Genomic DNA, 70761 nt, shown 5'->3' with positions numbered 1-70761 from the left:
ATTGAATCCGGAAATCTAGAATCCAGAAAAGTCCTGAAAAAGACAAAACTACAAGGACGGTGCACGCATTCCCGGCTTCAGAGATAAAGTAACGCTGCCGCGGCAGCATGTCTTAAGGTGAAAGATCAGTTCAGTTTGATTCATGGTCATACTCTTTCACAGGGAGCAAAGAACAAAACACAAGAAGATGAGAGGAGTAAAAAGACTGGGATATCCGGGGGGGTAAGTAAATTGATATTTTTATGATTGCACAACTTTGGGTCGCCCTACAGTACACATAGACTAGACTAGTCTTTTGTGTAGATTATTTGTGATGTTTTCAGGCCTCTGCACTGATTTTTCCTCTTTTAGAAAATGGATCCATTCCCTGGATCTGCTCCAGTCCCAGAGGAGAAGCTGAAAAAGTTCCGGAGGAAAGACAAACAAAAACTGGTGTGTCATATTTTTTCTGTCACAATTTATTCACATTATGGTGCTTCTCTTTTGCCAGCAGGACACTTACAACTCTTTTATTCTTGGTTTTCTAGCCTTCCCGTCAGCTCTACAAGCTCAGACGAGTTATGGCACAATCACAGGTTGTCTCAGATCTGGCCCAGAATCAAGCTGCACGACAGGACCTCCTCCTCCCAGAGGATGCAGGGTAAAGTTCTAGAAATACCAACTGTTGAACATCATTGTGTATGAAGAAGATGAAAGGGGTAATACGATGCTCGGGTGGTGCAGGGGTAAAGGGGTAGTAGCAATAGTTCAGCACAGGTCATGATTATAATGTTATCAAAAAAACGTGTTTGGCCTGCCCTTGAGGCACTTTGTGAAAAATAAGTCAAAAAAGTACTTGGCACTCAATGAGTTCACAGGAATATCACTGGAGACCATTTGTGAACTGCTTCGTTGTGACACCTCTCCTTCTACACTTAGATTCTTAGAAGGTGATGAGGATGAGGACACATGTACCATCTCCCAAGAGGACATAACCGATGCTGTGGATATAACATCCGGGGCAAAGGTGAGTAACTGACTGCCAGGATATCCAGGGAATGGTGGAATATCTCAGTCTTTGATTTGTGTTTGACAATGTTGTTTGCCTTGTCTTAAAGATGCAAATCTCTCTCCTGTTTTCTCTTTAGTATTTTAACCTTCATCTGTCACAGTTTGGGCCATATCGACTGGACTATAGCAAGACTGGACGGTCAGTGTCATGCTACCTATTTGTATTCTGTTGGCTGTCCGTTATGTCTGAGTCTCTGAGAGGAGTCTGGTTGATGCTGCATCAAGGAGGTTGCGTACATGGGGTTAATTTACCTTTGAGAAAAAGTGTAAGGCTTTTTGCCTATTGAACGTCGGAGGACTGAAATGTTGTTTGTTTTCTAATATATCTTATAAGTCTTAATTGCAAGTATAGTATAGATGCTATGCAGACGTCTCTTCGCTGTTGGGGAACCTGCTAGTTGTATATTCCTCATCTTCCTGGTATGTTTGTATGTGAATAAGTTAAGACCTTATTGATCCTGTGAGGGACATTCAGTCACCAAATGGAAAGCGCTATTCAAGAGTCCTTCGGTTTCCACATTCTGCTTTTTATTAAATATAAAATCCCTTTGCATAACCAGTGCACACAGCCATTTTGTTTTATGAACAGAACTAACACAGCCACCCATCACATCTTATGATGGATGTGATGTGTTCTGAGCTTGTAGGTCTTTTTGTGTCACGCGACTCCGTCGTCCAACTTTACGTGTACAAAATGTATTTAAAATAGTTTTTTTTATCAATCTTGTGACACTATATGCGTTGTTAATAATATGTTGGTGATTCATGGTATTTGTGTTTTCTACGTTGTCTTCAGCCAACTGCTTGTCGGTGGGAGGAGAGGTCATGTGGCCTGTCTGGACTGGCAGTCGAAGCAGCTGATGTGTGAGATGAACGTTATGGAGACTGTTAATGATGTGAAGTAAGTTGGCCTGCATCTAACATGGAGTGTTAGATTTAAACGTCATTCAGCAAAAACATAATTTGATTATAATCCAGTATTGTAAACCCTATTCAATATGTTGCTACCTTCAGATGGCTACATAGTGAGGCTATGTTTGCAGTGGCTCAGAAGAAGTGGCTGTATATCTACGACTCCAACGGCATTGAGCTTCACTGCATTCGTAAATTCAACGATGTCCTTCGTATGCAGTACCTGCCTTATCACTTTTTGCTGGCCACAGCGGTGAGCCCTTGAAAAACTGTCCACAAATATTAGCAGGATATTGAAAGTTTCTAATAAAGAAATGGATACCCAATATACTTAACATTTTTATGAATATACTGTATATAGTATTACAGTTTGTATTTCAACTCTTTTTCGAGAGTTCTGTTAACGCTTAGTACGTTGTGATCATTGTTGAAGATCCATTTCTTTAAGCAAGCAATACTGTTGTGTGGCAGAGAACAAGGCATAACATTGTACTGTTTTTCACCGCTCAAAGAGTGCCACAGGTTTCCTGCAGTACCTGGATGTGTCTGTAGGGAAGGAGGTGGCAGCCATTGGCACCAAGGCAGGGCGGCTTGATGTTATGTGCCAGAACCCTCAGAATGCCATCATCCACCTGGGTCACTCCAAAGGCACTGTGACCCTCTGGTCCCCCAACCAGAAAGAAGCTCTTGTCAAGATGCTCTGTCACCAGGGCGGTGTGCGCTCTGTCACAGTTGACAAGACTGGCACGTAGGTTGCTATTTTCTTTCTTATGGGGCAGTTTTTGCTTTATTTAGATATAGTAGAGATATGGGAATCTGAGGGCAGGGAGAGTGGGAAGGAAATGCAATATAGCTTTCCTCCTGGAATCATACCATATACGTTATGGTCGAAGGAGTGTCTGATCATCACTATTCAAGTTTTATAATTCCAGTGCACAGCAGAAAGAATGCTTATACTTCACTCCGTAAAGTAGTGAACATTATTTGGCATATAGTCAAATTGCAGCAGTAAAGGGTGCGTGAGGAAGAAGTTGACTGGCCACATTTCTTTTGCTGACGTCTGAACAGAAACGGCAAACAGCCTTCCTCAAATCTATCCTACTCAAAATTGGAAGCACACAGTTGTCTAGAGTCTTTGTAGCGGTAGCACTAAGATTTACATTTAGGCTACTGGAACAAAGGCCGGCAGTAATTAGAAATACTAATTGGAATTAGAAACGGGCAATACAGATTTCCTTACATGTATGATATGTATAAGTGTTACTGAATGCCTTGCCCACCAGAGGGCAGTTCTTATAATTTCCACTGGTGTCTTTCTAGCTATATGGTGACATCAGGTATGGACAAGAAGTTAAAGGTTTATGACATCCGGACCTTCAAACCCCTCCAGTCCTACTTCCTGCCTGCTGGAGCGTCCTCTCTCTCCCTGAGCCAGAGGGGTCTGCTTTCTGCTGCTACAGGGGACATTGTTCAGGTCACCGTCTTATCCACACACACTAATGAATATAATACGTCAATTATGAGTTGGGATGCTATTGACCTGCACACACAGGCCTATTTATGAATGGAATTCCCTTGATTTAACCCTCAAATGAAGACCATTCATTCCCATGTCAGTTGAAACATGGATTAAACAAAGCTGCATTTCACCTTTATCCAAAACAACTGAAGTCAGTTGTGACCAATTCTTGAGTTGCAAAAATTACAAAAGCTGGCCATAAAATTACATCATACATAAAGCTTGTGCAGCATAATACAAATCTAGCATCATTATGTTTGTCCTCGGGTAAAAATCTTGATCATAATAGGAATTTGGTGACAAATCTTTCAAATTGTATATGGCACATATACAATATACAATAATATGTGTGTGTGTATATATATATATATATACAGTACAACCTTTACAGGTTGAGGTTGAGAACTGAGCATTTTTTGTTTTCACAATGGCTATTGACTCGCAATAATTAAAGGGTTGAACTATTTAGAAGAGATGTGCAGAGAAGATAAATAAATATTTAGAACAGATGTGCATGGGCAAAAAAGCTTAAAAAAACCTAATCAACCAACAAAATCCTAGTAGACTATGGTCAAATCCGACTGATGTACTGAGGGGGACAGCCTTAATAATTTCCCCGTTTATGCAATTCATAAATGGTGTGTGTGGCTCTGTGCAGGTGTACAGGGATGTATGGAGCACCCCAGTCACCAAGCCCTACATGGCGCACAGATTGCGGGGACCAGTGTGGGGACTGCAATTCTGTCCATTTGAGGATGTCCTTGGAGTGGGGCATGGAGAGGGCTTCACCAGTATGGTGGTACCAGGTTCGTACATTGAAATATTTGTCTTCAATTTTCATTTTAAGATGGTGAGCTTTTCCTCTGTGTTAATGAATGCAGCTGTTCAGTGTTCACTGACGGCCTGTAATAACATGCCCAAAATAGGGATTGATTGTTTAATTAAATGATCGATTGGTAGTTTATTATTTTGAGGGGCGCTATACAGCTTTTGTCCCCACATGTCTCATATTTGCCATTGACAATGAAAGGAGAAATTAGGTCATAACTAACTACTTGCTTGTTGCACACTAGTAGGCCATAAATGGCCAACTAGTGCGCAAGCAGAGCGCGCAAGTACTTTCGATTACATATGTATATGTAATTAGTTGATTAGCGGTATACTGTGGTGACTTTGCGCCAAAAACAGTCCCAGCCAACCCGCCACTTTTGATGCGTATGCACCGTCCCAGCAAATTGTGCCTGATACGGCAGTGGTGCCAGATTACATACGTGTATACACAGGAGCATTACCTTTAATCCTCCCAACACTAAAACATATCGTCATTATGTCACCATCGAAAACCAATTACACTCTGGCATTGGGTCCTTTAATCCACATATTTTTTTTTATTTTTATTAAAGATATTTTTTTTGCGGCTTACGCCTTTTATTGATTTTTGAAGGGACAGACAGTAGGCTGACAGGAAACGGGAGAGAGATGGGGGGATGACATGCAGTAAAGGCCGTGTCGGGTCCGGGAGTCGAACCCGCGGCACACTGCGACTGGATTACCAGTCCGGTGCCCAGACCGTTACGCTACGGCCTGGGCCAATCCACATATTTCTTACGTCATCATTGAGAGCTAGTTATACATATACTATATATAATATATGTAATTTGTAAATTGATTAGCGGTATACTGTGGTTACTTTGCGCCAAAAAGCTTCCCAGCCAACCCGCCACTTTTGATGCGTATGAAAATAAAATAGCAAATTGTGCCTGATTTGCTGGAACCAGATTACATACATGACCATATTTCTTACGTCATCATTGAGAGCTAGTCATACATATACTATATATATGTAATTTGTAAGTTGATTAGCGGTATACTGTGGTTACTTTGCGCCAAAACCCGTCCGAGCCAACCCGCCACTTTTGATGCGTATGCAAATAAAACAGCAAATTGTGCCTGATTTGCTGGGACCAGATTACATACATGACCATATTTCTTACGTCATCATTGAGAGCTAGTCATACATATACTATATATATGTAATTTGTAAGTTGATTAGCGGTATACTGTGGTTACTTTGCGCCAAAACCCGTCCCAGCCAACCCGCCACTTTTGATGCGTATGCAAATAAAACAGCAAATTGTGCCTGATTTGCTGGGACCAGATTGCATACATGACCATATTTCTTACGTCATCATTGAGAGCTAGTCATACATATACTATATATATGTAATTTGTAAGTTGATTGGCGGTATACTGTGGTTACTTTGTGCCAAAAACCAACCTGCCACTTTTGATGTGTATGCAAATAAAACAGGAAATTGTGCCTGATTTGCTGGGACCAGGTTACATACATGTATACACAGGAACATTACCTTTAATCCTCCCAACACTAAAACATATCGTCATTACGTCACAATCGAAGACCAATTACACCCTGGCATTGGGTCCTTTAATCCACATATTTCTTATGTCATCATTGAGAGCTAGTTACACCATGTACTCTGGTCCCAGCAAATCAGGCACAATTTGCTATTTTATTTTACAAATGATATATATATAGTATATGTATGACTAGCTCTCAATGATGATGTAAGAAATATGGTCATGTATGTAATCTGGTCCCAGCAAATCAGGCACAATTTTATTTGCATACGCATCAAAAGTGGCGGGTTGGCTGGGACGGTGCATACGGACCGGGCGAAACTATTACTTGCGCGCTCTGCTTGCGCAAGTAATTATGTAGACGAGCAAATATAAGAGCGCTGAATATAAGAGTGCTCCTCACTTCACATGGGTGTGATTCTTTTAGGGATTTTTGAAGCCCCTCCTATATACAGCTTTTGTCCCCACACGTCTCAATATTTTCCATTGACGATGAAAGGAGAAATTTGGTCAAATGTCCGCCAAATATGACGTAAATTTAACTAACCAGTCACATTTAGTTGTTCATGAGATGATGTATAATTATAAGAGTGCCCCTCACTTCTCACATGTGTGATTTTTATAATCTATTAAATTGCTTTGTTTAACTTTTGCACCTTATATCTTATCTCTCTTCTCTCCACAGGTGCTGGTGAGCCTAACTTTGATGGTTTGGATGCAAATCCATACCGCAGTGTAAAGCAGAGGCAGGAATGGGAGGTCAAGGCTTTACTGGACAAGATACAACCAGAGCTGATAAGCCTAGATCCAGGCCAGTTAGGCCTGGTTGACTATGCCGGTTTTAAGCAGAGGCACCAAGACAGGGTCGAGGCTCTGGTAAGTGTTGGACACATTAACCATTTTCAATCTGCTATCCATATTTTGGCCATGTCGTTTGAGCCGGCCTTTGAATGAGGAATCATTGGTCACAACAGCAACCAGTCATAATGAAACATAGGACAGGATACAGCTAAGAGAAACAGGAAGTGTTGCCCAACATTCATGCAAGGGCTCATGTCTTTGAGGTACAGAAACTGGGAGTGGGGGGACAGCCCACCTCTGCCACGGGCGCAGCCCCGAAAACAAGCGCTCCCTAACGTCTTGCCTCCTATGGAAACAATAGTAGCACACTGGAAACTCTGCTGCGGGCGCAGCCCCGAAAACAAGCGCTCCCTAACGTCTCGCCTCCAATGGAAACAATAGTAGCACACTGGAAACTTGTGGATAGAGATAGAAGGAAACAAAACGGGATACAGATAATTAAATGTTCCGATATGAGCAGAGGAAGATATACATATGGCATATATAGTAGCGGGTATGTAGCACTTACAAATAAGGAAAAATCAACATGGAAATATACATTAAATTATGAAACGAAACAAAATATGTATATAGAAGGTTTCTGCCTGACTGAGACAATATTATTTATTTTATTGATGGCCTCCAGTTCTCTTAAAACCAGGGGTTTATGTTTTGATGTCTTCTCAGGGTTATGATCCACTCGCAGTAGATAAATTCAAGCCACGGTTAAAGAAAAAGGGCCGGAGCAAAAGTGGAAATATTGAAAGGCGCAAGAAGCAAGTGGGTCATGAGGACCAGAGGGTAAGTTATTCAATTTTTTTGTATTTATATTTAATTAGGATATTGATGTGATCACATTTTAATACACCATCACCCTCACTTACAGTATGTTGTTAACTTGTCTTTGACTCCTTCTCGACCCTCCAGGTTGTGATCAGGAAAACAGTGGAGGACAAAATGAGGATGGAAAAACAAAGGGCGAAGGAGAAAGAGAAGAGGACGTCATTTTCCAGCCAGAAGTCTGCCCTCGATAGATTCAAGAAATAGACAAAAAGGAACCATTGTTTCGGCTATGTGTCAGTGACATTTTGTGCGGGGAGTGACATTTGAACTTTCTGTAAAAGGAACACCGTCTGCTTCTCTGCAGTCGTTTTACATGAAGAGGCCCTGCAGTAATTTTCTGATTGTTAGTCCTTTGATAATAACTCTCCATACTGTGGGTTTGTAAAAATAGTCATTGATTAGTTCATATGTGTAACCCATGGTCACTTTCTAGGACAAACCAATCCATTTATTGTCTGTTGCCATCAGCATGGCTCATTTACAATGAGGTGCTAGTACCAAATCTTTTAGCAGAGTCCATAACGCGTTTTATAGAATTATGTTCTGAGAATAAAAACATGATAACAGATTTGTATGAAAATATTTCTATTATACAATTGTGTTATAAGTTACAGAAAAATGTTCTATACTTGCTATGCTTGTATGAAAGTTCTGGATCGAGCCTAACGCCCAGGTATTTGATCTGATAGATGTAATGTATTGATCAAAGTCAAACCTAAGTCTATTGTCCAGTGTGAGTCCAAGATATGTGAAACTGTCAACCTGTTCTACTGTTTTACCGTTAATGAGGAGTGGGTTGTTTCAATGACCAGTAGATAGTTGTCTGCACCACTGTGTAAAATGATAAATGGTATTCTGATAGACCGTAATAGATTTATTGTCATGGAGCAGTCCGAGAATGGTAGTGTCATTACAGTATTAAAATTACTGTATGTGATGTTAGTGGGTATGGGCTAATACAGTCATTTGTATATACAGTGTAGAGGAAAGGACAGGTCACAACCTTGGGGGGACGGGGGGACGACCAAGGTTCATGTTTTAGGTTGTTATTAGAGAAAGTAAAAGATGAGTGTTAATCTTTTTTCATTTGCTGCTTTCTTTTGTTTTAGGGATTTTAGCTGTTTTTGACAGGGGCGGGGGCATTCGAGCATGGGGCTAAATATGTATTCTTTTACACAATTTTATGGTGATTTCCTTTTTATGGTTTACTATAGTCCTAATAAACGCCAGGAAATTACATCTGGCCACAGAAGATCACAGGATCTACTGAATGTGAAGGTAGCCTACTGTGGGGAAGCCACACTGTGTCATAGGCTCAATATGCCAGTTTGACACATTCAGTAGATCCTGTGATATTTTATGGCCAAATGTAATTTCTTGGGGTCTAGTAGGACTATAGTAAAGAATAAAAAAATAAATCGCTATAAAACTTTGTAAAGAAATACATATTTAGCCCCGTGCTCGAATGCCCCCGCCCCCCTGTCAAAGACAGCTAAAATCCCCAAAACGAAAGAAAGCAGCAAATGAAAAAGATATTACACTCACCTTTTACTTTCTCTAATAACAACCTTAAACATGAATCTTGGTTGAAAAAATCTAAAGTTGTCCTTTAAGTCCAGTGGATGAGTGGGGGGATGTTGAGGTGATGCAGTTTCTTGATCATGTGATGACGTTGAATGGTGTTGAAAGCAGAACTAAAGTCAACAAAAAGAATAGTGGCAAAATTGACCGAAGATGAGTCCAGATGTTGAAGAAGGGAGTGAAGGAGGCATGCCACAGCATCCTCTGTCCCCCTCTTGGCCTGATAGGCAAACTGGAAAGGGTCCAGCTGTGACCTGACAGTTGGCAGAATGATGTTCAGAATCAGTCTTTCCAGGCATTTCATCATTATTGAGGTTAGTGAAACGGGTCTATAATGGTTAGGTTCTGAGGGGCAGGGTTTCTTGGGTACCGATATGATGTTGGATGTTTTCCAGAGGGTGGGTACGGATGCTGTCCTGTAGGATTCCCAGAAGATGGAGTGAAAGATGGGGAGAGCTCCATGGCGCAGAGCTTAAGCACCTTTGACACGATGCCATCCGGCCCTGGCGCCTTACCCAGGCTTACACCTGGCCAGCAGCTGTCGGACATCCTCCTCGTTGAAGGGGGGATGTGGCGGCTCCTGAAAGGGGAGGGCTCCCAACAGTTCCTCACAGGCAGCAGAGTAGTCGTGACTGTTAAACCTTTTGTAGAAAGTGTTTAGGGTATTTGCAAAGGTGGTAGGATCCAGAGTTGTACAGTTATTTTGTTTTGTCTCACCACCAGTAAGGATTTTGACTTTATTGAAGGCTTGTTTTGTGTTAATGTGCAGATTAATTGCGCATAAAGTGAAATATTTCAAACCCTTTTTTTGTTTGAATCTTGATGATTCTGGCATATAGCTCATGAAAATCAAAAAATCCTATCTAAAAATATTAGAATATTTTTTGAGACCACTAAAAAAACATTTATAATACAGAAATGTCGATGTTAATTTCTGCACTCATTACATGGTCTGGGCTACTTTTAAACAAATTATTTTATCAATGAGGCGTGGCATGGAGGTGAGCACTGGAAGTGTTATGGAAGTCCAGATTTGCTTTGATAGCAGCTTTAAACTCATTTGTATTATTGAATCTAGTGTCTCACACCTTCCTCTTGATAATAAAACATATAATAATAGATTATCTGTGAGGTTCAGGTCAGGCCAGTTGGCTGGTCAGTTAAGCACAGTAATACCATGGTCAGTACACCAATTACTAGTGGTTTTGGCTCTGTGGGCATGTGCCAATAGCTGGAAAAGAAAATCTGTATCCATAAAGATTGTCAACATACGGAAGCACACAATGCTGTAAAATATCCTAATAGATAGTTGTGTTGACTCTGGAATTGATAAAACACAGTGATGATTTGGGGCCATGTTATCTGCATGGTCCACTGACAATGAAAACTTCACGCTGAAGTCAACATAGCCATCTATCAGGATATTTTAGAGCACTTTGTGCCTCAGTATGTTGACAAGCTTCATGGAGATGCTGATTTTCCTTTCCAGCTCGATTTGGCACCTGCCCACAGTGCCAAAACTATTGGTGTACTGACCATGGTATTACTGTACTCAACTGACCTGACCTGAACCCCACAGAGAATCTAGGTTGTATCGTGAGACACTAGATTCAATAATACAAATGAGTTTAAAGCTGCTACCAAAGCTAATCTGGGCTTCCATAACAAGCCATGTATTAAGTGCATAAATTAACATACTTTTCAGATGGTCGACATTTCTGGCTCATAAAATATTCTAATATTTTGAGATATGATTTTTTGATTTTCATAAGCAGTATGCCATAATCATCAAGATTAAAACAAAACAAAGTGTTAAATATTTCACTTTCACACTGAAAATTAATTTTGAATTATATTATGGAAGAAAATGATATTCAATATTATATATATATTTTTTAGATGCACTGGTATATGTGCAAATTGTGCATGGTTCAGAGCTTTTTTGAATTGAATAAAATAATCCATCGTATGATATCCTAATTCTCTAAGCCAGTCTGGAATCAATTCCTTTATGAGATCCTTACAATAACGCAGGTACACCATAGATAATCTGTCTCAGTTGACAAATAGGGCGTCACTTTATAATGCAACAACTAGGGCAGCAACTATGAATTATTTTTTCTTAGTGAAGGACTTTGAGCTTTGTTGCTTTAATTGGGGTTATAAAGTGACGCTCCATTTGTTGACTTCCCCTGCCCCAGGTCAGGACATGATCATTCAAGAACCTTTCTCTTACTTCCCCCTGAGTGGATAACAATTTTACACAAGAGCAATATTTATTATAACTTATTAAGAATGTAGCATTGACTTGGATCCATTGAAGGAAGCTCTACAAATTATAGATTCTAACATAGTAAGAAACAGCATGGAGCATTTTATCATTTGTCAGCCTACTGGCTAGAAGATTGATAGCAGTTTGTTGATTACCTTTGATACCAATAGGTAAGGTATCAAAGGTCAAACATTGGCCAAACCATTTGTCAACATGATATGCCAAGTCACCATGGTGCACCTGTGTGTGATGTTCCATTTTACTGACACCAAGTTTAAAATAAGAATTGAATGCGCAGAATATCAATACGAAGCAACTGGAAAACATATTATTTCAATGGTAGTGGATGGAGAGAAAGATTTTTGTCCAACCACAAAACAGCAACCAATGGGTGCGAAGAGGGGCACAACCACCGGCGGGACTTGACAAAGGGTGAATTGTCAAATATTATAAGAGACAAATATTTTGAAAATAGCCGATCTACAAGCTCACAGCGCTTTATGTTGTGAGGCATTGTGAGCTTGTAGATCAGCTATTTTCACAATATTTATCCGTGGAACTGAGTCAAACAAAATGTAATGGCTCAACTCCTACATTCCAATTAAGTGCTTGTTAGGGTGGGGGTCCCCAGTTGGGGGTCACGGCCTGAAAAGGGGCGAGAACCACTGCACTTCAGTACGGGAGCCTTTTTCCCATAAAATCCCTGATGTCGTCAAAATAGTACTCAGCTCCAAGTACTATGATCTAGAGAAAAACATCACTGAATACCATAAAAAAGCGTTTTTTTTAGCTCTTCTGCAGCCGACGAGTTCTCTCGTCACCTGGGCCCCCCCCTGCCCGATACTCCCCCAGTGAATGATATGGTTCAAATTTTTAATCTTAAACTAGAGTCAGCTCTTGATGTAGTGGCTCCTTTGAAAACAAAAAAGAAACATAACACCAGAGTAACACCCTGGATAAATGAGCATTCACGCTCACTGAAGCAAGAATGTCGTAGAGCTGAGCAAGCTTGGAGAAAAAACAAACTCACCATCCACCTAGAGATTCTTAAAAAGTCAACAGTCGCCTATAGGTATAGACCATGGTATAGACCGATTCCGTAGCGGGTCTCATGGTCGCAGCCTACGTATTTCCTGTAGGCGGACTCGACGTAGCTGCGGGGTTTAAACCCTCACCAGGCGCACCTCTTCCACTACAGTGAACGGCAGAGTGACTGGTGTTAGTTTGCCTCAAACTTTAACCTTTACCTGCTTTTTTACTAACACTAACATTATTATTATTATTATATATGGTGGGGGGTTCTACCTACATATTTATCTGTGTTGCTCATTTCACAAATGCCTAGTCCTTACAAGCTGTACCTCGTTTCTGTTTCTTTTTGTGAGGAGTTTATGAAGCAAGCAGGCATGAATATCCAAATTGTCTATTGAAGACAGGAAAGCATTGAAGAAAATGTAGTGGTTTATTAATGACAATATTCCGTTCACATTTACATTTCCTGAGTGTATTTGCACACATTCAGTATCATCTCCCAGCCTGAGTCCTGTACTCGGACTCAGAAAGTACCTGTGTTAGGCCAACATTCACATTATATCATGTGGTGTGGGTGATCGCTGATTTAAGCTTTCTTAAATCAGCCATCACCCACAACACATATGGTTACATTAGTTAATGAAGCAGGTTTAATACTATTGCTTTGTGTGATCCTTCATATCTGTTCCATGGTGTCATATCTGGGTTTGTTCCAACCCTGGGGGGGAAATATATTTCCAGAAGAGAGCATCATGGCATACAGTGTTGACCCCATTTACACATTGCATTAACATGTGGTCTGTATAGAAGGCAGGCTGTTTGTTCTCTCCAATGCCCAAATCATCCTATTCACGTGCATTAACCCCCTGAGTGGATAACAATTTTACACAAGAGCAATATTTATTATAACTTATTAAGAATGTATAGCATTGTCTTGGATTCATTGAAGGAAGCTCTACGAATTATAGATTCTAAAATAGTAAGAAACAGCAGGGAGCATTTTATCATTTGTCAGCCTACTGGCAAGAAGATTGGAAACAGAAAACTAATTGGTATGCAATGAAACTCTTGAAGTACTATAGTACCTCTCCAAGTACTATTATGGGTATCAAAGGTAATCAACAAACTCCACTATAAAAACTGGTCAAACATTGGCCAAATTGTCAAATAATATAAGAAAAAGACAAATATTTTGAAAATGGCAGATCTACAAGCTCACCTCACTTTGTGTTGCGAGGCATTGTGAGCTTGTACATCAGCTATTTTCACAATATTTATCTGTTGAACTGAGTCAAACAAAATGTAATGGCTCAACTCCTACATTCCAATTTCCAATTAGGTGCTTGTTAGGGTGGGGATCCCCAGTTCAAATGTGATTATTTTGGGGGTCACGGCCTGAAAAGGGCGAGAACTACAGTACTAGAACTCTTTTCCCATATATGGAGTTCCCTGATGTCGTCAATTTGACGAGCTTCAAGCTTCTATGATAATGGTTGCATCGCTCAGTACTCTCCGAGGTAAAGGAGGTAGTAACTGAGATGCATGTGTTCCCACCAGTCTACAATATCGGACAGGTACACAACCTGTCGCATAACAATTACAATGCGTTGAGCTATTTTTGGTTGAAAATGCTTATACAGATACAGATCACATTTTAATGCAACGTGTAATCGTGTTTGATCTATCTAATATACCATACATCCACACTAGCTAAATAAATGTCATAGTCTCACATGTGGCATGTTATCATCTCTCTTGAATTACAGCCTATTACCAGAAATCCTTTCATACATAAGTTATACACAGTACCTTCTGTATAATTTGCAAATGTAGCCTAACAAAATATTTGCAAATTATTAAATATTAATAAGAGGTTTAGATTACAAAATGATATAGTTTAAGCAGATTACTATTGAACTTGAGGGTGGTTTATTTTCTCGTCAGTGTAGTTTTAATGGGTTCTGTTATATTTGGTGTGTTACATGCATTCACTGTAATTACTTATTCTGACTAACTGTACAGGGGAAACAGGTTTGATCTAGTCCCAAAATGTGTTAGGATGTACATTGTACAGTATATGGGCAGATGCATCTAGCTTTCATGCTGCTTGTTAACCTAAAAATCACACCGTGTGAACTGAGTGGTGCAACTCCCCTCTCCCCCCCCCCCCCTCTCCTCTCTCTCTCATTAGCAGGCAACGGTGCAGCACTAATACTATCTCTCTGTTTCTGGCACAACAGCGCCCCTACTGGTACTCATAGTCATATACTGGTGCTCATGGCCACATAGGTGACCACAGGTGAACACATAGGTGAACACGGACATTGCTGTTCCTTGGAGTGGTTGCACCACTCAAAAAGCAGAGCATTGGTCACACATAACAAGCAGTTCTATCTCTTCACTGTCAAGTTGGGGCATGCAAATATGAACATTTGCCTGTTTGTTTCTCATCTACAGTAATGTGTCTGTGTACGTGTGATAATGTGGTATGCTCCCTACTAAGTCATTCACCAACACATTTCCCTTTTGGCACCAACAAAAAGCCTGTAAAAAACAAACAGAGAGACATTCAAGAATTTAAAAACAAAAAGAGCTATAAAAATAAAATTACATTTTCTCAGTGTGCACAGTGCGTCTTCACAGCCAGAGCGCTTGTGCTATTCACAGTATTAAAGCAAGGCACAGCCCCTAACAAGTGTACATTAAGCTGGGCAGGACATCTTTACAAGCCCTGCTCCAGGCCCAGAGCTGTCCCAAGCATGGACCTGAATTTGCAAACACCCAGAGACGCATGCATTCCCAGCCAAGAGCAAGGGGGTGAAGAATGGGTATCTGCCCAGTACCGCAGCATTTCCCGGGGTGCGATGTGGTGGATGGAGACCATGGCCTGGTAACAGCAACGCCCATAGGGCACAGCTGGTCCTCCGGAGAACAGCGGGCAATGTGTAGGCAGCACTCCAGCTGCACGGGCACATAGCCCAACAAACACATCCTCGGGGGGCAGAGGTGTTGACAGAGGGGAGGTAGCGGCCGCCAGGGAAATTTTGAGCAAGGCAGAGCGAGAGAGGACATAGGCTGTGCCACTGCAGTAATCTGGGAAGACATTGGCAGGGTACGCTCCAGAAGGGAGGTAGTGCTTGCTGTCCTGGTCTCGATCCGGGGCCACGTTAAGGTGCACCCGGCCGAGGTACAGGTCTCCTTGTTCGTAGGGGTTACGGCTCCTGTTCAGGAAGTGCAGGAGGGCGCTGGGGTTAAACAGGACGTCATCATCCACTTTAACCATGAAGTGGGCCTGGGGGCAGAACCGACGGGCCCAGCCCAGCATGCATAGAGTCTTCAGGGTGAGGTTGTTATAGCTGTCCAGAAAACGCCCCTGGATCAGGTCTCCTCGCTCCCGGGCCTCCTCGATCAGTAGCTTGGCTAGGCCAGGGTCGTTCGTCACCCCAACCATGAACAGAGTCATGACCCGGAGACCCCTCACCTCAATCTCCCCGCCCCAACTGTCCCGGATAGCCTGGCGGGCTCTCTGATTGGCAGGGGCTGACGTAACCATAATGATGAGATAGGGCTTGGCACGCTGACAAACCAGAGGACTGGGCATGAGCAAGAACTCCTCGGATCTGGTTGGAGGGACGTTCTGGGGAGGAATAATACCCGCATGTGGCTCCACCATTGTGTTCATGTTCATAGCAGTGACCCATAATTCAATTGAGTCCACAAACAGCAGCGCTAACAAGCAAGCAACCACTATCGCAGCAATGACAAGAGGCAAAATCCCAAACCTGCTCCCCCTCTTTCCAAATCGGGGCATACACACCCAAAGTCCCCGTCCCAACATGACCTCCCTACAACCTCCACAATGATGAGAGGTAACGTTAGAGAGACCGTTGCAGCAGTAGCACACACAAACTCACGCGATTAATCTTTGTTTATTTCCCCTTCGGCTGTCAAATATGCTTCTTCAATAACTGTGTCCCAGCGAGAATCTCTCGCCACGCCTGATATCGCCTTGTTCCTTTTACCCTTGCTTGATCGTGAATTCAAATCGTCCGCAGTCGGAAGGGAGTGGGTGGTTGTTGTCTCCTCCTCGATGCAGCTGCAGCCTGCAGCATCACTCTCTTTTCGACACACATGCAGTTGCGCGGATGAAAGGGTCGATCTTCCCCCAACAGCCTGAAGCTGTCTTTGACCCTATTCTGCAGACTGAAGAATGAACATTGCACAATCTGCAGTTCTGCGCAGATATAGCCTATTTTGCAGCTGCAACAAAGACAGCCGAGACAGGGTAGTGCGACGTCCTCTCTTCGACGGTTACTTAGAATTTGTGTCGACTATCACAACTCGTAAAACCTGATTTGTCTTTTTATCTAATAATAATCTAGGTAGGCCTATAGCCTATCGGGTGGTTTCTTTCTTTATTGAGACGTCACGCGTCAATCATCTGCTATGTTGTTGTAGTTGTAGGGTCAACTAACTCAGATCACGCTGCAACTCGGTGGAAAGAAATCACACCCGTGTGAAGTGAGGGGCGCTATGGCCTACATCTTTTATGACGTAATTAAGACAAAACAAACATGGACAAAACAAACATTAAACTCTGTCCATGTCAATGGCGTTTTTAATGTTTTTAACTGTTTCATAATATGAAACAGTTTAATATATGAACACGGGCCTTTGATATTTTGTGGTTATAAATAACTTATCTTGATTTATATCAGCCAACTACATTTGGCGGGCTTCAACCAAGTGTCCATCCCTGAGCCTACAGAACCCGGAGCTTAGAACCCGTCAACTACCACCCTATTTCTATTCTTAGCTCCATCTCGAAAGTGATGGAAAATAAATTCTATGAACAGGTTTAAAAGTATCTTGCCACAAAATAATTAATGTACGAATTCCAATCTGGCTTCAGAACACCCCACTCCACTGACACATGCCTCCTCTATTTGAGCAACAAGGTGCAGATGCTGGTAAATACTGCAGCATGGTCAGGCTGGACCTCCAAAAGGCTTTTGACACCGTGACGTGAACCACTCCATACTGGTTAACAAGCTAAAAGCAATTGGTTTTGATAGCACATCAGTGAACTGGATGCAATCCTACCTGGAGGGGAGAGAACAGATGGTGGAGGTGAACGGAACACTGTATTGAGTTGTGCTTGAAATTTACTGTAATTCTCCAATCTGTTAATAAATTAATCAATCAACCCCTGTCCACTTTGACAGGCTGGAATGGCTTAGGGTTGATGACAGAGTACAGCATCTTGCAATGGGTCTGGTCCACAAGATTCGATACACCATCAAGATACCCATGTACCTGTCTAAATACTTCCTTAATGTCAACCTATGCCACCAAACTGTGGAACACCCTACCAACAGTCATTAAGGCATGCGAATCCCTTGACTCCTTCAAAACCGCTCTCCAAGGGCACGTACGGACGGCTGCAATTCGAAACTGGCCCCCGTAAAATCTGAATCCCCCACCCACCCCTTTTCCCCCTCATGTTTTCTTCCCTTTTTACCTCCTCTATGATGATTTTCCTGTTTTTGGCTATATAGAAGTGTATATATTTGTACGTCTCTAAATGTTATGATGAATTGAACATGGTGGACCCTATTGTAAACATGTGTAATGCTGTCGTCCTCAGTTTTGTATTGAGTTATGCTTGAAATGTAGAAATGTTGAAATAATTCTCCAAACTGTTAATAAATACTTCAATCATCAATCAATGATTAGTAGTCTACTAGTCTTTAGGGTGGTTGGCCATTTGTCCATTTGCTATATTTCTCCAATCTTGCTGCTGTGTTTGCAGTTGCACATTGTTGTACTTCGCCCATCAGATATGAGAGTTGTTTGTCATAATGTCAGTAATAAAAAAATAACAACACATTTGTAATCTACTATCTGTGGAACTGGAAAGTACTGATGTCTTTCTGCAGCCCAAATACCAACTCGTGGTAATTGATGACATCTTCTGGTCTTCATCGGCAGTGCAGTTCTTGTTAATGGTAAATGGTGCATTTATATAGCGCCTTTATCCAAGGCGCTTTACATAGATTTGTACATTACATTCACCCATTCACGCACACATTCATACACCGATGGCGGCGGAAACCATGCATCAGGAGCAATAGAAGCAGCAACATTATACCCTATAACCCCCCCCCCCTCCTAAAGCTGTGTATTCAGTGTTTGTTCACAGGTGCCATGTCTCCAGCTCTTTACTTTAATAGTAAACATGAACATAGATGTTCAGATGGGTTGCCTATGCCACAAAAATGTGGAACGCCCTACCAACAGCCATTAAGACATGTGAATCCCTTAACCCCTTCAAAACCGCTCTCAAAGAGCACCTACGGACGGCTGCGCCTGCAATTCGAAACTGGGCTGGCCCGTGTAAATTAAGTCTGAGTTCCCCCACACCCCTTTCTCCCCATACTGTACATGCATTTACGTCATGTGTCTGAGCAAATCGGTATTTTTGTCCTACACAAAGATTACATTCCCATTGATTTATTTGTCACTTAATACGTTTAACTAAATAAAACAATATATATATATATATATATATAGTATATTTTTTCATATATATGATTCATTTATAGTTACACACCCTTCAATAATTGGATAAATAAGAATTTAATTAATAAACTCCCTTGACAGGTTATTTCATGCAGACGGGATGACGTCAGTGCTGTCTGGCTCGCTCGTGCCGGGAGGTGGGGGCGTAGACAGGAGGAGGGAAAAAAAACCTCTCAACGACCTCAACGCACTGGAAAGGCGGTGCGGCGGGGGTCACGAACTATGACCTTTAACAGAAGAAGAAAACCAAAACAAACATTTTATTATATTAAAAACACCCTGGAACTTTAATACAAATCTGTGCATCTCCACAACAACCCGCAGGAGGTACGCAGGAGGTAAGTGAAGTCTGCTGCTTCTTTCCTCATTCAAAACAATAGAAAAGATCAACTCACACTGTTAGCTTTTAGACGGCTAGCCGCGGCGTGCTCTGCCCCTAGACCGACACTGATGCCTGGGAGACCGGGGCTGGGTGTGAGAGCCAGTCGGTGTAGTAGCAGCCCTCTCTGCCCCCCCAAAAAAACAGATCTACAAGCTAACAACGACGCGTCGCGATGCGAGGCGCGAGCTTGTAGATCTGTTCTCTTTGGTACTGCTAGAAGAACCCAAGTCAAATGTTCAAGATACGTTTTTAGATAAAGATCCCAAAAGGGGAACGGACAGGACAGCAGTACACGGCTGTTCAGCTAAAGAAGCTAACATTAGCTGTTAGCCTAGCTTCCTGCAGCAGTGAACTCGACCCTTTTACCTTTGCCATCCCGGGGACAGGAACTGGCTTTAATGCTCTAATGCGCAAGGAACCCTTTATTTGTTAACATAATGGCGTTTTACTTTTATTACCACCATATTGACGTAGCTGTCAATATGTATTTTTGACATATTGGTCTGATAAGAAAATTACTGTAATGCTTCTAATAACTGGCTTCGGCACCCTATTACTGGCTGATTGCCAGACTCTCCATTTTGTCCTGTGTTTTAACCATAATGGAAGAAAGTGTTGATTGATCATCTGTCCGGCCAATCAGCACACAACATTTTCCTCCTCAACCAATGGGGGCTAGTGCAGTGGACATGAGGCATGGCATTTATCACTTTTCAAAGATCATGTCACCAGTTAATAAAAAAACCACACCCGTGTGAAGTGAGGGGCGCTCTTATCATCTTACAACATGATGATGTAAAACAAACATTGAGACAAAACAAACATTAAATTCTCTTTATTGTCAATGGCGTTTTTAAAACAAACATTGAACTAAAAACAAACATTAAACCTGTATTATATAGGAGGTGCTAGTGCCCCTCAACAGCAGTGTTTCTTTTTGCATGTCACAGTCAATGTTAGCCGCAATTTCCAACGCTAGATTTTTTAATAATGGGATGAATCTAGAGTTGCAATACCCTCCATTGACTCCCCACTCCAATTTGGTTTGCGATCTGCTTGTCTTGAACGACGTTAAACTCACCAACGTTGCAGCTGTAGTCCAAGCTTGAATTATCCTCTTTCAATCTGCTGAGCTTGTTTTTCATAAAAATCCACCGTAGACATGTTATGAGCTACTTTCTGTCAAGAAATTCTGTGCAGGTGATTCTGGATTTTGGAAGCACTCGTCGTATGTCACTGAACGGCCCTGCGTACCACCTGTTTCGAATTTGCACATAATGCAGGAGGCAGCAGCGCGACCCGTTAACAAAAACGAGTGCTTCCAAACTGCAACACTTAGAAAAAGAATCGCCTGCAGAGGATGTCTTGACAGAAAGTAGCTCATAACATCTCTACGGTGGATTTTTATGAAAAACAAGCTCAGCAGATTGAAAGAGGATAATTCAAGCTTGGACTACAGCTGAAATGTTGGTGAGTTTAACGTTGTTTAAGACAAGCAGATCGCAAACCAAATTGGATGAGTGGGGAGTCAATGGAGGGTATTGCAACTCTAGATTCATCCCATTATAAAAAAATCTAGAGTTGCAAATTGCGGCTAAGTCAATGTGTACAATGAGCAAACGGGCACAATTCCAATACAGCAAAGGCTCCTTGAATTGATGGAGGCTTATCACATAACATTTCATAATGAATGAAGACCTGTGTGTACAGAGGTTATCACACATAATGAAGACCTGTGTATGTATACAGACAGACTAGTAGAGATTATTATTATCACATAATCCTAACAAAGCCATGAATTGGTTTATTGTTAATGATCATTATTGTTTATGTTGATTGTGTATATCTGGTCAATGCACTATCACTGGGGTAAATGAATAACTGGGTTACGGGCACCTGTTCACCTGCTGAGAAGAGTCGGCCTGCACCCTCACTTTCGCATCAAGAAAACGCCTAGACCAGGCGTCTCTTCCTGGTTTTTAAACAGCTGGTGGATGGAAATGACGCTCACGCGTGGCTTCAACTTGTAGCCTCGGTAAAGCGTTTCAGTTTTTCTGCCGACTACCGCTACAAGTTGAAGCCGTGTGCGCACTGCGAGTGTCATTTCCATCCACCAGCTGTTTAAAATTTGATCACTGTGATTATGTTATGCACCCAGAACTTGAGGCAAGTAAATTGACCCTATGAGAGCCAACCCAGGGCAAAGCCAGGAGGGGAAAGTAGTGTACCACCTATGTAGACGTGCTGCGGCGCGACAGCTTGGCTGACAACACTGAAGAGCTCACCTGATGTTGGATAAGAAATTGTGGAGGGCAGCGATCCAGGAATCCCGAGTTGGTGGTGTTGGCTAGACCTCACTCTCGCAGCAACTATGTTGTTATATAAGTTTAAGCCCTTTAACTACGTTCTTAATGTTTCTTTAATAAAAACCCATGAACACTGGATTCGCTGGATATTTAGATCCAGCGAATCTTCACAAATTATTTTCCTGAATGGTTGGGAAATGGAAATTAAGAGTTTACATATTACACATAAACTTTACATAGTACACATAGTGCATAAACTTTCCTTATAATGATTAGATCAGGTTTCAGTATTAATTTATGATATATTTTCTCTATTATTAAGGTTATTTTTGCAGTCAGTTTGTATTGGGGGTGGGGAAGGGGAGCAGGGCGGGGGTCGCGAGACATGGCCAAAGCATTTCCGGGGGTCCCCAGCCAACAACGTTGAGAACCCCTGTTCTACTGTACTACCCTGACCCTCACACCAGAGGGGAGTCACGGTCAGAGATGTGAAATGTGGGGCACGAAACAGGGGCACGGTGGCACAGTTGGTAGTGCTGTCGCCTCACAGCTAGAAGGTCCTGGGTTCGATTCCCGCTGGGGACGCTGTGGGCACTGGCGGCGTGTTCTCTCCTCCGCGTCATCAGTGCCCATATCCGAGGCGGGGGTCGGCGATAGGGCCTTTCTGTGTGGAGTTTGCATGTTCTCCCCGTGTCCCCTAGGGTAGATACCCTCACAAAAACATGCCGTAATCCTGGTCTCTAAAACTACCTCCCCCTGGCCAGCCGGGGCGCCTAATGGAGGGGAAAGGAACTGGTCGGAATAACGTGTCCCTTCCACGCGCTATGTCCGTCCGGGGAAATTCCCCTCTGTCAGGTGAAAAGAAGCAGCTTGGACTCCTCATGCATAGAAGGAGGCATGAGGTCAGTCCGCTGCCCCCCCAGGTTGGCAGAGGAAGTGTAGCGCCCAGGATTACATTAGATAATTGGCACTGGGTGAAAAGAAAACTGGGTTACAAAATCGTGGGATAAAAATGTAGAAAAATAAATAAAAGAGATGTGAATTGTTTTTAAAGTTACAATTTAATGACTTTGAAGACCTTCTTTTTGAGAGGTGCTCCAACGGCTCCAACAAGTGACTGTGTGTATCTTATGTAAAAAATTCCACCCCCAATTCCCATTCAAGTCAATGGTAAAATTAATTACTATTACGTCACATCGTCATGTACTTGATAAAAGTGGGTGCAGCAGATCAACTTGTCAAAGGCACCGCTCACTTCACACTGGGGTGTGATTTTTATTATTTGATCATCAAATTGGCCAAATTGTCAAATATTACGAAAGAAGGAAACAAACATTGCCATTGTGAGTTTGTAGATCAGCTATTTTCATAATATTTATCTGTAGAACTGAGTCAAACAAAATTGAATGTCTCAACTACTACATTCCAAGTGCTTGTCAGGGTGGGGGCATCTCCAGTTCAAATATGATTATTTTGGGGGTTCACAGCCTGAAAAGTTTGGGAACCCTTGTGCTAGGATGCACTTCTAGGTCTCACACACAACTTTGGCGTTTTTCCAAACAGACCTCACTGATGACCTTACATCGCCATGACAACCAACCTGCAGCTGCTTGCTCAGCAGAAAGTGGCCACTGAGCAGGTGGTAGAGGTGAGAGAGAGAGAGTGAGTGTGTGTGTGTGTCAAGATAATGATGATTATTTTTATAATCAACTCAATTGATTAGTCGTCGTACAGCGGTGTCGGACCAAAATGGCTCATATATATATATATATTTTTTTTTAAACTAATGAAAATTAAGATTACTATATTTTATCCCTGCATATCGAGTCTTTTATTTAAATTGATTAGTTTGATTAACTGTTGATTTACCTAAGTAATGATTTGCAGTGTGCACTTACGTGTGGTGTATTCTGTCTTCTGCGTTGCCTTGGAAAAACATGTCAGGTTCAGTGACCGCTGCATTAGTGTTGTCGTCGTTAGTTTGACCGATCGCAACTAGATGTCAGAGGAGTTAACAGTGTGCCTGCTGCAGTTTATTTGATGGAATTGGACGTGTTGGTGTTGAAGCTTGTTGTAACTCATATATGTGCCCTCCTGCAGATTCAGTGATGAGTGGTCCTCTGCAACACTTCCAGGTGATCTCCACTGAGCCCGCTTCAACACCACAGCGAATACAGGTACAGTGCAAAACAGACTGGCAGTGGCACTCTGTTGTAGTCGGAGTCTGAAGTATTTATTTTTTGACCACTCCTACAACCAGCAATGTCCGTGTTCACCTATGTGTGTCTGTGTTGGTTAATGAGCACGAGTATGACTATTAGTACCAGTAGGGGCGCTGTTGTGCCAGAAACGGAGAGAGAGAATGCTGCACTGTTGCCTGCTAATGAGAGAGAGAGGGGAGTTGCACCACTCAGTTCACACGGGTGTGTTTTTTTTATTGCAAATTCGGCCGACGGTACTTTGTTGTACGCATTTGTGAGAGGAAATCACATGAATTAACAACTCCATACCAGGAGGTGGCAGTAGTTTGCAGGAGCCTGCACTACTCAAGAGGGCGGAAGCTGGTAAAAAAAAGCGAGACATAGCATTTTTGCGATGCCTCTAGTCATAGACATAGTTGTAGTAGTAGTTCTCTCTCTTTAGGTTGTCCTCAGAAGGGCCCTCCGTCGTTGTTTCCAGTCATCCCGGTTCTCCATGCATCTGCCAAGTTCGTTGGTACTTGAGAATATTATGTTATTAGTTCAAATGTGCGATTTGCAATGTCTCTGGCCTATGTAGGCTTGCTCCTTCACCCGCAGCAGACAAGAGGGAAAAAACGAATGCTCTGTCAACGAGACTTTTCAACAAGAAATAGGAATTCATCAAGAGAAATATGCAAGTGTTTATAAATATGTATCAAGCTTGATTCATGTCATAGGTCTATACATCATTCCTCTACTCTTTTCATTCCATCAAGATTCAATTTCATACTGGCTAATAATATTCAGATTTTGTCTGATTTAGGCCACTAAATACCAATACCATTAGGCTAAATGTTATATTTAAGGTGATACACGAGTGGTGCCTTGGGGGAAAAATCTTAGGTACAAAAAGCCAGAAGGGCCATTACAACATCATCACGTTGCCTCACCAGCCTACCCTCTGATCAACTTTATTCCAAATGGGTAGTTATTTGGTCCAGTGTTCCAGACCCTCGCCAACACAGGTTTCTTACCGGCAATTGCCTCCTGACTCCATCTGCACCAGATCCAGATCATCATAACGTTCAATCATCCTTATAATTAAATCATTTTATTATTTTTATTCAGATCGTATCTATCTTAAAACAAACGTATAGATTTGTTATTTAGGCTATTGATTACCTGCCACTATTGAGTAAGTTTTTCACAATTCTTCTCTTGAAACTTCGGTCAGCGTTCGATGTTCAACTAGAAGTCACAACCCAACGGCACGGCACCAGCTACAAAAAGTTGTCAGCAGGTTGTCGGCAACAGACGATTTCCAACCCTTTCCGACGTCGGTGCGGTGGAGAGCTAGCTATATACCCTGCACTGCTATAGATTGAATAAATAAATAAGACAATATACAGTGTTTATCAGATAGTAGCCCGACTTTCTAATGAAAGTAAATAAATAAAAACTAAATAAGCAAAGAAATAATATGAATCAACTGATGGTTTTAATAACTGATGGTATTAATCGATTACAACTCTGATTATCGATTTAAATCATCAAGGCAAATCATGGACATCCATCTATTCCTTTTCCCTGCATGTGTCTCCTTGCTCGTCGCTGTCAGATTGTAACTGAGCAGCAGACGGGGCAGAAGATCCAGATCGTGACAGCGATGAACCCGTCCAGTGCTGCCAAGCAGCAGCAGTTCATCCTGACCACTGCGGATGGCGCTGGTGCGGGCAAGGTCATCCTGGCCTCACCGGACAGCCACAACACAAAGCAGCTTATCTTCACTGCTGCAGACGGCCTCATGCCCGGCAGGATACAGGTACACGTTTGTCTATAATACCGGTTCTCAGTGTGGGGCCCGGGGGACACCCATGTGTCCTTGAGCGGGTTCCAGGGGATCCCCAGCTAAATGATTGATCATTAGGAACCAAATGGACCCTTATGGGTATGTAACTAAAATAGAACCAAATGGACCTGTAAGGAGGGTACATTGTACAGAGGGTAGATTGGGGTCCCAGAGATAAAAAAAATTAAATTAAAAAAGTTTAAAATGGGGGTCGATGGCCTCATGTATATCAAACTGGGGGTTCTTAAAATTAAAAAGTGTGAGAATCATTGGTCTAAACTCTAAAACCACGTCACAACCATGATAAGATGTGGTATTTGTGGCTGGAGGCATGTGTGATTCTGGTGTGTCCTACTCTTGATACTTTAAAGCTGTGCCACCAGTGATACCGCAACTGTATTAAGGACAGACTTTGAATTAGAGAGGAGATTGTCTGACTGCACCTTGTACCCTTTTCCCAGATTGTCACAGATGCGGCATCGATGGAGCGGCTGCTAGGGCAGGCGGGGGATCTGAACCGACCGCAGCCAGTGGAGTACTGTGTGGTCTGCGGAGACAAGGCTTCAGGTACTTCCAGCTTTACATACTGAACACTCACTGCTTGCACGCTTGTTAGCTCACCCAATTAGGGCTTGAGACTAACTACACATTGTTTACACTGGTGTACCGTCCTACAGACAGTAACCTCTTCAATGAGGTGCACCAGCCCAAAAATGTAACCCATTCTGGGTGGGAACCCCTTTTGGTGTTTTAAGCATTATGTTATTCTTTAGCTGTTGAAAAATAGCAGATATACAAGCTCTGCTATGAACAACACATTGTCAGATGGGTTCGGCGGCCAAATACATATAATTCTGGGGGTCCTTGACATGTAGAATCTGGTGTCAGGTCTAAATGGGTTAATACGTCTTTTTTTGTCAGCTTTCCTAAACATTGGTTTTAAAAATGTTTAAAGTTTCACTTATTTCTATGGCATTTTGATCGCTGTTTTATAAATCGTTTGTATAGGTCAACAGGTGACAGACATGTCACTACTTGAGGCAGGCTAAGGGTTCACTGTGAAATTGTTAATTATTATAATATTGGCCATATTATAATAAGGTGTGGAGGTTTAAGAGATGGTCCTTTCCTTAAGCATCTACAACAATTGTATTTAACCTGGAAAATCTGGCTTTAAAACAACACACACGCACACAGTGACTCGCACACATCTACTACATGTCATGTATGTGTTCAGGGCGTCATTATGGGGCAGTCAGCTGTGAGGGCTGTAAGGGCTTCTTCAAGAGGAGCGTGAGAAAGAGCCTGACCTACAGCTGCCGCAGTAAACAGGACTGCGTCATCAACAAACATCACCGTAACCGCTGCCAGTTTTGCCGGCTGAGGAAGTGCCTTGAGATGGGGATGAAGATGGAGTGTGAGTTTGTGCCATCCTAGTATCACGCATGAATACGTTCAATAATAGTTGACTGTTAGAGCGCAAGTAAGTAGTCATGATGATGAGTCACACTGGTGAATACATTGATGCAGTGATTCCCAACCTGAGGACCGGGGCTCATTGGTGGTCCATGAGGTTACGTGTGGGTCCCCAAATAATTTGCAAAACACGATTCTCAATCACAAGATTTTGATGATAATATAACGTAGTATATTTGTATTAAAATGTAAAAAGAATTATAAGTTAGGAGCACTCTTATTATCATACATCATCATACATCAGCCAATCAAATCATCACATTCCGTGTTACAACACACACACACACACACACACACACACACACACACACACACACACACACACACAAAGCTGTGCATAGGAGGGACCCCTCAAACATCTTTGTGGTATTTCCTCCTTAAAACCTAGAAAAATGTGTTTTCATTGTGATATTGATAAATAGGAACTTAAAGTATACTACATTAGTTCCATTGATTCAAGCCAGAACACAATCAATCAATTGATTGATCATTAAAATGCTCTGAAAACCTTCCAGAATTTCAAGTCTGCCCTGATCCAGAAACGGTTGGGAACCGCTGAAATTATTTGTACTGTTTAGTGTTTACTATACTTGTTTTTGTATTGGTGTCGACAGCTGTACAGAGTGAGAGGAAGCCCATTGACCTTGTGCCCAGAGAGAGACACGCCAACTGTGCTGCCTCAACCCAGAAGATCTATATCCGCAAAGACCTCAACAGCCCTCTCATCGCAACGCCAACCTTCATCTCTGACACAGACACAGAAGGCTCACGGTAAGTGATATTTAAGCCCCAATCGGGGAAGCTCTATTTAATTGATGTTTTATCCATCTGTATGGTACATATACTGGATAACATAGTATCATGGTAACATAGTTAAACTCTAAATAATAAAGTCTCATAGTATGTCATGCAAATGTATTGGCTATTTCACTTTTGTTTTTGTTATATTTTGAAAATGTGAGAAAATCTTATTTGAACATTTTCACCTATAATGCCATGTCCAAGATAGAGTCACCAGGTTGAAAGTAGTGTTTAAGTCTGTCTGGGCTTTATAAATATTTAACCAATTGCAAGTATTTAGAAGAGCTTGTGACTGACTAATAACTACATTTGATAAGTTGGAACACAGGTTGGTTATGGACAAGATTTCTACCTGACACTAACAGTGACGATATACACAGCGTTAGCAGCGCACACTACAGTTACAACCTGTCAATGACAAATATTGTTTGATTCATTTAGAAATATTAATGAAACAATAGTTTGATTAATTAAAAAAATATCTTAAAAATCAAAATCAAATCATTAATATGTTTTGAACTTTTGGGCTCTACTCTGGGGACTTTTAAATCCATGGTTGTTGCTAGAACAGCATCAAGAAAACAATCATGCCATTGTATCAATATGAATGACCGCCCCCGCAGACTTTGCTTCTGCAATGCACTTCTTTATTTTTACTTAATTAATTGTTTCCACCCAGTTTTAGCAACAGAATCTCTCAGATTGTCCTCAGTCTAGGTTTATTGATGCCATCTTTACTCTGCTGGATAGCTGAATACAAACAATGTAGTGTGACACTGACGTGGTGATCTGGCGTTTTTGTTCTAGTTCAAAGCTTAAAACACAACATTTAGGAATCCTGGAATACTGTTTAAACATTTTTCCCCCTCCCTTCTCTAAGTTGTCAGTGTCACACCACACTTGTTGAAGATTTAGAGATTAAAATGGTTCAATTCTTCCGGGAACCATCACATAATAATGCAATATGTTTTGGAACCTTTTGATACTGACATGTGGCTGATGATGGCTGTGTATCCCGTGCAGATCCAGTCTGTTAGACCAGGGAATGCTGGTGAACATTCAGCAGCCTCTCATCCAGGCTGATGGAACGCTGCTGCTGGCTACCGACTCAGAGGTACAGCATCTAATGACTGTCTGTCCTGCTGCTGGACAAGTCTTTGTGGACTATATGTGGTGGCGTGTGTCTCAGAAAATGAATTTCATTTTAGTCAGTGGTGTTGTAAAAACATAACCACTTTTAACCGGGTTAAGCAACTTAATTGCTTTACGGTAGGCTATATGATTTTCTACTGGTGCACTGTTTCTAGCAGCCAGTGACATTCCAAGTCTCTTAATGTGGGCTAATCATTTGCATGGCTACATATGTTGTGACCCCTCCAGATGGAGTCTGGGCAGGGGGGCCTGGGGACACTAGCCAGCGTGGTGACATCCCTAGCCAACCTCAGTGACTCCCTGAAAGACAACCTAAACAATGGCGATACCTCGGATAACCAGAGGGAGGAGCAGTCCGCCAGTGAGATTACACGGTCAGTTAGCAGTACTGTGACGAACACTTTTCAAGTTGATGAACACTATTGTCTCTTTTAAGAGTTGGTCTCCTTCAAACAGCTGACAGTGATTGAATAAAGGATCTGTCCAAAATCACATACTACTGGCTGTATACTAATTGGTATGCTATTTTACAACTTACTTTTGAGTGCATAGTTGCATACACATTACACATACTTATCATGGAATGTTAGGAAAGTGCCCCATCTTGTGACAAAACCCAGGTACTACACTACACCTACATGTTCCTGTTCATCAATTTGTATAGCATTAAACGTTTATTGGACATGTCAAATCGGTTTCAGCAAATGACTACATTCTAGAGTTGTTTTATGGAAGAGTAATTGACAAGACATCACACCAGTGGTTTGGTCGCTGCATGCTACGCAAAGTACTACGCAAAATGTTGTTGTCCATTATTGTGTACTGTAATATTTCCCAAATTTAGTATGCATTTCACGTGCTCTTGAGTGGTTACTAAGCCTTCAGCCATACTCTCACATACTGTGTGTGTGTGTGTGTGTGTGTGTGTGTGTGTGTGTGTGTGTGTGTGTGTGCGCATGTGTGCGTGCGTGCGTGCGTGCGTGTGTGCGTGCGTGCATTTGTATTTACCTGCATTATATTTGGGTGTTGTTGTCATGTGTGTTGGTGTCTACAAACAGTGCCTTTGACACCCTGGCTAAAGCCCTCAACCCATCAGAAACAGGGGTGGGACAGAGCCTGGCAGCTAAAGGGGAGTGTGAAGGTGGAGCCACCATCCAGCTGATCAGCCATGATCAGGACAGCCCCATCATCGAGGTGGAGGGGCCACTGCTGACAGACACGCACGTCGGCTTTAAGGTGGGCGCAGCATCCAGTCAACTCGCAGGTAGACAGCGGTAAATTAATGTAGTATGCTTCAGTCTTCATTAATTTCTTAAAATAAGTATTAAATAGCTGAGCTCTATATATTATGATAGACCTGGCTCATTGATATAGAGTGTTTGTTCAGAAACGGGGGCCTGCCTGTCTCTAAACAGAAATTGCATTTTCAAGACTGGATACCAATTCTATCCAATCAGGAGAGATTAACCCATTTTGGACTGAGGCCAATTCTAAAAACGCTTCTAAATCCTGACCTAAGATTTCTGAAAAACTTCAGATATTTATATAGCAGCATAAAAAAACGTTACATTTTTGAATACTGTACATACTGTACAGAACCCCAAGAGGGGTTCCCGTCCAGAAGGGTTAGTTCCCGCCAAGAATGGGTAAGTGAAATTGGAAGTGGTGACACAAAGAAATGAGCAGAAGATTTTTGAACTGGAACAGTATAAATCTTAGCTGATAAATGGGTACTCTCTCCTGATAGCTGAAAAAGTACTCATCACCTGAAAAGAGAGAGACGAACTTACACTCTACATTGAAATAAATTAGTGCTATCAGAATATAGTGCTGTAACCTTTTAACAAAACACTTTTTGTTTTAACCAAAGAATATCACTTACCCTAACTTTTTTAAAGCTACCACATTCGCCAACCGAACAATTATTTTTTGTTGCTTTGGCAGGTCTCAACATTGTGTGTGATTGGTCAGACACTCAATGCGCTCGTGCATTGTATTGTTTTATTTCTGCCAGTGTAGTACCATGAACAGTTTTGAAGGAAGGCTGGTACACACCTCTATAATCCCTCTCTGAGCAACTACAAACTCAACCAGATGGCAATTCATTAATCGGCACACACTTTGTCCACCGTGTCTGTCAGTACAAACGGTGAAACCTACTGACAAATTATACCAAAGCACGTTGGAGATTGATGTGAACAACAAACGGCAAAGAATCTGTGGTAAAACCACAGTTCCAGAGTATAAAACACTTTTGTCCCCGAGAAACTACCTTCGTTCTGAGAAGACCTGCCCAAGCTGAAAAAAGGTTTGGCGTCGGTCGTCGAATGCTGTAGGCTTGAATAAAATAATGAACTTTTTTTTTTAACACTTTCACTCTCTTACTTTAATCTCGTTCCTCCAGTTGACTATGCCCAGTCCAATGCCTGAGTATCTGAATGTGCACTACATCTGTGAGTCGGCATCCCGCCTCCTCTTCCTCTCCATGCACTGGGCACGCTCCATCCCCGCCTTCTTAGCCCTCGGGTGAGAACGCACTATGACACCTTACCACTATCAACCTGGCGTCCCTATCTGGCATATCATTATAGGTGGCAACTGGCAACAGCGGATCCACAATCGGTTTCGTCAGTAGCGCAGACAGCTTCTCCTTGTGTTATGCGTACGTTTGTAACCACTGCAAAAGAGTGAGCACGTTATGGTTCCTTTATTCACCCCACTCCTCGCCCCTCTGCCCCTCTCTCTCTTTCTCTCTTAGTCAGGAGGTGAACACCAGTTTGATACGAGCCTGCTGGAATGAGCTGTTCACTCTGGGTCTTGCTCAGTGTGCTCATGTGATGAACCTTTCCACTATCCTAGCTGCCATTATCAACCACCTGCAAAGCAGCATTCAGGATGGTAGGATGGCATTCATACCTCATAATGAGCTATACTGTATTGAGTGCATTTATGTGGACAGACTGGACACTATACAGATCAAACTCCAATTATTAAGGCAGTACACTGGTCATTGAAATCGGCATGTATACGCCGTTATCTAATTTCCTAAATCAAGGTACAATCAATTTCTTATTGTGCCACAAGATGCAACAACTTCACTTCACATGGGAAGTATTTACAAACCTTTACGGAGAAACTTGATTTGAGTAAAACACGTGAACCCGGATTATTACCATAATTAACGTTATGCATGTAAATACTAGCTAGCTAGCTAAAAACTAGTCTAACTAGCTGTGCCATTATGAATTTAACAGCTGCTATATGTAAGTAACCTGGGGCCTATTTCACGAAACTTGGATTAGCGATTAAACCCGGATTTAACAGATATCCTGGTTTATTATAGCCTGGATCAGCGATTAACCGGTTTCATGAAAACTGGGTAATCTTGCCAGATTAATTTGACCAGTTAACCTGGATATGTTGAGGCTTGATTCGGTTTCATGAAAGCAATGCCATATTAGTTCCCATGGAAACTAATGCTTTGGATTTAACCTGCTCCGGACCAGGCTAACAGCCAGGTTTAACCTAATCTTGATGTCTTTACTGTTCATTAAGCAGTCAATCTGATCACAAACCAATGATTTTTTTCCACACTTATTCAATTATTATGGGTTTATGTTGCCTTGTTTTAATCGGTCTGCATTAAAGGACTAATTTAAGCACTATATACAAAATCAAAGCTTGTGAGCTTGTAGATCAGCTACTTTTGGTGAATGTTCCCCCAGAATAGGTTTGCTGTGGTGCAAGAATAATTATTATATTATATTATAAAATTATTATTATTTTTTTTTAAGGGGAAAACATTACTAAATATTACCATTACTCATTGTTTTACAACATATTACCATTGCAACATTTCACCCACTATTGAACCCATGACCAACAGTTCACCAGTCTGGCCCCTGTCTGGGCAACAACCCCCTTCCCCAAAGGTAGCTCCCTCAGAGGGAGGTATGGCCAAATATCACAATGCTACAATATCATTATGCTTACAATATTAAGAATTCTGTTACATTTATGACGATTTCATTATGAAGTTTTAAGTTAAGAGTAGTGGTAAAATGTAGACTATATTTTTGGGGTAGTTAATCATTCAGTCTATCCACTATATCCAGTATTTTCTCTCTTTAATTACAGCAGCAGTATTTATTTTAGAAGATTGAGGGCTCCATTAAGCAGTTCAAATAATATTACAGTTTTATGAGCTGGGGGCGTGTGGTATGTCATATTGCAATTTTGGGCATGTTAAGAAGCGCTTTCGACACCCCGTGGTTTGCGCAAAACGGCCTTGAATTAGTCATGGGTGTGTTTAAGGAGTGTTTGAGACGTACCCAATCAACATGTCCGTACTATTCTCTTTACCAGTCAGCTGATGTCACATACGGAATGCGCACTTTGGGGATCATGGTATTACATTTCTTCAGGCTGGCACCATAGACACCAAGACATGACATGACTTTGTCACATTTGGGTTAATTATTCCTATTGCACTGCATGCTGTCACCTTTATGCCTCAAAATAATTTGTTTCTATTGAAAAACACCAGTAAAATAACGTTTATTATATTTTATTTCATTCAAGTCATGATGAAGGAATGAGTTGAATTCTTGATAGTGAGTCTGCCATATCCAGATTAATTTTAATGACACCACATTAAAATAAAAAAACATATTTTGATTGTCCACAAATATAAAGTTCTTCCTTCTTTTTAAATATGTTCTTGCACATTGTTCTAATGCTCATTATATATATCCCCCTGCAGTCAGAGTTCATAGTTTTAATGAATGAATGTGATGCATTGTGAGCTGGTATAGATCTGCTATTTTCAAAAGTAATCTTGGAAAGATTTAATTTAATTTTTGGATTAGCCGTCCTTAGTTGGGCAAATGCATTCATCTGGGGATCCTTGACATGGGAATGTGCTGTGTGAGGATCACTGGTTTAAACAACATTAGGAGAAAAGCCCAAATAACCACTTTAGAAACAAGAAAAGCAACCACAACTAGTAGGCTACAACTACCAATATTTACAAGCAACTTTACAGAAAAAGAAGCCGCTTATAATAAACAGACATGGCAACACTCCAGCAGCCTCCCAGAGCCGCTCAAGTGTAAAATCAAACAGTGCTTTTTGCGTTTACGAGGTGGTCAGACCCACGTCTAATCGTTATGCGCGAGTGTTTTTAGGTCAAGGGGCTTAATAGCAAATTGCGCAAAGCGAAAATAATTAACATATGGACACTCCCACAATGCTAAAATATTCAGGAACGCCGTATGCCATATGTGTGTGCGTTCAACACGGGCCGATATGTCTTTCATAATACGATTGTGCACAGAGCGAGGGCAATTTATGTATTACCCCATTGTAAAACGGATCTTCAAAATGGCACCCAGAGTCCGTAAATCAGTAAGTCTGGAATAGATTAGTAAAGATATACAGAAGGGGGCAGTAAATTGCAACTATTAAGGATGCAAGCTGCCATAATACCCCACGAAGAAGGATCTGTAAATCAGTGTTCCACCGAAGGGGTCTAGACTAGAATGAATAAAGGGTCTACCCGGTCTAGAGAGGAAAAGCCAGACTCTGCATTCAGCCAGGCTTTATGATCCTGGCTATGATCCATTCTAAGCCTCGCTTGGCTTTAGTGGAATGGAATAAACCAGGCTGAACAGACCAGGATTTAACAAGCCTGGTTTTGTCTTAAATCCTGGATTAGTTCATCCAAGTTTCGTGAAATGGGCCCCTGCTTGATTAAATAAAGTTCATAAGGCCTGGGCCACGGCTTAGCGGTCCAGGTACCTTGGCTGGTAATCCAGCTGGTTGCGGGTTCGACGGCCTTTACTGCATGTCACCCCCCCCCATCTCTCTCCCCATTTCCTGTCAGCCTACTATCTGTCCCTCCATAAAAAATATAAAAATAAAGGCGAAAGCCACAAAAAAATTTAAAGTTAAAGTAAAAATAAAGTTCATAAGAGCAAATTCTGAAGGTTCAGGTCCTAAATTGGTGATTTTCTTTCTGTCTCAGACAAGGTTTCTGGGGAGAGGGTGAAGCAGGTGATGGAGCACATCTGGAAGTTGCAGGAGTTCTGTAACAGTATGATGCGAGTGGAGACGGATAGCTACGAATTTGCCTACCTAAAGGCTATAGTGTTGTTCAGTCCTGGTGAGTACAGTATGTTGAAAAGACCTTGATCAGGGACTATTAACCACTTTCAACCTGTTTTTGCATGCCATGTCATTATAGGGCTTAAGGTGGCCCCACACTAGAGCATAATTACCCTGATTTGGTGTCAGATGTACAATTACGGAGGTGTTCCCCATTTGAGGCTGTAAGGAACTGATTATGTGCCAAAATTATTCTGTAGTGTGAGGTGTCTCAGACAAAGGGCCCTATCTTCCACCCGGCACAAGATTATGCTAAGCAGCAGCGCAATTATCATTGGCATTTTCCAACTGACGCAGATGTCTTTTTGTATGCCCAGAGGCCATGTTGTTATTTTGCGCCCATCCAGCGCCCATATCTTACACCCAGAGAGAAGAGTCAAAAAGCTATTGTGCTTGAGACCTACACTGACCTGCTCAAAAGTCTAACACAATCCCCAGCACATGAGCACAACATTCCCCTGCTATTTAGAGAGCGCATTAAGTTTGTATTCTATTTTATTTTAATTAAGCTAATCCCGTGTGGGAGTGACTGAACTGTTTAAAAAAACTACTGACTGAACAAGCATACATTGACCATTTCAGAGAATGGCTATTGTGTGTGCCACTCACCAGACCACCCAGGCTTGGATAGCAGCAGCCAGATTGAGAAGTTTCAGGAGAAAGCCCTAATGGAGCTGCAGGACTATGTGCAGAAGACCTATCCCGATGACACTTACAGGTACACATAGCTCTGAGCCATCCTAAAGCCTAAAGCCTAGTTCAGAACAAATATTTGCAATGAGACTAAACGGGTTTAAGCCAGATTTATACTTTGCTGTATGATGTTATTGCATGCCGAAAATAGCCAGTCTACAAGCTGACTGAAAGCTGACAGGGGAAAGTCAGATAATAGGAAAACTTAACAAAAACTAGAACTGCACTCTGTCGAGTGCATACTTGCTTGTTGCACACTAGTAGGCCATAAATGGCCAACTAGTGCGCAAGCAGAGCGCGCAAGTACTTTCGACCGCTGTAAACTGTCAAATCTCAGTATATCTGTGAAGGAACGTTTGAAATGTATAATTATTAGGTGTAACTATTTGCTACCTACCTACTTTATGCATATAAACACCTAGTATTGTGTATGGTTCAAGTATGGTTCAAGTTTCTATCTATATAAAAAATACAGTTTTATCGATGTAGATATATTCTAGATCCCTTTTTAGTTTTTCAAAGAAAAATAAATCATTGATATGTGATGAAAAAAAAGGTATATAAACTGAATTAAAATATATTATACAGTATAATTATTTTATTATTTATTGTAAATTGTCAATTGTTTTAAATGTATTTCATCTTGGACTATAGTGATATTAATACTAAATCATGATCAGAGTAATATGTGTCTCTAACTTCAATTTCTGTAATATTCACATTTGTTAAAATATACATGATCTAAAATACTTCCGTAATCTGTAGTTGGATTTGTATTTAATTGTTTAAAGCCTAATCTTGACATGAAGGTCTTTATACTTCTATCTTTCTCAGTATAATGGTCTTCATTGAAATCTCCTATTATCATAATTGCAGAAGTCGGAGATGATAGATACTTTACCATGTTTTCGAGAAATGTGTTTAATTTCGAAAGGTCTGTTTTAGGTGATCTGTACATAAGAATGATATATAGATCTTTATCTTTTACATGTATACATATGTGTTCTACTCTTTCTAATATCCTGATTTCATTTTGAATTATTTCAATGGAAATATCTTCTTTTATAGCAAACATAACTCCACCTATATCATATTCTCTGTCATTCCTGATTGTATTGTAATTCGTGTTCATTGTTTTTAATTTAAAAGTAATGTTATTATAGCTTATAGCTTTATGGTTAGCTTACACAAATGGACCAGATTACACAAATGACCATATGTCTTACGTCATCATTTAGAGCTAGTCATACATATACACACCATGTACTCTGGTCCCAGCAAATCAGGCACAATTTGCTATTTTAATTTACTGATTATGTATATAGTATACGTATGACTAGCTCTAAATGATGACGTAAGACATACATATACATATACTATATAGAGTATGTAGTTGTAAGTTGATTAGCGGTATACTGTGGTTACTTTGCGCCAAAAACCGTGACAGCCAACCCACCATTTGATGCGTATGCAAATAAAACAGCAGATTTGTGCCTGGTTTGCTGGGACCAGATTTCACAAATGACCATATTTCTTACGTCATCATTGAGAGCCAGTCATACATATACACACCACATACTCTGGTCCCAGCAGATCAGGCACAATTTGCTATTTTATTTGACTGATTATGTATATAGTATACGTATGACTAGCTCTAAATGATGACGTAAGACATATGGTCATTTATGTAATCTGGTCCCAGCAAACCAGGCACGGATTTGCGCGCTCTGCTTGCGCAAGTAATAAATAAATATTAGACATAATATCACAGTCTCTTGTGCATGCACTGTAAGAGACGTCCTTTAGAAGCAGATATATGTATCTGAGAATATACAGTCTTGTGCAAGTAAGAGACAACGCATAGCAGCAGATATTAAACTTAACTTGCTATAATGCAGTGGAGTGTATTCGTAGTAGAGAGATAGGAAACTGATGTCAGAGAGAGGAGGACATGAATCACAGTTCTACAGCCAGAATCAAACATTGTCTACCGGCAACCCATCTAAAGAAATCTTTCTATGGTTTCAACAGATTAACCCGGATCTTGACGCGACTCCCGGCCCTGCGTCTAATGAACTCCAGCATCACAGAGGAGCTCTTCTTCACAGGATTAATAGGTAACGTCTCAATAGACAGCATCATTCCGTACATTCTCAAGATGGAAAACGCTGAGTACAGCAGCCCAGAACCCGATGCTACGGACTGACGTCCTAGAAGAACAACTATACAAATCGGTGCAGTGCCGCTTGTCTTAAGGTCTTTACACACAGGGGGCCTTTTGTTTTGTGTGATTTATTCGGGCAAAAATAAATTTTCCGTTTGTGTGAATGAATAAATAATAAATCCACACAGAATACTACATAAAAGTGACGCAATGTCTATTCAGAATGAGGTAGATTTTTCACAGCGAATAGGCTAGCTATATGATTATGAATACTTTTGATGCAAAGTAACTTGCAATCAATTTTTGTGCTCCCGATGTGTAAAGACCTTTCTAATGGTGCGTGCCGTAAAGCCATTCAGGGATCGCTGTAAGACTGAAGCCTACTTCATGCCCCGTCACGCAATGGTGTGAATAGCTGACTTACGAGCTTGCAACATGTTGCGAATGCAACGATTTGTGAGCTTGTAGGTCGGGTTTGAAATGAATTGGGCTCAGGTTGGACAGTTGTTAGTGTTGACACCAGGATGAGGAGGGCTGGAAACATCTCCAGAGGAGATGCTTCTTGGAGCTACTCGTGAGCGTTCATGGCACTGCGCTCCTATGAAAGAGGGCTTTCCACACCGTTGTCTCTGTTTCCTGGTCTCATTCTAGGTTTATCGCACTTTGTTCATTTCCTTACATGATCATTTAACCTTTAAGTCTTTCAAGTTATTTTAGTCTTATATAATAAGCCTGTTACTGTACACTCATCATGATGAGTAGTGTGTATACAGTATATATAGATATATACAGATATACTATATATTTAAATATACCATTTAACACCCGTTTCTACCGTAATACCAGAAAGCTGTACAGTATGTTCAAGCAAAGTCCTTAATACAAAAATAATAGAAAGGTTAAAGGTGGGATTAGAGGTTTATCCATTTTAAAAGTTATACCTAAAGGATGTCTTGGTACCTACTTACAGTAAAATGCACAGTGAAGAAGATTTGAAGCTACACAATGTCTGCATTTGTATTATTTGTCAACATTTGGCTTAGGCAAATAGGCTTGTATGTTGAATTGGAACTTTATTAATGCAGTGGTCACTTTTGCGCTTTCAGTTCATACTCTGGGGAGAAACTGAAACCCCACCACCCGGCTGAGTATGACGTAAGAAAAAATATATTGTTGCTGTCGGGCGGAACCCTCTTACATACTATATATATACATACCGTGTATATATATATATATATATATATATATAATTTCTTTTGCTATTTTGAATTGGAATCAAAACAGTTTTGGACATATGAGGATTCCACCCGACAGAGCAGATATCGTGTATGTAACAGTGGTTAACAAATTAAGGATTGTAACTTAAAACAAGAAGTCATAATTTAAAACTAAATAAGATTTCTCTGAATGTTTAAAATGTGTGTTATAATACATTATTTTTGTTTTGTTTCTCTTTTTTTTTAAATGTTTTTCATAGTTAAGATTTTGTACAACCAGGAGCACTTGTTCATTGTACAGTTGGTTATATAATAACTATTTCCTCCTAATATACATGAAAGGTTAACAGCTAAATCAGGTACAAGAATTAACTCAGTTTAATGGCAACTAACCTCAGTACAGTGTCTAATCTGTGAAATATTCAGATTAATTAGCCATTTTGTATGGTCACTCCACTCTAAACTCCATTCATAATTGACACAGAACCGATGTTCAAAACCATTTGATGGTTAGATTTATTCTATTTAACTTTTATTGAGACATTTAGTTCATCTGAAGCCCATCACACACCGGGTGCGCAGCGACGCGGCACAGGCGTTGCCGCTCGGCAACGCCTGGAAAATAGAACAGTGGCGTATCGGAGCGAGGCGAGGCGTGAACGCTCGTCGGACGCCGCCGGTGTGCGATAGATTCATTGAAAATAACGGAGGCGGCTATTTTGACGCGCGGCGTTCGCAGACGGTGTGTGTAGCCCTTAAGCCAGAGGTGGGGCCAGCTAATTTTTGTCTCATAGGATTTTTTGTTTTTAAGTTAATGTCTGGAAATACACATTAACATGAATCCAACATATCATTAGCAAATATAAATATTTAAAAGTAGGGTAAGTGATATTCTTTGGTTAAAATAAGTGTTAAATAGCTATATATAGTGTTTGTTCAGTAGCAGGAGTCTCCCGTCACTCCTGCTCTTAAGTAAACAAAATGCATTTTCAGTTCTGGATATTAATCCAATCAGGAGAGAGAACTTGTACAGAAAACAGATTAAACAAGTGAAATTGGAAGTGATAAAATAAATGAGCAGACAAAATTGGAACACTACAATTGAAGCTGATAAATAGGTACTCTTTGATTAACTGAAAAGTTTCCACCCACCTGAAAAACAAAATCTGTTAAAGAGATGAAGAGATGGGAGACTCCTGTTACTGAACAAACACACAACAATGGTTACTATTAGAATATAGTGCTTTAACCTTTTAACAAAAAACGTTTTGTTTTAACCAGAAAATATCACTTACCCTACCTTTAACACACTGATGATGACCGTGCTGTCAAACAAATCTATGAAGTCTTCAAACCTGCATTTAAAAGAAAAAACCATTGGAATACTCCCAAGTTAGTCTCAAATCTCATCGGCCAGACATGAATGAGACAATCAGCTAAATATTACCCTTACGGGTCCATTTGGTTCCATTTGTACACATCTGTAAGGGGCCATTTGGAGCCCCTTCAAGGAACCATGAGGGTCCCTGGACCCCACTTTGAGACCCACTGGTGTAGCAAGTGTTTCCAGTGAGCCAACATCAGCACCCTGACTCTGTTTGACCAGAATGGAACAGAGCCTTAATTAGCATATTTGGTAACTGTGAAGGAAATAAGGAAGAGGCTCAATTTCCAATATAGCTGCTGTCCATAAAGCTTATTAAAATAAAAGCTCTCTCAGTGGATGGTTTTGTTCTGAATAGTATCACAGATTTTATGTAGAGTGTAACTATTTCTGGCATAGGAGATACAAGTTTGTATTATTATGTCGCAAATGTCTGTGCAATTATCACACATCACTTTTTCCCTTTTATGACAATCAATTCTATGCTGTTTTTCCTCCAGTTATGTTTAATTATCATGCTGTAGTTTAATGTCAGCCTTGCTTTTGTACATCTGCTTTTTCTATGTGCTATATTTATCAAATAGCGTCTTTTCCTACAAGGAATCTGCAAATTTCAAGTATTTGCTTCATATGGTTACTTCCGTTGCTACTGTTTATACATTGTTGTGGCATTTGTATTCTGTTAAGTGCACATCCATCAGCCTCTGGTGTCCCGCTGCATTCATGCTGACTAAAACCCAGTTTTGCTTTAAAACTTTAAATCTGATTTGTTGTGAACAAATTAATGTGTCCAATACGTCCAATTAAGTGTACATAAAGTATGTTTTGGGCAGGTTTGTGAGTTTTTTTTTTGTTTTTTTTTTAATGAAAGTAAACATGTTGATTCAGCCTCAAGTGCACCAATGCACTTGAGGCAAGCTCACAATGTGTCCCAATTGTGTCCCAATTGTGAACATGTAGATCAGTCATTTTTGCGCTGTGTATGACAGAGTATCGATTAGGCTGTAGCAGTATGCATAGGCTTGCATACTGTGTTGATGATATCGTTGGCAAAGAAGAGCATCAGCAGTATCATGAATGACACAGATGAAGTCAAATTAAATTAAGTCAGCTGCGATTACGTTCTCATAAAATAAATGTCAATTGTAATATGTGGGTTTAAAACCTGTAAAGACTGTTTTTAAAGGCACTTAAGTGAACAGACCTTTGTACGTGTAATTTCATTAAAAATGAGTGCATGTCCTTTTTAAGCGGAGTTTTATAATCTTGTCACTGTCTGCCCTTAAACAAGGAGCATTATTGTTATTTTTTTATAGTGCATTGCAGTGCATGAAGACATTAAATGCATTTTATTAAATGCTGTATGAAAAATGTTGATTTAAATGTTGTGGCTTTAAAATACTAACCATGAACAGTCACCATGCTAAAGGGTGTGTGTGTTTTTTTTCTGCTTTATGGATTAAGCATAGTATGGTTAAAGTTTTATAAGTGTACGTATTCGCTCATGTAATACGAATTTCTTCGGATATGGTGATTGAATGATTATTCAAAAATACATTCAGTTTTTGCTCAAGTTTGTCATACCCCTACATTTTCTACCTCATATCAATGAAACATGTATTTGATGATTGAACGCCTGTTCTGTATCATTCCATTCTCTGAGGCTGGTATCTCTGAGTCTGAAGCCCCAGAAAGCACAGTTCAGAAAAATAATAAACTATTCATGCTCAAGTAGTGGATTTCTCTTTTCACTGTATGTTTTTTTTTTTTTAAGCTATTTTCTAAGCTTTGCTATCCACTTTAAAATCGAGTTTTCCTGTGAAAATGGGTATTTGAAAGATTATTTCATTATTATTGTCAGGCCTGATGATATCACACCCGTGTGAAGCGGGTACTCTCCAACTTAACTGAAACTCAAATGCAGTCTGTCTGTCTGTGTCCCTTTACGCCCATATATGGAGATCCCTGATGTCATCTGTATGGGCTTATTAACATTCTTGACAAATGGAGTTTGGATATATATATATATATGGGCATATTGGTCAGCTCAACGGCTCTGGTCACATGCCTTGAAGACCACCTGATTTCATGCCTACCTGACCGATTATGTATTGTGGTCGTGCTCGTATGAATGTGCGTATGCTCGGAGGTATATATACTGATGTTGATGGTAACGTAATTAAGATATTTATACCCCGGCATTGATACGATCTACATTACCGGTATGTCACCCTCAACATCAGTATATATACTGCCGAGCAAGCGAGCATACGCACATAAAAGCCAGCCGACCACAGTATAGTACTTACAACTTACAACATTACGTATGTATACATACGTTACATGTTACCCAACCCAATATTGAAACATATCGTAATTACGTCACCATTGACAGCCTGTTATAACCCGACTTTAGTATTTAATTTCAATGTTTTACAGAGAGGCTGAGAATTGAAAGTTCGTAGCGGTCGACAGTACTTGTGCTCAAGTAGGCACTCGACAGTGCAGTTCTAGTTATTATAATTATTACTAGTGGTCTTGGTTCAGCTTGTTGGAGCTCACGACTCATCAGGTGACGTCACGATGTGATGTTGCAGTGTTGATGATATTGGTTATTAAAGGCACGTCACAGCCGTAGAGCGTTGTGTGGAAACACCGTGCCAATAAAGTTTACATTATAGAAGAGGTTGGATGATCCACAATACAGTTCTACAGTTCTACTCATCACATGAAAGTGTCCCCACACTGATACGAGAGCAGAAAGCCCCAGAGTACCTGCCTGGACACTGCTCCATTGTTCCACAATGTCTGGTTACACGCCAGACGAAAAACTCCGTATGGGTCAGCTCATTAAGCTCAGAAGACAATGGCTGAGGGACCAGGAGCTGAGTCCACGAGAGCCTGTGATAAAACCTAAAGCTCCGGGCGCCATTGAGAAATTCTGGTCTAACTTTCTGCAACCCAAGACTCTGTGGAGGATTTATACCTACAAGGCATACACAGCTGGAGTGTTCACATTCACACGTCTGTTGATACCTGCGTGGATTGTTCACTACTATGTGAAATACCATGTTGCTACAAGGCCCTATGGCATTGTGGGGGTCAAACCCAGACTGTTTCCTGGTGATACCATTTTGGAGACAGGGGAGGTTGTTCCAGATCTCCCCGAGAGCCATGGCCACCACTGACAACATCAAAGAAATATTTCCATATTGTCTTATGTCATTAAAATGTGTACTACAAAATGGAAAACTAGGCCGTCAGTATGACTAGGGCTAGAAAGGTTGTCTAGTTTTCACGAGCTTTCATTAGTCAGGTGATTTCACCTGACAAAGAAAAAGTGCATGGAATTTCAAATCTTCATGGTGGGATGGAATAGCATGTACATTCATATCTTATTTTTGAGGGGCACTAGAGGGGCGCCCCTCCTATGTCCAGTTTTGAGGGTTTGTGTAAACGGTAAACACAAACATTGTCCTAACGCAAACATTGAATGCCATTGACAATGAATGGCCCGATTTTTGGCTGGAATGAGATGATGGGAGATGTGTCATTGTTTGAGCATCCGTTACCATTGTATATGTTGCTGGAGATGTGTCATTGTTTGAGCATCCGTTACCGTTGTATATGTTTCTGGTAGAGAGACTAGAGAGATGGCCCAAATGAGATGATGTACGGTATGATCATGATCTATGATGATAAGAGCGCCCCTCACTTCACACAGGGGGGTGATTTTTGTTGTTACTACGGACAGTTGAATACAGAAATAGAAGAACCCTGGCTGATCACGTTTGTTTTGTTGAATCATTTTTGAGCGCCGCTAGCACCTCCTATATACAGCTTTTGTCCTCACACGTCTCAATATTTGCCATTGACAATAAAAGGGGAATTCAGGTTAAATGCCCGCTAAATCTTGTCCCCACACGTCTCAATATTTGCCATTGACAATGAAAGGAGAAATTAGGTACAAATTCCACCAAATATGACGTAAATTAAACGCCATTGACGGGAAAATTCACGTCATATAGACGAGCAAATCGGCTAACCAATCACATGTCGGTGGGAGCGCTTGGCCAATAAGGGCGCTTAAGCCCTTGGCCAGAAGATATCAAAGCTCTACTGATTGGCCAGTATGAGATGATGCATGATGATGTACAAGAGCGCCCCTCACTTCACACGGGTGTGATTTTTGTTTATTAAATTACCAGTTCTTCATCACAGACTCCTAAGATTCTTCCTTTTAGCCCGGAGAGGAGGAGGGACACAGTGGTTATAGGCTTGAGTGACAGCCTGCATCGGAAGGAGATCAAAATCCAAAATGTCAATTAACACACAGTCCCTGGTTATACAATACGCGTTGTACCGGAAGTATGTCTGTCTCTTTTATGCCCCTATATATGGAGAGCTCTGTCCCTGTCTGTCCCTGTCTTTTTTATGCCCATAAATGGAGATCCCAGATGTCATAAATATACTGTATGCACTATGCAATGCATATTAGGTTTCCACGGCTACCGGACATGTTGGTGTGTGCGTCTGGGTTGTTAAGCCTGGGACCGAGGCTGTAGGTTGTTACTATACCCATCCATCCGTCCATCAATCAATCAAAGAAGGCTTTCACGTCACCTGATTGTTATTACTAATTATTATTGCACTATTATATAATTAGTCAGGCCCAGCATGATCTAGTATGAGAGTGACGACACTAGCGTTGACTCCCATTGTAACTATGGAAGTGCTCATTCTATCTCAATGGGATAGTTCCAATGTTTGGAACTATAGCATAGCCCATAGCACCCCTCTTTGCGGCGAGATCAAAGCGTGTCGCGACTCTCTTCTTCTATGGCTCTGGTCAGGCCATGACACGGATAAACGGGAACACCATATATGGTCATATCGGGAGCTAACTTTATCTATGTCTGTCTGACACCATTGATTCCATCCATATTTGGGCATGGCTGACATAGGACTCCATATTATGACAGAATCATAGTGACGTATGACGCCGGTACCGTGGTGACACTAGCAGTAGCACTGTAGCCAAAGATATTTATATTGTTGGCTACCGTGTTATTCTCATTATTGTATTATAATTACTGTGATATTTATATCACAGTAATATCAGAAATCTATGGCAAGGATATCTTATTTAATTAATGTAGGCTACTGGCAGTGTTCATTTTTTCAGCAGATTTTGATTCTTTGAATAATAACACACCATTTAGTCTTCTGAAATTGTTTAGTCTTAGTCGACTAAATATCAAAAACCTCAGTCTTTTAGTCTTAATATTAGTCAACAAAATTAACACTGCTGGGAGGTTGCATTGTTCTACTAAAGGCAAATTATTATAATTTTGTATCAATGAGTGAACGCTAAAAACTACAAATACCACCAGCCTACATCCGAAACTACTTCTGACGTCATCAATGTGCGCCTCCTTGTTAGCGGCTGTCTTTTCTGCACTGCTATTTCAGACACATTTGTATTATTGAAGACGTAAATATCAGGGTAAATATGCCTATGAAAGGAAGGTTTCCGATCAGAAGGACGCTGGAATATCTCCAGAAAGGCGACATTATCTTTAAAAACAGAGTGAAGATTATGAGTGTGAATTACAACACGAGTGGAGAGCTCAGCGAGGGAGCAAGGTCAGTGGATTCTAACCAATACTATGATTCTAACGCGACAGTGGCACTTGACTAAGCATATTCAACATTAGATTATTATGAAGAATCATTACATGTTACACCTCACTTTATATGATTATGCTATAATATTCCCATCTAACCCTCTCTTCAGAAAGTTTGTGTTCTTCAACGTTCCTCAAATCCAGTACAAGAATCCGTGGGTTCAAGTAGTCATGTTTAAGAACATGACCCCATCGCCGTTCTTGAAATTCTACTTAGGTGAGAAGCCTGTGTATTTTTCATCCTTCTTTTACCACGTAAGAACTATTTAAAAAACACGATGTAGATCTGTTTTTGAGTGGTGCAAACCACTCCTACAACCAGCTTGCAATGTCCTCGTACCTGTTTGTTTGTGTGTCTGTGTGTTTGTTTGTTTGTGTGTGTGTCTGTCTGTCTGTGTGAGCATGAGTATGTGACTTAATAATAGCAGTAGGGGGCGCCAGAAACAGTGAGAGGGGTAGTGACTCTAATGAGAGAGAGTGAGAGAGAGAGAGAGAGAGAGGGGGGGGGGGGGGGGGGGGGGGAATTGCACCACTCAGTTCACACGTGTGTGATTTTAAATAATGGATGACATGAACAAATGTAGCTAGACAAAATTACATGCCGTGTCACGTCACAGTGAAAGTGGTTTAGATCGGTCTGAATTGTTCTGAATTTTCTGTCCTGTCTCCTACAGATGATGGGGAGCAAGTACTGGTTGATACTGAAGGAAAGGACTTCAAACAAATTTCACAACATGTTAGGAAAATTCTAGGCAAATCAGAGTAAGTGATGACATCCACCATTGCTAGAATTTGCTACACAATTAAGTTAAATTGCAACTTTGATTATTTTAAATCTGAATATAAACTAGTCCTATGCTTTTCTGGATATCTCAATCCTCTTAGCAGACCTTGTATTGAACTGTGCTTATTCTACAAACCGTTAATACATGTTTTAATCAATTCAATCCTAGTACTTTTCAGAATACAAAATTGGAATTCAAACTAAATTTTAAGATGATTAATTGGTTCTCTCTGATTGGAGGCAATTGGTCACCTGCAAATGTATTTTCTGTTTATTAAAGACATGGGGAGACCCCTGTTACTGAACAATGATTTATATCGGAACAACTTTCAATTGTTTTTAACCAAGACATGTTTGTGGATCTGTTAATTTTGTACCTCATCCCTCCCTGCACGCAGAGAACTGTTAGAGGCAGAGGCTGATGCCAGGACGGAAGCCTCCAACCCTGCCAACTTTGGGCCTAAAAAGTACTGTCTGAGGGAGTGCATTTGCGAGGTGGATGGCCAGGTGATGTGCCCTGGCACCACGCCACTGCCCAAAGAGATGACAGGAAAATACAAAAAAGCCCAGATGGCTGCCTTGCAGGACTGAGGCTGACGAGAGAAATGGACAATAACTATTGTAAAACATGTAATATATTCTGTTCTTTTTGTACGTTCATAATTAGTAGATAAAGTACTTTTTCCACACAAGTCTGGCCCCCCATCTGTACACCTGAGAGACAGAGACCACAAAGCCACAGTTTTCTGTTTTATGTACACACATTCAACTTTTGTTTCTGTTGCTTCTGTGATTCTTTTAATGTTCTATATTTTCTGATTCACAAGATGGTGAAAGAGCAAGCCGTTCTGAAGTGTTATTAAACCACTGTTTTTTGAGGGGCGCTATGTCCAGCTTTGAGGGTCTGTGTAAACGCAAACATTGAAGACAAAAGTGAGGACAAATTGTGATTGGGTGGGAGATGTGCCATTGGTTGAGAATGAGATGACATAAGGGGGTCACTTCACACAGGTGTGATTTTCATGATTGAGAAAGAAAACTAGAACATTGCTTTCAGTTTTGTAAATAGTGTCAACTGGAGGTAATTTGAGCTCCAGTTTGTCTTCCATGTGCAGAAGTTGTATTGTTTTGGCATGTTCTGTGAAATGTGGACTGCTAGGATTAGCAGTACAAGTAACAACCCTACTTTAGTGGGATGTACAGTAAGAGAAAGTTCTGATTTTTTTACTCAATACAAAATATGTTCGAGGAAGAAACCAGTTTAAACTTTTTCCATATATTTTATTAGTGTCACGATGGTGCCTTCTCAAGGAAATAAATTTTAAGTATCTGAAACATGGTGTCTAAATAAGATGGGTTCTTTGTTACACCTAATTGTTTCCAAAGGTAAAGTGAATAGTCTATCAAAAAGCTGAACAAGTTATTCACATTAACCATAGTACATGTTTTATGTAAATGGATTTGTTCTGACAGGTTAGAACAGGTTAGTTTATTAAAATGAAATGTGGACTTGAACAGCATGAAACCACCCTCTTATTCAGACAAGCTTAATTTATACTCCCTCACAACGGTGACACTGTTGTACAGACCATAAATTAGGCTTTTACATAAGGTGAGACATACTGTACAGTAGCAGCATTATCTGTGTTAATACTTAGTGGCACTATATTGATTAGTATCTTATCAATCTTATCAACAGATTGGAATTAGACGGTGCACAAAATCTCATTTAATGTTTTGAGTTGACTTGTTCTAAGAATTATGGAGATCCATTTACTGTATGTCAGTAATGTACAATGCATACTATAACTAAAATGTACTACGCGCATGTGTTGCCTATGAGTGTTAGTGCTTTGCGAATGATCATTTCCGAGTGACTTGGTTAGATTATATTTTACAATATTGTAAATCAGACCACTGCATTCTTTCTCCACATCATGTATGCTCCATCAGAGAGTGTCACGTGTCCCAAAATAGCTGATCTATAAACAACGCATCAGCCATTTCCAGCACATGACACCATCATTACGGTTTGTCTCGTTGCGAATCTTTGGTCTGAATAGTGTATGAATGAATGGTATCTTTGTACACTGTACATAATTCATAAAAGGACTTAGCAGAGAGGGAGGGTGCTTCACAGGACTGGACTAGCAGACAGGAAGATGTGTTACATCTGAGCCTAGAGCAGTAGAACAACTACATTGTGTAAAAACGTACGGTAGAGGCAGAGGGACAAGAAACTACTAGACCATTGCCTGCATAGAAATACAGCATCAAACAGCAATTCACAAGGATATCGTCATGAACACATGAATCATGCAACCTTAAGAAAAGCTACGATAATGCATTCATTCTGTGCTCGGTGGCTCAAATCAGTACCACTGTAAACCGGAGAAAACAAAAAAAACAGGACTTTGAAAATATTGTTTCACATGACGAACAACATTTTCACTCAACATTTCCAAAACAAGTCTTAAAGAGTTTAACCAGCGTTAACACCAACTATGACAAAGGCCTGATGAAGAGTGAGTCAGAACATATTTGAACCATGGACTGTAAAGATTTGAACTGAATCATGCATTAGAAGACACATAGTAGCCAAACACTAATTATACATGCTGATTTGTATTGTTGCATTAAAAATGCAAAAACTTCCATTAACAAATTAACAGCTGTTAAAGCAAACTGAGGTGAACACGACATTCATACAATTTTATGCCTAGGGCTGCAACTATCGATTATTGTTTTTGATTCATCAAATAATTGATTATATATGGCTATATGAACAGATCTACGCAACACAATTCTAATAGTTTTTGAGCCTGTAGATCTGCTAATTTTGAAATGGTTTGAAAAACAAAAACTGAACTTTTTTTTAAATATAATTGATTAAATCAATTAACTGTTGCAGCCCTAATTATCTCTGCCAGGCCAAAGGCAAGAGGGGAGATCATGTTTTCACCCCTATGTGTCTTTATGGAGCTAATCTAATTTTGCAAACTGGTGGTGCGATCAGCGTGTTTTCACGTTTTATATATATTTGAAATATTTAACGCGAGTCCATTTTAAGGGTTAAATAAGGGTTGAATAGAATTGAAACTACACCCAAATGTGGAGTCATACGTCCCAGATACGTCATAGACTAGAGTGGACACCTGGTCTGGCAGCGATAGTTTGCAATCGACTGAAAGCTCTAGTTGTGCATGTAATGCCATCAGGTATATTCAGTTGTACTGTAGTTCATGTACCTACTGTATTGTTAAGTAGGGCTAAGATGAAAGCCAACCTCTCTAGTTGTGCATGTACAGTAATCCTGTCAGCTATATTCTGTTGTACTGTAGTTGTACCTACTCTATTATCAAGTAGGACTAAGATTAAAGCCAGCCTCTGCTCTCTGCTAGCAAACATGACCCGTTCCTGCAATCGTGCAGTGTGCCTTGTGCTTTTCATCTGCAATTCTATTAAAACAAACATACTTTTTTTTTGGCGACAATTCCAAATGGTGAAATTATATTTAATGTAAATTAATTTCATGGTCAATGTCCTTTAAAGTGCTAAATTGCACAATATTTTTGTTTTGTTATCACCATTGTCAAATTTGCTTTGTGTAGAGCAAGTAGTGTGTGTTTGTTTGGTAACAATCACATGAACACAAAATACAGTATTAGCCATACACAGGGCTATAAGAGCAGTTAAAACATCTCTCTTGTTTTGGGCCAAATCAACTTAATATAGCATAAAGAAACGTGGTACTGTTGAGATGATTTTTTTTTAAATATTCTGTATGGGACTTCCAAACGATGCATATCATAACTTAGTAAACAACTTCCAGTTCAAAAGACCCATTTGGCAACTGCATAAAAAAAACAGGAATTATCCTTTAAGTGCAGTGGTATTCTTCCCTTGTCTCCATTCTATCAAAACAGCTAACAGTTACTGCGAACACATCTACAAATGCATTTTGTAGTGCTTGTATGGGATGGAACTTTCTGAATCTGTAGACACTTCCTACTCCTCAACTACTGCGATACAGTGCGTACAACTGACCTCGCCCTCACCGCGTCTGAGGGATCATTAGTCATTTAAAGTGAGCTATCCAGGTGGATGGAGAACCTTTGTTATAAGTAGCAGGTGATCCAGTGCGGTCATTATGAGAACCATGTGTCAGCGTGTCTTTTTCTTCTGTTCCTGCATGGTGTGCTGCAGCTCCCTCAGGTTCTCCGACAGCAGCTCCACCTCGTCCAGGCGACCGTTTTGCTTGGCATCAAAGATGTAGGCCCTAATGTTGTCAATCTGCTGCAGGAGCAGCTCCTCCTCGATCAAGTCGACGTCGCGTAGAACAGCGTCCTCGTCCGCCTCGTCAAACGGGTTGTTTGAGACCCCTGGGGAATTCCCAGAGGCCTCTGCGAAAGGGTTGCTGGCGTCACTGTGCTCCTCCTCAAAAGGGTTGCCAGTCGTGCCGTCTCCCTCTCCCTCCTCCTCACCTTCGTCCTCCTCCTCGAAGGGGTTGTACTCTTTTTTACCATTGGTTGCCCGGTGCTCCTTCCGGATCTCCTCAAAGAAGGGATTGGACACATCCTCCTCTACGGGAGTGGAGTCCTCCTCATCAAAGGGATTGAGGGAGGCACTGTTCTGTTCCTCGTCGCCGGGAGGAGTCACATGTCCACCCAAGCTTCTCAGTCTCGGGGGCGACTCCTCCTGCGCCGTGAAAGCCGGGAACGCCCTTAGAGACGGCGGGCTCCTTTCGGCTTTCGGCGTCGGCTCCTCCGAGGGATCTTCATCCTCGTCGCGCTGAGCGTTCCCCACAGGGCCCAAGTCCAGAGAGTTCTCCCAGACGATGGAGAGAGCTGGGGCCACAGGCTCCATCTCCCCTCTCTCCTCCCTCTCGCGGGCCTCTAAGCGCCTGATCTCAGTCTGCTGCAAGCTCTCCTCGTTAGCCAGCTGCTGGGAGAGGGCGATGGCCAGGCTGGTCTGCTGCTGGTCGTACTCGTCCTGTAGCTGTCGCAGGTTCTCCTCCAGCATGGCCACCTCATCCATCCGATGGGCCTCCCGCGCTTGCCGCAGGAACGACTGGATGTTTTCTATCTGCTGCAGCAACGGGTCTTCGAACTCGCTCCGTGTGACGAGGGAGTCTGAGGAGGGCAACCAACCACCGGCTTTGGTCATGCGTGGGGCCGTGGGCGCCTGGGGAAGCTCTCCGTTGATGTTTGCGACTTGACGGTTCTTCTCGGACTCCTGCCTCCTCTTCAGGGTCTCCTGGGAAACCTGGTGGACACATACGGTATGCTAACTTCACAGGTAACTAAAGACTGAAGCCAAATGTGTTCACTTCATCACATGACCTTGCTACTTGCCGAAATTCGGCCATTTTCATCGAGCAGCACCGCGTTGTGACAAAGATATATCAACAGTACGTATTTACTCCTCACCAATCTCTCCTGCTGAAGCCGCTTCTCTTGTTCTTGTTTCTTCTTTTCTTTCAGCTCTCCGTACTTGTCTTTAGTGGGTAGAGACATCAAACCTAACAGCTTCTCCTAGAAAGTGGACCAAAATGGAGAATGGGGTGTTTGTTTGGCACATGTATAATGTAATATATGTAATATAAGACAAACACATTCATTTTGTCAAATTGGAAATCTCACCTGAACAAATAGTGTAGCGGACCATTTTAAATCTCACCTGAACAAAGAGTGTAGCTGTGTAGCGGACCATTTTAAATCTCACCTGAACAAAGAGTGTAGCTGTGTAGCGGATCATTTAAATCTCACCTGAACAAAGAGTGTAGCTGTGTAGCGGATCATTTAAATCTCACCTGAACAAAGAGTGTAGCTGTGTAGCGGACCATTTAAATGTCACCTGAACAAAGAGTGTAGCTGTGTAGCGGACCATTTAAATCTCACCTGAACAAAGAGTGTAGCTGTGTAGCGGACCATTTAAATCTCACCTGAACAAAGAGTGTAGCTGTGTAGCGGACCATTTTCTGCAGCTGGAGGGTCTTGGGATGTGGTGGTGGGTCATCTTTCAAGCCCAGTGTTAAAATCCTCTTACTAACAAGAACACAAAAAACATTTAATCCAGGTAAAAACGTAACAATGTTTAAAAAATGTGACCAAAAAACGAATACTCTTCAAAGTCAAATCTGTTTAGTATCAGCATGATCTGCCATCTACCTTAGTGCATCAATTAGTTCATAGTATTTCTGTACTTCCATTCTCAGTCCACCAGCAGTGTCCAGATTGTATGTTGTCTCTCCAGCACTGTAGGTGTATGCAGCGAGAATTACAGTACACATCATCTACAGACATCAAAGAATACACAAAGAAGAAGTCTTCTCTGTTTAAAATGGCTGCCATATAAGGGGCCTTACTTGAGAGACTCGGCCATTCGGATGTACTCTGGAGCCCTCTCATCCACTTTATCCATGCACAACCTCAGCCTCTGTCAGACAGGAAAAGAAAATATGAGCCAGTGAATTGAAGGAAATAACTGAATGACTCTCAGGAAGGAAGGATATAACAGAATAAACATAAGGATGCGAAAATGAAAGAGTAAATGGAGCAATGCATCTATGCATGATGAAGGTCTACAACCAAAATGATTTGCAAGTTATGGCAGTGTGCATAATTCCATTATTTCTTAATACATGTTATGGTTTTTCAGGTGTGCGCAAGTTTTTATTTATTATGAGAAATAATCTTGCCAATTGGGGAATGTCAGGAAAACTCTAAATGATAGTGTTAAGGCCAAATGATTGTGTAGCTGCGAGGTTATGTTAGCGTCATGTCATCAGCTCATGTCTGTGCAGACATCCACGACTCTCATATTGTGTGTTTTGTATCCAGTCATATCCTTCCTCATTACTTTAAAAACATTACTTTTTCACCGACTATTAGGCCATCTAGGCTAAACCATGCACAAATGTGCTTGTAAACTCATCCCATGTTTAACCCTTAGAGTATATGGTTTAACCTCAAGGGCACATTCCTCCTTTTAGAATTATTTTGTATATAAATCTGTGCCTCTTTTTGCAAACCGTTAATTCAATCAAATATTTGTATTCCGTTGTTTGTGATAATTTTGTTTACAGGTTTTATTTGTACTTAAAATTGTACGTAAAAACCCAAATAAAGTGAAATAAAAAACAGGCCTCTACCATTGAGTTCTGCTGACTGCCAATACCAATGACCTACCATTATTATTATTATTATTACCTCATACAGTTTCACTATGTCAGGCATGTGGTCTTTCTCCTCCAGCTTCTGCTGCCTCTTCAGCAGGGTGTCCATGCAGTGGTGACAGCAGCGGATCCTCTCATCGTCCTTCTCCTCCAGCATGGAGGTGACACTGCTCAGGCTGCTGATGCTGCCTCTCCTGGAGCCCATCCCACCGCCACCGCCACCCCCTGCCGGGAACACCTGCGGCTGGGACTGGCCAGGGCTTCCGGGGACACACAGCGCCTCCCTGGTCCCACTAATTAGCTTATCTAGGCAGTGGGGGGGAACAAACGGAGGGGAAAAAAGGCTAAAATTTCACACTGTGGTGGTGAACTGGCAGAAATGTTACCCGACTCCACCCCGACACTGGTTATGATTGGATAGGATTTCATTTAGCTATAGCCCTTGCTCTGCAAGGTTATCATAGTTTTGCGTTTGTCATTAGTCTTTATTATTTTCTTTTGACTTTGTTATCAATTCCAGTTTGTTTTTTAAGTTGGTTGGCTAGTTTGGTTTAGTTTTTATTTTGTGAAAAGGCTTACTTTTTGTGTAGTTTTTTATTAGTTTTTTTTAATATGTGGTATTTTTCAGAGGTGATTCAGAAATGTGAGAAAGGTATGCTGCCAGTAGTTGACAGAAGTATCTACTTAAATGTTTGAAACGTTTTACTTTCCGAAATATTTTACGTCAATTAACCCCCCCCCCCCCCCCCCCCCAATTTACATGATACTCACAAGCCAACGGCAGGGGAACAAACTCCATGCACTTCCTGCACATGATAGACCCACAGAGACGACAGTGGTGCCGTCTATTCCGCAGGTTGAACTTGTGCCCGCAGTCGGGACAGAAGGGAACATCCGAGTCACTAACCCATGCCACTACAGATTTCTCTATCCCTGTAAAAGATACGGGCATTCGGTCATTTGCTCGTATTAAATCCACAACAAAAGGGAGCAAATCTCACAGAAAATCGAAGTGGACAAACCTCTGATTGTGGCAGTGTCCGAGTTGGTCCGGTCAAAAGACGTCAGCTGAAAATAAACGGTTTTCTTGGTAAGGGATGAAGTGGTAGCATTTAGTCTATAGTGAAACACTGACAATAAAGTAATTGGTATTAACGAGTAGCGATTTGCTATTGCACCTTCTCCAGGCGGATGATGAGCTTATTGACCTCTATGACGTAATGATCTATCCTGGCTGCCCGGTGTTTTTTGAAGAAGTCCACGTGGTTTCTGGTTGCCCCTACCAATGAGACAAAGAAAAGAATGATATAAGAATATATTAGCTAGCGGTGCAAAAGTTAACTACATGAACCTGAGCATCCCTATTCTGGGGCAAATGACTCAATGTAGTAAATGGGTTGTAGTAAACTTCAAGTTAACTTAGTTAATCGAATTTAAACAATTGTGGAAAATAATCGTTTTGTTTTTTGAAACTAATGGAAATAAATATAGTTAATATACATATATTTTTAATACAAAACTGTGAAAAAAGCCAATCTACAAGATTCTCAAAATTCTGCCTTTCTTGAAGTTTCTTCAGCATTGTACGACAAAGTATAGGCCTGAATGCCAGTTGCGCAGGAGTTGCATTGATGTGTCTTAAAACTGTTTTGTTGCAAGGAGTGGCGACTAGTATAGTATAGTTACATTGTCTGGCCTTTAGATGGTTAATCAGAATAATCTATGTAGTAATATTTTGTTAATATAAAAAATAAACACGCTTCTCAATTCTTCGATTAATCGCTGAGAAAATAATGAGATAGTTGCAGCCCTAATATTAGCAAGATGTGCTTTGCTGCAAAATGACCTAATGGCATTAGATACAGTATATCCAAGAAGCATTCAGTTTATTCAGGCTCTCACCCAGTTCCTGAGGCTCCCACATGTATGGGTCCACTCCGCCATAGTAGAAGGACTCATAGCTGCCTGTGTCAGGCCTGTCTTCTCCATCCCGCTTTAGTAATTTGTCTTTGGCTTTCTTAGCCTTCTGAACCAGACCTATACACAAGTTGGCATATGAGTAACGTTAGTGATTGGCGATACTGTATATATAGGCATTTGACTGCTCTATATGTTATTGCTTCATTAAAGGCTTTAAATAGTCGACTGTTGTTCAACTAGTCTAATTATTCTCAACTTTTTTTTTTCATTTTAAGGACCCCCATTTCATACAACCCTATATACACAGTAAAGTCCAGTGTTAAATTTAACTGAGTGTACAAATGGAACCTTAAAGTCCATTTGGTTACAGACCTTTACAGGTTATGTAAAGGTCGATTTGGTTCCTACTAGATCGTTTTAACTGGGGACCCCCTGAAAACCCACTCAAGGACCCCTGGCCCTGGGTGCCTGAACCAGTGGACTAGTAACTAGTTGACTATTAAAACCCATCCCTAATAAACATACGGTTCAGAAGAGAAGGAAGACAGATTACAATGATTAGAGGGATTATTATGCAATGGGAGGGGTGAAAGGTGGAGACTTCTATAGACGAATCCATGGAGGCCAAGTGTAGCTAATCAGTGCTGCGGTGTAAAGCTGCACTTAATGGTACACCGCATTAATGGCTGCGCCCATGCAGGCACCCCTCTGTGGATTCGTATATAGTCAATTCACATTTCACAGCAGCCATGATGACATGAAATCTCAGGGTGTGTTCCATTCAGGTCAAACAGAGTCAGGGTAATGATATTGTGCTTGTTGGCTCACTGGATGGAAACAAAGGCTCTCTACACTAAACAGAATGGAACCATATTTGATAATTAAGTGTCAGGGACGGCATGTTCCCTGATGAGATACAAAATACACTCAAGGTTGCGTATAGACTAACTTTTGAGCTGTCCCTTCACATGGCGGTCCTCCCCTGAGTGTTCCTCTTCATAGTGGTCCTGGAGTTGGTAGAAGGACTGCAGGTCCTTCAGACACAGAGGGCAGAGGAAGCCCTCCTTCATTTCTGCCCCTTCAAATGGGCCTGGGTAGCCGGAGGCCATGATGACAAGACTTGGCTGGTGTGCACAAAACGGGAGGATCCTGCTTCAGTCTGCACAACGCTGGGTGGGCAGCCCACCCCATATCGGCTCCATTGCACCAGAGGAAAAGGTTCCTGGGATCACAGCAAGGTAGTGTATTAGTCAACCATGCATATACTAGACTCCTGTTGAAGACTGGGAGCATTTGTGGCGTTCAAATGATTGTACTAGGGGCCGGGGATACCTGGTGGTGCACTTACTGTATTGAATTGAACTAAGTTGAAACAAACTCCATTGACAGTGACAGACCATTCATGAAAAGTCCTATCCGATTGTAATATTGATTGATTGATTGAAATATTTATTAACAGTTTGTAGAATTACAGTACATTTCAAGCACAAACTCAATACAAAGACTGTTAACTGTGAGTGGACGACCCAATTAAGCATTACACTTGTTTACAACAGGGTCCACATTGTTCAATTCATCAAAACATTTAGAGACATACAAATAGACACTTCTATGTAGTTAAAGAACAGAACAGGAATTCATCATATAGGAAGCAAAAAGGGAAAAGATACATATACAGTGAGGGGAAAGGGGGGGGGGGCAGTGGGGGGGATTCAGATTTTACAGAGGCCAGTTTTGAATTGCAGCCATCCGTAGGTGCCCTTTGAGAGCGGTTTTGAAGGAGTCAAGGGATTCACATGTCTTAATGACTGTTGGTAGGGCGTTCCACATTTTGGTGGCATAGGAGCGAAAATAATTTAGTCCCTTGTTTGTGCCGAATCTGGGTTGTAGGCCTACATGGTTTGTTGCACTCCCTCTGGTGTTGTGGGTGTGGACTTCGTTTACATTAAGGAAGTATTTAGACAGGTACATGGGTATCTTAGTGGTGTATCGAATCTTGGTGGTCTAATCGAATCTATCGAAATAAACGCTGATAAACTCACTAATGTGTAACCTTTTAATGGACAGCTTGGATAGTCCTCTTTGTCATGTTATGAGCAACTTTCTGTCAATAAACGTCATTTGTCTGTGTTCGTGTTTGGAAGCACTCGTTTTAAATCACTCAATGTAACTGCACAGTGCAATTTCAAAACAGTTCAATACACTACGCGGGATGTTGAGTGATTTACAACGAGCGCTTCCCAACCCTCTCCCGGTGGTGGGAGATTATGTCGTCCGTGTGCAGCTCGTGGAAAAGTAGAGATATTTGACTAAACACACGTTTTCTGCCAGAACTTTGAAATGGATATATAAGGACTGACTACAAATTATTGGTGAGTACACACACGCTTATATTACATGCATTCTAGGGCTAGATCCAATAAGGCTAAGCACATACAAAAACTGAAATTATATTAACGTGCAGTGGACTTTGCATTAACAGTTTACTGTGACTGAACCGGGTCCAAGTTGAGTGGCATTATGTATTTGAATTCCATCCTGAGTTGGCTCAAGCTACCCGTAGTGCTGCAGACAGCAACGACTACAGAGCTACGCCTCATTAGCTTTAGCCTGTTTCTGTCCTGTCTTGTTGTAAACTAAAACATCATAGAAATAATCGTTTCATACGAAAATAATGCTCAAGTCCCTCCTGCGAAGGAAAAAAAAATAAGCCATCGTTTAATACTTACAAATGTACAGAACAACAACAGTATTGTTAGCAGTTTGGGGTATTTTGACAGCTTGAAATATCCAGCTGCAGCATAGCAGCCCTGCCTAGTCATGTGACTAGCATACACTTGTTAGTTGTTACGGCATAGCATGAGGGACATACGGTACCAGTCGCAAACGCAAACACAGAAACACCCACTTGTTTCACAGCTGTAGGCAGACTTCACGCCAGTTGGTGTATTGCTGCCTTGTGGAGGTGCCCACTGCCTACCACTGTTGGTCTTGGGTACTGCCCACTGTTCATATATCTACAGTTTTCTACACCAGTGGTTAAAATGTTTCATTTCAAAGATGGTCCCAAATAACAAGTGTACAAATGGATGGATCATGGACACCCCAAAGAGGGTCCCTGGACCAGTGGACTGTGGACCCCACTTTGAGCGTTTTCGCATAAAAATACCTCACAATGTGTTAAATATTTGTATTTTATTCATACCCAGTATAGTATAGGGTCGCAAGGGTTTGTGTGGTTAGAGTGAAGGCCTTTAGAGCAGATTATATACATCATAGATTTTACCACATCACAGGTCTGATCATAGAAATTTAGGATACAGACCGATATCTAGCACTTCCGAAAACAGTTAGACAGTTAACTTGTAGAACAGGAGATTTCAAATCTTTGTGTACCAGGGACCATCATCCTGATTGGAAATCAACCTGGGGAGTAGGACTGCATTTTGTTGTAGGCCTACGTGTCAGGTGGGGATATGGGTTAACCAACCCATTCTGGACGGGAACCCCTTTTGGTGTTTCAAGCTTAATGTTATACTTTAGCTATTGAAAAATAGCAGATCTACAAGCTCACGAGCTTGTTTAGTCTGCTATTTTTGAAAAATCGGGAAAATGTGGAGCAAATCTTTGAATGTATATTATTCTTTTCACGTTTTTAACTAAAATATTTGCTTCTGGGGGGTCCTTGACATGAAATATTGAGCACCACCGATATAGAAACAGGAGGTTTTTCAGAAAATTGTTATGATTTAGAAGATTTTTTTTTAATTTCGACGTCAGGCCTAAATATTAGGTAATGTTCGAGTTGCACAGTACTAGGCCTTAAAGTGGTGGACAGCCTGGGACGGCATCACATTTATCTCATTTGGCTTCAACTTTGCATTGTACTTCAGGTATGCCATAAGGTTTAACACTACTGTTTAAACGAGCAAATGTCCATGTGTGTAATATGTTTTCTGTTTTGTTTCCTGAGATTAATTGTACACATACTTTGTGTTGATTTTAAATAATTCTATGCAGTGTTTTTGATTCCCAGCTTTGTCTGTTTGTAGCCTCGGTCCCAGGCTTACTTATCTGCGAAAATAAGCTATCGGTGGATGTATCGTCCGGAACATCCGTCAGATGTATTTCCCCCGGATATGATATTTTCCCGACCAACCACAACACTTGTTTCATTCGCGAAGAATGTAAACTGGTTTGTAAAGCATCAACGTCATTTCCTTGGGCGATACTTCCACTAAAATCCCTCAACTTCCGCCCAAACAAATGATAGCCTCTACAGCGTAGGTCTTGCCCAGGGTGGTCTGTTTGTGTGTACCCCGGCCAATAGCGGTGATTTGATTTGCTGAGCACCCAGTAGCGATGATTTGATTGGCTGAGCAATGCACGTATTGAGGATAAAAAGCGAGGACAGAAATGTGAGGACACCACAAGTGATTAGTTAGCCTTGAGGATTAGCCTTGAGGACTAGAGGATAAAAGGACTTGAGGATAAAAAGTGAGGACGCCAATTGTGATTGGCCGTAAAGTGATGATGTATGACAAGAGTGCCCCTCACTTTTTTACTATTGTATTGTGTATCAGTGGCTCAGAGCCTCTGCCTGATGACAGTCAACGAAATTCCCCTTTAGACTATAGTGGTTACGTTGTTGGTTTTCCACATGGGAGACCTGGGTTTGATTCCCAGGCCAGACGTTACATATGTACAGTATGTAAAGCACTTTGAGTCCTAGCTCTCTGTGAGAAATGCCATCGAAATACAATTTACCTACTTGCAGAGATAGACTATACTGTATAATAGTTGCAAACTGCCGTAAGCTCTGGGAATTCTGCCTGACAACTCATCAAGAACTTCAAGTGGCTGTGTTTCATGTGTACCTCTTGACTTGAGTCTGGCAAGAGCTCTTAATGAGCTGATCCACTGCATGGAGGAAGACCTTTCCGGGTCTTCATGCTCCGATCTATCGGCCACTCCAAATGACTCCGGTGATCGGCAATTTCTCCGATCTGGAGAAACCAATCTTATCATTTAAATGGTGTAAAATTAAATCGGATATATTAGTATAATATCAATACATCTTTGTGACAGGCCTAAACATTCTCCCCTTCCTCCTCACACACACAGGAACAGTTTTAACATGGGTTTTGAGTTTTGACTAATCATTTGGGAAATATTCAAATTGTCCCCATAAGCACAACCTCGGTATCATCATTATCGGCCAATCGTGAGAAACAAAATCGGTGATCTGGATCGGTCCCAAAAACCTGATCGGAGCACCCCATGTCGCATGACATTATAGGTCAGTTGACTTATTTGGTGTACCTGATGAAACTGCAGATCATAGCTGACATTCACCAGAGCAACTCATGCTTTGATGAAGGCCAACTATGCCGAAACGTTAGCATTTATTTTTGGAAGCCAAAATAAATTTAATTGAAGCACTGTCCTTGTCCTTGAAATAAATAGCATAAAGGTTTGTTTAGGGGGGCTACCAAATCCTTGAATGTCAAGTATTTTTATTATAATTAAATTGAGTGTAACTGCTTGCTTGCTTGTTTTTGAATGGCGTCATGTGTATGTGAATTGGATGAACCTCATCAATAAATCTCCTCTTTTCCCGCATCCCTTGCTTCAAACCCTCACTCTGTCATCCTCACATCGCTTCATCCCCTAATTCTCATATCTTCAACCTCACATGATCATCCCTTCATCCCTCACCCCTCCATCCCTCATTGAACATGGCCATCACAAAGTTTCCAGATAACCTTTACCTGTAAACAACTTGAATCTAAATTTGTTTGACGGCATATGTCTTTGGCAAACAACACACATCCAAAGACCAATCAGATAGTAAAATGCAATCTCAACATATAGGGAACATAATGGGAAAACAAACATATACAGTCCAGTGATCTTGATGCGCTATGTGCACATCAATCACATGTCTGTAAAGTCAGAAAGGACGGGCAATTATTCTGCTGGGAGAATGTTGCCGTCTGAAGACTGTGTGGGATCAAACAAGACTCACTTTGGAAACGGTATATGTAACCTATAGGCCTACGGAACCAGACTATTCTTTTTAATTGGATTGACTTTAAAATATTCTTCAGTTGCGAGTTTTGTAAGGCCTCCATCTTACTCAAATTTGAGCTATTTGCATATTGATCAAGGCCTGTGAGTGAATGCTCCCAAGGCGCCATGGACTGAACTGAAGCCAATTAAGCTGAAGCTCAAAGTGTCTGTTATTGACATGCATTAATCAGCAGGTGGGACTGGATTGTAATTGCTCTGTTATTTTAAACACTTTTACCAACTGAGGATGGTGCACCCAGACCCAGGGAGTCAGAAAGTTAATAATACAATTTTAGAATTCTGCATGACAGCAATCTTTACCAATGCATTTTATTGTGTAACATAATCATGGCAGATAACCTTGGCAAAGGAATGTAACTGTGTATAACAAAATACATAAATGTCGAATACATAATGCAAAAACCGTTGTGTAGAAAAAGAACCAAAGACAAACATTATTCAGCTGTGTTATTAAATATATTTAGTATAAAATAAATAGGCATAATAATTGCCACAGGGTCTCTATATGAACGTGACCACCTATTATATACTTAGTTATGGTGTCACGCGCTGACAATAGCTGAACCTGTTGAGATCAGCGACGTTATTTCCGGTATAACCCAAATCAGGTAAAGAATTTAAATTTAAAATGAATGCGTATTCAAAGTTTGAGTATACTAGTAGCTATAGGCAAAAGCATGTTTCCTAATCCTCACACCTACAGTATAGGCGACATCGCTCACTAAAGCCTGTATTCAAAATGCTTTCATTTTCGTTCTAGATGACACTTGACGGCCTATATCTGTAAATCTTATTTTTAATTAACACAAAATAGATGAATAAACATAAATAATTTCAATAGGATGCTCCCTTTATAGAATATAGAACGTTATATCGAACAATTAAAGGAGCGTAATCGGTGCGTAATTACGCACAAGCTCTCCAAAGAAACAACAGATGAATGTTTTACAATACTCGAAAATAAACGAAATATATCGTATCACTGCACATTTAGACTAGTGCTCTATGGAGAGAAAAGTGAATTGCCAACTGCCAAAGAAAAATACCATGGCACAAAAGGCATAATATTACAATTAACCTTTCAAATAATTCGTTATGGTTAATTAATAGGCCTATGCACATTTAGTTGTTTACATTACAGCAGCTCATACACACAGCAAACCTCATTTAACAGGCTACTACTCCGGCTCTACCAAATCTTCTTCGGGCGCAAACCTTTTCCCTGGGTGTTGCCTCTTCTCTTCAGCGCGACCCTGCATGGCAAAGTTCTGTAACAAGTGGAGCAACAAGTTGGCCTGACTGCACTTCACAGGGTCCAGTGCGTTACATGGACTGTTTGTGCCCAAATCGTCCGGGATCATAACCGTGTTATCCGAAACCCGTTTCCCGGGGTGCTGGCGTTTCTCCAAGGGTTCTTGGTGGTCCGACTCCCAGCCTTCGGTCTCGTCCTCGTAGTCGCGCTTCTTACCTGGGTGCTGGCGCTTGGAAAGTTCACCGATGAGGAGCTCGGTGGGGTTCTCAGACACGACCTCGTCCAGTATCGCTGAGACGCGCTTCCCAGGGTGTTGTCTTTTGTCCAACTCGACTAACGACGAGTCCATATTTTCATCTTCGCGTTTGCCCGGGTGCTGTCTCCTTTGAAGATCGTGGAACTCTTCGTCGTTGTCGTCTTCCTCCTCTCTTCTCCCCGGATGCTGCCGTTTTTCCAGATCCTGGCTGTAGTATCTCTTGCCGGGATGCTGTCGTTTCTCCACCCACTCTGGCTGAGAGGAGAATCCCTCTGTGGAACATTTACATTAGGCTCCATTACAACAAACATTCGGTCACATGCGCGTAAATTGCGTCTTTACGCATGTAACCTTTTTAGGGTCCATTTGATATGGTTATATATAGGCAACATTCAATTAACAATGACACACGCATTTTATTATTATTATAATTTTCATTGTGTTATTTAGACACAATGTTTTAGCATGTATATTTATCAAGAACATATGATCATGATGCGCATGATTTTGTCGAATTTAGCCTATACTTGAATATAGGCAATTAGCCTAATAATCAATTAGGCTATAGTGAAATTGAAACTGGTATATTTATAGCCTATTGCAAATGAATATCATTGATTCTGGACTGGTTCTCAAAGTGGGGTCCGCTGGGGACCTCGAGGGGCTTTCAGGGGGTCCCCCCCCCCCCCCCCCCCCCCAGCAAAACGTGGAACGGTTTTAACACATTGTTAAAGACCAATCTGCATGGTGCATATCCATTTTGGAGTCTTTTTTAAATGTTTCACCGATTTAGACATATGTTGTTGCGTGAAAATTAGCCTACCCACCCCAACAAATTGCCTATAGGCCTACTCACCATTTGAGCCATCGTCATTCTCTATCTTTTTCAGAATGGAACGTAACAGGAGGCTCTCTGCTCTCTGTAGTATAATGTCGTCTATGGTCTTGCTGCGGTCCCTCGTCTCATCCTCAGGGGCACCCTGTCCTCTACACACGGTTAAGTTACACACCGTTATAGAAGCCAAGATGACAAGACAAGTCAACTTCATGGTAAATGGAGCTGGTCCTATATGGAAGAAAGGAAAAAAACACAATGAAATGGAAAATCAGAGGCTAATAAAAGAAGAGCCGAGATGTTTCGCAGAATTAAGCATCTCTCAATGTTGAATTAAACCTTCCTTCCTTCTTCTTGCGAGATTGGTTAGAATTGTATACACTGTGGTTAGAATTGTAGCTATACTAAACGAACAGTGAGAGGTGGAGTGTAGCCTATATGGGCTACAAAGTCTGCAATATAACGTACAAAACTTACTTGGAAATGCTTCAAATCCCCCAGCTTGGTGCGCTATGCGGCAGTGTGTTTAAGCCCCAGATGGAAGAGATGCTTTGCTCCTCACAGCGGTGGATGTATCATACAGTAGATAGATGACCTGGAAAGGCCAAGTCAAGAGGTATGAGCGGACACACTGTGCGTCTCCACATTTATACCCACGGGTCACTTCGTCATACAAGACGGCGCTCAGGGGCGCTGTGGTCATTTCTCGGGATTCACCCTCACCATTGATGTCACCAAGTCGTGCGCAGCGGGGGTTGCGGGGCCCTGCCACATGATCCATGATGGAGGCAGCATGCGTAATTTGTTTCCCAATTGTGACAGGAGTAAAGTAATAGGATTTTGGATACAAATATGTAGCCTATACAATACGGCTGGCTGTCCTGCACGTGCCACGCAACGACGCCAGGATAATTTAATAGAATCAAATCATTGTTTCATTAGAAATAATGGCTGTCACGACACATTTTTTGTCAATGGCACCAAGAATACGACGGTATACGTCGGCGTCTCGGCATAACATAATGGACTCATAGCAGCAGGAGAGATGCGATAGATTTATTAATTTAATATAATATGGTCACAGCAAGCATTTGTTTTGAGTCCATTAAATTAAACATCTCTCCTGCGAGGCGAAGTTTTCATAATGGCATGCAATAGCCTAAAAAAAATCACTTTCAGATGAAGTCACGTCAGTGAAAATGTCAACGGGGATCCAAGTGACCATAATTATATATAGGCCTAAGCCTATAGCCTAATTATTTGCTGTCAGGTCCAATAACATCAAATATTAAAGTCCCGTCACGCTCATGTGGAATATCATTTGGCTTTGTGACTTATCCTGGCTAGGCTAACTGCAAGGCTATAGGCCTACAACTAGTTCTATACTTCTATTAAGGATAACTCAAAAACCCCTATTAATTTAAGGGCTTGTTATGTTTCCACATGGTCCTGTATTCAATTCATTAAGACATTACAGACTGTGTTTTAATTTATACCTTTCTAGTTTGTCTTACTTTATTTGTATACATTTACGATTCATCTTTATGTGGAAACAATTCAATACATTTTATTTTAAAAAGACATTTACAGACATACAATAAATTAAATAGGTGTGGCAACATTTCTGGTATCAGCTAAATAGAAGACTTTTCTAGGACCAGTTATACATACTTAAACCAATCGTATTATTATGCCGACCCAACCTACCTCTTGTTTTAATCATCACAATAAAGAAGACAAATATTAAACAAATACATCAGACTCAATGTATGGATAAAGTATTGCCATATTATTATTTCCAGCATGTCACATTTACATTGGGTTGGATCTTAAATGAGCCATTCATGCAAATAAAGTTAGCTGGAGCTAAATACATAAACCACACCAGTGATATTTGCATGAATTAGTTAATGCAATCCCAATCAGACAAAATAATATATCCCCTCCTCCCCCGTCTCTTTCCCCCTCTCTCGCCTTCTCTTGCTCTTGCCCCTCTTCTCTGTAATCCTTGCAAAAGAACACAGTGTCAGTATGACCAGAGAAAACTCACTGACATCCAATTGCCTCAGTCATATGTTCTGTCTATGGAATTACGCTAATTGCACTGTAGAACTGGAACACCAGTCCAATTAATTACAACAGAAATGGGCACGCTATGATGATATTGCGGTTACAAAGCCTGTGCTAACGTTTTGACATGTTAAAAGGCTTGTGGCTCTACTACAGTGGTTCCCAAACTTTTCCATGTCAAGGACCCCCAAAATGTACACTAATCAGCCATCGAACCCCCCATTTGATATCATATGCCAGGGACCCCCTTAAGAGAAGATTTTTACGGCTCTGATTCTCGACCTGTTTAATTTCAAGGACCCCCAATTGTACATGCATTTAATGGCATTTCTATCTCTGAGACCCCAATTTATATTGTAAAATCAAAGTAAATTTAACTCTGGGAGTGTACAAATGACCCCGTTTGGGGTTCATTTTGGTTCCATTTTTACACTTTACAGATCCATAAGGGTCCATTTGGTTCCTAACTATCATTTAGTTGGGGACCCCCTGGAACTGTGGACCCCCTGGAACTCCCTCAAGGACCCCACTTTGGGAACCACTGCTCTACTACATTCAGTGAATGTGGTGTCACAGAACATATACCCTTTGGCCCAAAACTGCATTAGATTTTGGCATGCAGCAATCACATTTTGCTTACTTCATTAGGGATTATGACAAGACTAATTAGAATCAGGCAGTGCTTCTCCTGCAACCTATTGTGTGCACAGTTAACATTTTGGCCTGAGGAACGAGGATGGTGCTAGATGAAAAGTCATGAGGTTACTCATGGTTGGGATCTGCATTAGATCTTGAGACATCTAGTGGCCTAATGGTGGCACACAGTAGTGAAAATATGTGGTGCAGCTAAATTAGTATAGGTCATCCACAGGGCCCAATAGTCCAAGACATGTAATCCCTATCCGAGAGGATTAGATTTGGAATTTGGCGTAGTTCAAAACCTGGATTGGGATAATTTTTATATCCAATCTGTGTATTGGGGTCCCTGCACAGAATGTTTTCAGATGGGAGTCCGCAGACAAACACATCTAGGAGTCTTTGACATGAAAAAATGGTTTAAAAAAAACATTAGGAAGCAAGCCGCATAACACAGCAAACAGGCGTCATAGGCAATGGTCTATGGAGAGCAGCTCCTCTTAGGAACCCCTATGTGCAGCTTTTAAGAGCGAGAAATACATTTTCCTTGGTGATTTACTGTATAATGAAGCCCTCAGGCTTTACTCCAAACCCCAGGATCTCCACTGCTTTAGTAATGGGCAGGCAGATGCAGTTACTGGTGGTGAACTGTATGTTTCCTACAAACAGGTAAATGGGGAAATGTTGAGATAATGTTTTTTTTCTTTTCTCAACAATGTATTTATTGATTTTCCTTTTTCCACACAAATGACAATAGAAATATACAAAAAACAACAATGGACATTACAAGACAATTACTCATATAAAGAAAGCAAAACGACAATAACCAAAAAAGAAAAACAACAGCACTACTCCTCTTCAGCTTCATCCAAATTACTCATACAAAGAAAACAACACAACAATGACCAAAAAAGAAAAACCACAACAGCACTATACTCCTCTTCAGCTTCATCCATTAAATGTGACAAATTATTTTTTAATATATCTTATAAAACGGCCCCACACCTCCTGAGATATACTTTATTGTCCCACAAGGGGAAATTTGTCTTTGGCAAAAGTGCATTAGTACATACATCAGAGCTTTTTAAAACAGACAGACAATACAAAAAAGACAATACACAGTAGCAGCAAAGTACAAGTCACAAGAGTATCACAAAATAAGTGAAAAGCCCTGTGTTTCTCTTTACTGCTTGTACAATAATGCAAGGACATACAACGATAAAAACAGTAAAAACAATTAAAAAGCGCTTAATGTAGCAGCAGCACTAGAGCCCGGGTCGCCACAGAGCAGCGCCACCGGAAGCCTCTTCAGCTTCATCCATTAAATGTGACAAATGATTGTTAATTAATTATATCTTATAAAACGGCCCCACACCTCCTGAAACATCTCTTGTTTGTCCTTAAGAATGTATGTAATCTTTTCCAAAGGTAAACATAAAGACAATTCCCTGAACCACTGTGTAATACTTGGTTTGTCTGGCCTCTTCCAGGTCAATGCTATCACTCACTTAGCTTGTAAAAGACGAGATAATGTTTTAGATTAAAGTGATTCTGTGGTTATTGGTGCAAATTATCTGCCCAGAATCATAATGGCAATAGCTTTAGAATGATGAAGATGTCGGTGGGAGCCTTTTAATAAGACATCCAGTTTTAAAAAGTCGTCAGTGTTGCGATAATCTCCACCAGGAGGCACACACATCCCTCCCTCCTTTAATCATGTCTCTGTTGCGCATGTGATGGCATTGTTTTGGCATTGTGTATGAAAAGGCACAGGGCAGTGGTGGGAAAGGTCAGGATATGATGAAAGATGCTGATCATTAATGCCCCAAGTGCCAATTATTTTGTTCAGTTTGTATAGGGCTAGACTGTGAACACAAGTCAGAACAGGAATGTAAATGACAGACAATGGCCCCATCTCTGTGCATTAAAAAAAGAAATAAAAACTATTAGGAGGAGGCCAATTACAAAACGGTATGGACGATCAAAAAGGTGTGTGATGCTCATTGTCACATGACATCATGTTTCTCCAACAAACAAACATTTTCATTTTCATTTACATGCCCTTCTTATGCTCGGGACATGGTCATTAACCTGTGGTTTTGTTGATGATGGAGAGGATTTTTGATAATTTAAGGGGGGGGTTGGGTCGAATGTGCTGACTGCTGAGGGCCTCTTAGGGGGTAGAGGCCGCAGGCGCAAGGGGAATATTAAAGAGGATATGATCACTGTTGTGCATGATAATGCTCTGGAGATTTACCAAATTGAAACCATGAGTTCGTAGTTTGCAAGCAGGACACACACACACACACACACACACACACACACACACAGATTTACAAAATCCGGTGAAAACATAATCTCTGGCCCGTCCTTCATGGCCTGGAGGAGATGTTTAATGTTTTATAGTGTAATGATTTATGAGATGTACATACATTGAGCAGGAATTCAATAATACTCGAGCTCCATCCACATCATAGAGTTATATATATATATATATATATAAACTAGAGAGCGGACAGCCCGTCCCCCGGCTATTAATTTCAATGGAAGTTGCTCAGTGGTGTTTTGAAGCTCCGGAAGTCTGCCGGAAGTACCTCTGTTGGCTCGATATAATTGGTTGGATCCAATATGACGCACTGCTCTTGGAACCTCCTACGTCACGTGACGTCACCTCACACGTTCACAAAGCAATGAATGTATTTCGCCCGCTTGCACTGCCAGCTTTGACTAGCAGGGCTCAGCTCGGGGTTTCAACGTTGGCCAGCTCTGCTCTGGGGGCTTGATCCACATAATGTCAAAGTAGAAGGCCATTTTATTTGTGGTGAAAGAAACGCAATGCCTGCTTTTTAATGCCGAGAAACTCACTGCCCCCTTTGACAAAAATATGAATGTTTCCAATCTGAGAGTTACTGAGCCACAATCTAATTGATTCATTGACTTGGAACAAGTCATAGTCACACATTATCCAGTGCCATCTGGTGTTAATGCATAATTTCTTCAAAATGTCATATTGGTAACTCCCCAACAGAATACAATTGTAAAGTCTTCCCCCTTTTTCTAGAAACAATATTTGTAAAGCTTTAAACAATATTAAAAATAAAGTGATATAGCCCAGCTACACCAGGCATTTCAGCGTGCATTTATGTGTATATGCACAAACGCACTTAGCCTATAGACCCAGTCCTATTTTAAGTGCGCATATGCAGGGCTCCACAAAGTCCATTCACTGTCACCCAACTGATGTATAGAAGGAGACATAGGATAGGCAAACA

General features: G+C 41.1%; 6 protein-coding genes across 8 annotated transcripts in view; 3 read left to right on the top strand and 3 right to left on the bottom strand.

Annotated features, from left to right (window-relative positions):
- wdr46 (WD repeat domain 46) overlaps window positions 1-8353 on the top strand; it is an 11027-nt gene extending 2674 nt beyond the window's left edge. The window contains exons 4-16 of the mRNA XM_083768924.1: window positions 163-222; window positions 352-432; window positions 528-640; window positions 919-1006; window positions 1128-1189; window positions 1847-1951; window positions 2065-2215; window positions 2475-2710; window positions 3283-3436; window positions 4140-4287; window positions 6546-6736; window positions 7388-7501; window positions 7628-8353. Coding sequence (XP_083625050.1) covers window positions 163-222; window positions 352-432; window positions 528-640; window positions 919-1006; window positions 1128-1189; window positions 1847-1951; window positions 2065-2215; window positions 2475-2710; window positions 3283-3436; window positions 4140-4287; window positions 6546-6736; window positions 7388-7501; window positions 7628-7747 — 1623 coding nt within the window. The 3' untranslated portion in view covers window positions 7748-8353. The remainder of the gene's footprint in view (window positions 1-162; window positions 223-351; window positions 433-527; window positions 641-918; window positions 1007-1127; window positions 1190-1846; window positions 1952-2064; window positions 2216-2474; window positions 2711-3282; window positions 3437-4139; window positions 4288-6545; window positions 6737-7387; window positions 7502-7627) is intronic.
- Window positions 8354-14687: 6334 nt separating this feature from the next.
- On the bottom strand, window positions 14688-16725 carry b3galt4 (UDP-Gal:betaGlcNAc beta 1,3-galactosyltransferase, polypeptide 4). The gene has a single exon (XM_083768950.1). The coding sequence runs from the start codon at window positions 16264-16266 to the stop codon at window positions 15151-15153; it is 1116 nt and encodes a 371-aa protein (XP_083625076.1). The 5' UTR covers window positions 16267-16725; the 3' UTR covers window positions 14688-15150.
- A 2465-nt stretch (window positions 16726-19190) lies between these two features.
- nr2c2 (nuclear receptor subfamily 2, group C, member 2) lies at window positions 19191-42501 on the top strand. 3 transcript variants are annotated; one of them, XM_083768929.1, is made up of 15 exons: window positions 19191-19348; window positions 23262-23346; window positions 23834-23875; window positions 25497-25700; window positions 26189-26294; window positions 26965-27144; window positions 27818-27974; window positions 29028-29118; window positions 29385-29530; window positions 30215-30392; window positions 31561-31682; window positions 31915-32054; window positions 35182-35319; window positions 35934-36039; window positions 38046-42501. In XM_083768929.1, exons 2-15 carry the CDS (start codon window positions 23287-23289, stop codon window positions 38218-38220), a joined length of 1845 nt encoding a protein of 614 aa, XP_083625055.1. In that variant the 5' UTR covers window positions 19191-19348; window positions 23262-23286; the 3' UTR covers window positions 38221-42501. The 3 variants fall into 3 exon arrangements, with proteins under 3 accessions (XP_083625055.1, XP_083625054.1, XP_083625053.1); XM_083768928.1 differs by having other exon boundaries at window positions 23799-23875; XM_083768927.1 differs by having other exon boundaries at window positions 23799-23875; window positions 35904-36039.
- Window positions 42502-46220: 3719 nt separating this feature from the next.
- mrps25 (mitochondrial ribosomal protein S25) lies at window positions 46221-47942 on the top strand. The gene is made up of 4 exons (XM_083768957.1): window positions 46221-46425; window positions 46577-46683; window positions 47141-47228; window positions 47649-47942. The coding sequence occupies exons 1-4, from the start codon at window positions 46292-46294 to the stop codon at window positions 47839-47841; spliced, it is 522 nt and encodes a 173-aa protein (XP_083625083.1). The 5' UTR covers window positions 46221-46291; the 3' UTR covers window positions 47842-47942.
- A 134-nt stretch (window positions 47943-48076) lies between these two features.
- On the bottom strand, window positions 48077-59176 carry rbsn (rabenosyn, RAB effector). The gene is made up of 12 exons (XM_083768914.1): window positions 59077-59176; window positions 57297-57569; window positions 56330-56464; window positions 55606-55706; window positions 55450-55495; window positions 55199-55360; window positions 54462-54733; window positions 53618-53688; window positions 53421-53507; window positions 53195-53297; window positions 52680-52784; window positions 48077-52515 (listed from the first exon to the last, which is right to left on the bottom strand). Exons 2-12 carry the CDS (start codon window positions 57454-57456, stop codon window positions 51415-51417), a joined length of 2343 nt encoding a protein of 780 aa, XP_083625040.1. The 5' UTR covers window positions 57457-57569; window positions 59077-59176; the 3' UTR covers window positions 48077-51414.
- A 3599-nt stretch (window positions 59177-62775) lies between these two features.
- On the bottom strand, window positions 62776-65363 carry trh (thyrotropin-releasing hormone). The gene is made up of 3 exons (XM_083768953.1): window positions 65261-65363; window positions 64805-65014; window positions 62776-64220 (listed from the first exon to the last, which is right to left on the bottom strand). The coding sequence occupies exons 2-3, from the start codon at window positions 64995-64997 to the stop codon at window positions 63619-63621; spliced, it is 795 nt and encodes a 264-aa protein (XP_083625079.1). The 5' UTR covers window positions 64998-65014; window positions 65261-65363; the 3' UTR covers window positions 62776-63618.
- Window positions 65364-70761: the final 5398 nt, after the last annotated feature.

The sequence above is a fragment of the Protomyctophum parallelum genome (genome assembly GCF_964188405.1).
Source record: "Protomyctophum parallelum genome assembly, chromosome: 7".
Taxonomy (NCBI): Eukaryota; Metazoa; Chordata; class Actinopteri; order Myctophiformes; family Myctophidae; genus Protomyctophum; species Protomyctophum parallelum.
Note: the sequence above shows the minus strand (reverse complement) of the source record. Positions and strands in the feature narration are given on the sequence as shown.

What these genes read in the sequence shown, in the direction of transcription:
- mrps25 (XM_083768957.1), top strand. Translation starts at nt 46,292, where the DNA reads ATGCCTATGAAAGGAAGGTTTCCGATCAGAAGGACGCTGGAATATCTC. An exon ending in GTTCTTGAAATTCTACTTAG is followed by an intron (nt 46,684 to 47,140) that starts GTGAGAAGCCTG and finishes TGTCTCCTACAG; the next exon opens with ATGATGGGGAGCAAGTACTG. An exon ending in AAAATTCTAGGCAAATCAGA is followed by an intron (nt 47,229 to 47,648) that starts GTAAGTGATGAC and finishes CCCTGCACGCAG; the next exon opens with AGAACTGTTAGAGGCAGAGG.
- b3galt4 (XM_083768950.1), bottom strand. Translation starts at nt 16,266, where the DNA reads ATGTTGGGACGGGGACTTTGGGTGTGTATGCCCCGATTTGGAAAGAGG.
- trh (XM_083768953.1), bottom strand. Translation starts at nt 64,997, where the DNA reads ATGAAGTTGACTTGTCTTGTCATCTTGGCTTCTATAACGGTGTGTAAC. An exon ending in GAATGACGATGGCTCAAATG is followed by an intron (nt 64,221 to 64,804) that starts GTGAGTAGGCCT and finishes AATGTTCCACAG; the next exon opens with AGGGATTCTCCTCTCAGCCA.
- nr2c2 (XM_083768929.1), top strand. Translation starts at nt 23,287, where the DNA reads ATGACAACCAACCTGCAGCTGCTTGCTCAGCAGAAAGTGGCCACTGAG. An exon ending in CTGCGGAGACAAGGCTTCAG is followed by an intron (nt 26,295 to 26,964) that starts GTACTTCCAGCT and finishes GTATGTGTTCAG; the next exon opens with GGCGTCATTATGGGGCAGTC. An exon ending in ACAGACACAGAAGGCTCACG is followed by an intron (nt 27,975 to 29,027) that starts GTAAGTGATATT and finishes TATCCCGTGCAG; the next exon opens with ATCCAGTCTGTTAGACCAGG.
- rbsn (XM_083768914.1), bottom strand. Translation starts at nt 57,456, where the DNA reads ATGGCCTCCGGCTACCCAGGCCCATTTGAAGGGGCAGAAATGAAGGAG. An exon ending in TCATCATCCGCCTGGAGAAG is followed by an intron (nt 55,496 to 55,605) that starts GTGCAATAGCAA and finishes GTTTATTTTCAG; the next exon opens with CTGACGTCTTTTGACCGGAC. An exon ending in ACATAGTGAAACTGTATGAG is followed by an intron (nt 53,689 to 54,461) that starts GTAATAATAATA and finishes CCTGTCTGACAG; the next exon opens with AGGCTGAGGTTGTGCATGGA.